General features: G+C 43.4%; 2 protein-coding genes and 2 long non-coding RNA genes across 5 annotated transcripts in view; 2 read left to right on the forward strand and 2 right to left on the reverse strand.

Annotated features, from left to right (window-relative positions):
* Positions 1-16,442: 16,442 nt before the first annotated feature.
* Positions 16,443-41,855, forward strand: C8G (complement C8 gamma chain). 2 transcript variants are annotated; one of them, XM_029613044.1, is made up of 7 exons: positions 16,447-16,688; positions 20,815-20,960; positions 26,254-26,324; positions 28,005-28,112; positions 36,493-36,594; positions 40,476-40,514; positions 41,328-41,855. In XM_029613044.1, exons 1-7 carry the CDS (start codon positions 16,548-16,550, stop codon positions 41,339-41,341), a joined length of 621 nt encoding a protein of 206 aa, XP_029468904.1. In that variant the 5' UTR covers positions 16,447-16,547; the 3' UTR covers positions 41,342-41,855. The 2 variants fall into 2 exon arrangements, with proteins under 2 accessions (XP_029468905.1, XP_029468904.1); XM_029613045.1 differs by lacking the exon at positions 36,493-36,594 and having other exon boundaries at positions 16,443-16,688.
* Positions 26,419-35,454, reverse strand: LOC115097324. Its single transcript, XR_003858259.1, has 3 exons — positions 35,340-35,454; positions 29,604-29,713; positions 26,419-26,513 (listed from the first exon to the last, which is right to left on the reverse strand). It is a non-coding gene; the product is annotated as an uncharacterized LOC115097324 (long non-coding RNA).
* Positions 41,856-43,400: 1,545 nt separating the features above from the next.
* Positions 43,401-45,802, reverse strand: LOC115097323. Its single transcript, XR_003858258.1, has 2 exons — positions 45,638-45,802; positions 43,401-43,813 (listed from the first exon to the last, which is right to left on the reverse strand). It is a non-coding gene; the product is annotated as an uncharacterized LOC115097323 (long non-coding RNA).
* Positions 45,803-64,542: 18,740 nt separating this feature from the next.
* The window catches only part of LOC115097325 (lipocalin-like), a 17,472-nt gene continuing 9,925 nt past the window's right edge, over positions 64,543-72,089 (forward strand). Inside the window, exons 1-3 of the mRNA XM_029613046.1 lie at positions 64,543-64,768; positions 67,988-68,127; positions 71,975-72,051. Of these exons, the coding sequence (XP_029468906.1) occupies positions 64,673-64,768; positions 67,988-68,127; positions 71,975-72,051 (313 nt within the window). The 5' untranslated portion in view covers positions 64,543-64,672. The remainder of the gene's footprint in view (positions 64,769-67,987; positions 68,128-71,974; positions 72,052-72,089) is intronic.

The following is a 72,089-nucleotide window of genomic DNA, read 5'->3' on the forward strand; positions in this document are numbered from 1 at the left end:
AGGACTGAAAATCCCTGCAAGCCCCAGATCTGTTCCCTCCGAGAAGAGGGGAAACCTCCCACCTGAATCTATTCCTGCAGCTGTTGAATTCAGAGGGAAAATGGAGGGAAATGTCAGCCCTGGTTTCTGATCAGGTAAAGAGATTCTTCTCTGTCCTCTTACACACAGGGCACCAACACTTAAAGGAAAATTTATCCCAGCACAGTGCAAAGATCTTTACATACCTGGGAGGGTTTTGAGTTCTGGTCAAAAGAATATAGCCCATTACTTTAAAGAAAAAGGTATCCTATAGGCCTAATGTCCCAAATGACATCCCCCAACCCCACCTAAAACACCCAAGCTGTAACCATTGGCCCTGTTGGCTCAAGTATCCTCAGCTCCCAAATCCCTCCTAAAAGCATTTAAAAAGTAAAAGTGGAAGGAGTCAGGGTCAGCCTCCCCCTATCTGCCTGTTCCCCATTTAAACATAATTGTGCCACAAATAGTCCTCCTCCCAATAGCTTTGCCAATCTCATTGTGGTGAGCTCCTACCACGATCCCAGATGGCACTCTGCATTGCCTCCACAGCAACATGAAAAGCATGAGCCAGGATTGTGGTAACAGCGAGTCTGGATCCTGGCTGAAGACTGAAATCTGCAAAGATACCGGGAAAGTTGGGGGAGGGAGAGAGGGGAAGGCTATTTGTGCCACAATTACATTGAATTGGGGAGTGACTTGAGAGGGGGGTGGCTGGTCTGTTCTCCAAGTATCAGAATTATCCAGAGAAATTAATCAGCTAACTTGTCCCCTCCCTGGAATGCCCATCACTAATTTGACTCATTTTTAGTGATAATTACCAGCAATTTTGAAAACTCAGCATTTAACCAGATAACTTGTGAGTTATCCAGCCTCATGGCTTTGAATATTGTCACCTAGTGGTTTATGGTTTCTCAGTCTCCTGAGACGAGAGTGCAGATGGAATGGTGGAAATAGCTCAGCTTCGGCAGGCAAGCCTGGTCATAAGGATGGAGGACACCAGAAGTCCCAAATTTGCGCTCTCTGGCCAAGTAAAAAGGGGACCTAGATCATAAGGAAAACCATAAGGCAATAAGCACAGCCTCGAAATCAGTAAGGAAGGGAGGACGCAACCTCGACAGGGCCAGACGGAGGCAGCTCTTTCACTTGGCTCTCCAAAGCTTGGAAACCAAGTAAACATAAGCAGAAAAGGGAAAGAATGAGAAGAGAGAGCTTTATCTGCACCTTTCACTGCAGCTTTCACTTACACCATCTGTGCTCTCACTGTTTGCATTAGGGATTGCTCTTCTATCATCAACAGACATGAAATGACCTTGGGCAAACGGAGTTCCTGATTTCATCACAGTTCATTAACATCTGCGCTCCTTTTAGTCCACTTGAAGTCTGCATTAAAATGAATGAGGCCTAACCCAGACTGACCCGATGACTTGCATTACTGGTAGCTTGCATTAACACGTGCTTCATGCACATTCTTGTTTCCAATGCTGTTAACACACCTTAGCACACTGGTCCCCCTCACCCAGTGCAGGGCTTGACAAAGCCTGGGTGCCAGGTTACCAAGGCACTTGGAAATGTCATACCCTGACGCTATCACAGCTGCTGCCTCGCCGCCACCACCACAACTGTTCCCTGCCTTTCTGCACCATCCAGCTCTACGAGTTTGAGCTGTGTGGTGCATGGACTCCTGCAGTGGTCTCTCAGTCTCCTGAGGCAAGACTGCGAGAGCAGTGCAGGAATGGGAGCACCGTCTGGCTTTATCCCGCAGAGTGATGCGCTGCTGACCAGACAGGAACAACTGCTGCAGAGGAGGCAGGAAGAGGTGAGGGAGAAGGGTAACTACTGGGCTCTGAGCTTGCTGCTTGCTCAAGCATTTGAAAAGGTACCAGGAAGATGGGAGGGTTAGGGATGGGGGGGGGGGAGCAGAGGAGGGCTCATTGGAGATAAATTTATGTGGACCTGGGGAGGGGAGGCTGGCGCCGACGCTTCAAATTTTGATGTGTATTAAATACTTTGTGGGTTTTGGGGAGGGGGTTTGGGAATAGAGTCACAAGGCCTGTAATTCACTTTTTTTTTATTTATAATTTTTAGAGATAACCAATGTACAACATTGAGACCAGAGCCTGCAGACATATGTAGATCAAAAGCATACAAAGATGAACAAGTATAGTCATAAACATTGAATATATCTAGATCCAAAAATCTACCTTCATTATCCCAGCATTTTTAATACAAGGAGATATACCCCCCCCCCCCCTCCCTCCCACCCCACGTTGTCATAAGGTAAACATCATTTTCTCTTTAATCCATCCAGTTAAATCTAAAATTATCCAAAAATATGTTCCTGGATAATTTTAGACCTGCTTCAGGGCACTTTTAGTGTTAGCTGATTAACTGGAATCGGAGTTTGCAGGATAAGTTAACTTGTTCCTGCCCAGAATGGTTCTGTTACGCCCATTACTTATTTTGCTAATTTTAAGATGGGCAATGATTTAAAAACTGGATAAGTATGGGGGATTTTGGAAATTCTGCATGTAGCTAGGTATCTTGTGAGTTATCTGACTAAATGCCTTTGAATATTGTGTTAGCGTTACACTTTGAGTTAGGGGTATGGTTAGTGTTGCGAATTGGAGAGTGGACCCCTGTTCCGAGGTAGAGTCAGCACTGCCGAGAAGGAAGTTAACCCTTGTCGGTCTCTACCGTCAGATGGCAAGGCCTGTTGGAGAGGTAGAACTGAAGACTTCATCCTGGAAGCTCGTGAACCCCCCAGGAGAAGCCCGTAGGGACACGGCCGCTGGGACTTACTTATTTATTTATTTATTTATTTATTTATTTATTTTAAAGTTTTTATATACCGATGTTCCTGTATAGAATACATATCGCACCAATTTACAGAGAACTGAACCGTCGCCTCTGGGGCGACTTAGGAGACTCCCTGAAGAATGAAGATGGTCTGGATGCAGGTGCCTCCTGCAGGTCGTGGTTTCCAGACGGCTGGCGCCTCCAGCAGGTCGTGAGAAGTCCGGGAGTATACTTGAAGAATAGTCCCAGTCCAGTCCAAGGGTCGAAGTCCAGAGAGAGGTCGAGAGCCGGTCCAGGAGCAGACGGGAGAATGGTCCGAAGCCAATCCAGGAACAAGAAGGAGAAGGGTCCAGAGCCAGTCCAAGTCAAAGCCAGAAAATCACCACTTCCAGTCCAAGGGTCAGGAGCCAAAGAATCAGTCCAACGAGGAGAAGAGCAGAAGCGGGGCAAGAAGCGGATCCGGAACACCAAACAGGAAACTACGTACTGAGCCTCAATACCAAGGCAAGGTCTGAGGAGCAGACCTTGCCTTAAATACCTGGAGGAAGGGAGAAGTCTCCAGGAGGGAGCCACGGCATTTCCTGTCGCGGCCCCTTTAAATCTATTCTTCAGCCACGCGCACGGCCCTATGCAGCCAGGAAGAGGGAGGAGTCATCTCAGTCCCGCTGGGCGCCGCGGCCGGCCCGGGCAGCGGCCAAGGCCGCGAGAAGAACGCCGGAGGAGGCTCCCTGTGCCTGCAGGAGCCTCTGGGCCCACCCGGCATCGCGGGTGAGTACTTGGTTCTGGCTGCGGACCGCCGCGGCTGGCGGCCATGACGGTCAGCCCCGGTTGTGGCCATAACAGTTAGGTTTAGGGTTATGATTAATTTTTGGTTTATACTTAGGGTTGGGGTACACTTAGGATTAGGGTTGGTGTTAGGGTTATGGTTAATATTAGGTTTATACTTAGGATTAGAGTTAGGGTTACACATAGTTTTAGGGTTAGTGTTAGTGTTAGAGTAACACTTAGGATTAGTGTTAGTGTTAGGGTTAGAGTTAGAGTTACACTTAGGGTTAGGGTTACACTTAGGTTTAGGGTTAGGGTTACACTTAAGGTTAGGTTTAGGGTTACACTTAGGGTTAGAGTTAGGGTTAGGTTTACTATAGGATTAGGGTTAGGGTTACTGTGTGGTTAGGATTAGCGTTAGGGTTACAGTAGGGTTATGGTTAGGTTTAGGTTAGCGTTAGGTTTGGGGTTATAGTAGGGTTAGGTTTGGTTTAGGGTTAGGGTTACAGTCCAGATATTGTTGCCTATCTTCCTCTTTCTGCATTCGTTTGTAGTTTATGAACACTAACTTGTTCTCCCTTACATTTTCAGCTATTTCTTTAGAAAATCATAATGGCTTCTTTTTCCTCTTTCCTTTATTTACTTTCCTATAAAAAAAAAAAATTAGTTGCCCTTATGATATCTTCTTTTAGTTTTGCCCATTCTCTTCTTCTTCCTCTAGATTTTTCCATTCAGCTAACAACCTCTTAATGTACTCCCCCATTTATGAAAGTTAGTTTTCCTGAAGTCTAGGACCCCCACCTTTGCATGAACCTTCATCTTTTGCCCCCTAGTACTGAACAACACTATCTGTTGATAACTGAATCCCAGATGATCATCCACTACACCCTCAGAAATACTGTCCCCATTGATATACACCAGTTCCAGTAGTGCCCCCTACCATGTGGGTTCCATTACCAGTAGATACAACAATTCTGTTTGGAGAGAATCCAGGATCTCCCTGCTTCTAGAAGATACTGCAGCTAGGATGTCCTAATCAACAACTGGCAGATTGAAATCCCTTAGCAATAGGTCCTTCCTTTTCACAGCAATCCTGTGAATCTATCCATTTCTTTTGTCTGTGATAGAGGTCTGTACATTACAACAATAAAAAAAATGTTCCATTCCTTCTTTACAGATTAATCCACAGTGCTTCCTCCCTACCTCATAAGCTAAGCTGGGCATCAACAAATCTCATAAGAACATAAGAACATATGAAATTGCCATGCTGGGACAGACCAAGGGTCCATCAAGCCCAGCATCCTGTTTCCAACAGAGGCCAAACCAGGCCACAAGAACCTGGCAATTACCCAAACACCAAGAAGATCCCATGCTACTGATGCAATTAATAGCAGTGGCTATTCCCTAAGTAAACTTGATAGCGGTTAATGGACTTCTCCTCCAAGAACTTATCCAAACCTTTTTTGAACCCAGCTACACTAACTGCACTAACCACATCCTCTGGCAACAAATTCCAGAGCTTTATTGTGCATTGAGTGAAAAAGAATTTTCTCCGATTAGTCTTAAATGTGCTACTTGCTACTTCATGGAATGCCCCCTAGTCCTTCTATTATTCGAAAGTGTAAATAACCGAGTCACATCTACTCGTTCAAGACCTCTCATGATCTTAAAGACCTCTATTATATCCCCCCTCAGCCGTCTCTTCTCCAAGCTGAAAAGCCCTAACCTCTTCAGCCTTTCCTCATAGGGGCGCTGTTCCATCCCCTTTATCATTTTGGTTGCCCTTCTCTGTACCTTCTCCATTGCAACTATATCTCCTGCTGAGATACTGTTTGGTGGGATGCTCTTTCATTATCTTAGGTTGAGAAGCCTTTTATCCCGGGACCCACCAGGGACTTGAGCTGGAGAATCTCACATGGTGCTGTCAGTTCACAGACTCCTCACCCTCTTGTCCATTCTAACTGTAAGACAGAAGAAAAGTAGAGCCAAAAAAAGCAGTGATTTGTAGAAGGAATAGGAGGGGAGAAAGACAAGAAAATAGGAAAAAAGGGCATAGATAAGGTGGGATTGTTTATTTTATGACAATCAGATTTTACCTGCACAAAATAATTCTCTTCAACCAGTCCTGCTTAAAACTATGAGTTTCTTTGTTTCAAATTGCATTTTTCACCGGGCAATTTTCTCCTGCACCTCTGGGCTTCCAGCTCAATCAAACTGCTTGTGTTGGGCAACAGCTTCATGAGCCTTTATTCAGAAATAACTATTTTCATAGCCCTCCCTAAGTGCTTAGTATTAATACCCCAGCAGCTGCAGCGATAGTCCTTAGCTGGGAGACACAGATTGCAAATCCCTCAGGAGCCCAACACATACTATACACACCTTAGTTCTAGCCAATAGATGTCATTATTGAAAAATGGCTGAGATTCTCCCCCACCCACACACACTACCAATGGGCTATAAATACTACATTCCCAGCCCCAGCTGACCTAGGGAACAAACCTGGCTTTCAGCATGGCAGTACACAGCATTTATTTATTTATTCAGATTCATAAATCATCTATTCTTAAGGGCAAGGTTCTAGGCATCATACAACAAAGTACCAATAATACAATCTTACAGCATGCATTATAATCAATACAATAAATTATCATCCATATTGCCATTGAACCTCTGGGTCAGCCGAAAAACTATAAAATTCAGCTCCTTTTTAGCCTAAAAAAACAAACCAAATACAATCCTTGTTAATGTAAAATCTGATGTAGATCTCTTTCCAGACTCCAGCACTCTCTCTACCTGTTGGCATGCAAAGCCATTTGTCACGTGCTTGCTCAGCTTCTCATTATAATTTCTTCCCCAAAAGCTGCCTTCAATCCAGAGAGGAGCCAGGGTTAGAATTTAGGACTAATGAGATAGGATTAGATCCATCTTGAATAGATCGGTTTAATCCTGTTATTAGACAAATCGCCTTGTCTTGTTTTACTAATGCTTTAGATAAGTTTTGGTTCTGGCCCTAAAGGAGCATCTATGTCTCAAACAGTCCTGAATAGGAACCTTGTACCCTGGTGCTGGCCGCAGCACATTGTTCCTTTCTTTTACCACATGACAGCCTCTTTTTTTTCTTTCAGAGTTAAGGAAATGATAATCTGTCCTGTCATTAAATACACCCTTCCTCCCTGGGCTATCTTCTTCAGTTCCAGTTTTACTTAGCTTTTAAATGGCTTGCATTTAATAATCCTCTGTTCTTCTTCTACTGTCTGTATCTCGCTGTTGAGCTGCCGCTTTTCAAGAATATTCTACATAGAGGTTTGGGGTGGGAGGATGCTCCCCATGTCACATGTCCAAAAGTAGAATGAGAGCAGCATCTAATGGACTAAAAAAATAAAAATTTGAAAGAGACTTGGAGGGATATAAATCTTGTTTGTGCCAGGGGAAGGGGCATGGAGCAGCCCCTAGATTCTCTATGAAGGGAGATTTTTCAGTCTTCCATAATGGAGAAATCTTGATAATGCCGAAGATGATGCCATTAAAGCCTGTAAGAACCTAAGCAGATAAGATATGCCATGCTAGGTCAGACCATGAGCCTGTCTTTGACAATGGCCAGTTTGGGTCACAAGATCCCCAAAAGTAGATCTTTTTCTTGTTACTTACTCTCAGGGATAGTGATGGATTTCCCTAGTCTGCCTGGTTAATAATGTTTTATGGACTGTTCTTCCAGGAACTTGCCCGAGTCTCTTTTAAACCCGCTATGCTAGTTGCCTTCGCCATTCCACAGTTTGATTACATCCTGAATAAACAAATACCTTGTACTCCATTCTGCCAACATTCAGTCACAAGCATCTGTAAATAATTCCTTACTGATTTATTCTTATATTGAATTTGTTATGTTGTTGCTACTGTTTCCCCTCTTCTTACATTTTCTTCCTCCACTATCTTTTTTTAAACTCTAATATTATAACCATCTACTTGATGCCATATTATATAACTAGTTATTTTGTTTAATGTAACTTCTACTCCACCTTTTCCTCCTTCTTCCTCTCTATCCGTTCTTTGTAAACCGATGTGATGTACATACGAGCTTCGATATATAAAAGCTTTAAATAAAATAAATAAATAAATACTTCATGATTAGTTTTAAATCTGCTGTTTATTAGTTTCATGGAGTGTCCCCTTGCTTTATTATTATTTGAAAGGGTAAATAACTATCCCTTATTTACTCACCCCATTCATGTTTTTATAAACCTTCTATCATATCCCCCTCTCTGTCATCTCTTCTCCAAGTTGAAGAGTCCTAACTTGTTTATAAGGGAGCTAGCCCATCCCCTTTATCATTTTTGTTGCTCTTCTCGGTATCTTTTCTAGCTCCACTATATTTTTTTGAGATGTGTGCAGTTCTGGTCATGAATTACTCAAGGTGCTGTCCATATAGAGACTATATGATATTCTCCATTTTATTCTCCAATCATTTCTAAACAATTCCCAATCTTCTATTTCCTTTTTTGACTGACGCCACACACTGAGCTGAGCATTTCAAAATATTGTGCACAATAGATGTATTTATTTTATTGTTTTTTAAAAAATGTACTTCTACACTGCACCCTCCACAGTGCAGGGTGGTTTACCATAAAACATACATAAAATTAATAATTTGAACATACAGATAAAATAAATAAAATAATGCAATTAAAGTTAAAATACGTGATGAAAAGAGAAGAAAAACAAATTGTAGATGGAAAGGAGTATAACAAGCCGAAAGAGAGATAGTAAAGTGAGAGTGAGGGAATTAGGTTTCACATAAATCAGTGAATGCAGGCTTAAAAAGGTGGAATTTTAATGCTTTTTTAAAAGTTTTTTGGATCAGTAATGAGTCTTATTTGAGGGGGAAGTGTGTTCCAAGTGATGGAGCCTGCAATACAGAAAGCTCGTTCACGGGTGATGACTAGTCTAGTTGTTTTTGGGGAAGGTACTTGGAGTAACAGTTGATTTTGAGATCCGAGTGTTCCGGAGGGGGTGTAGAGGTGCAAAGTAGAAGAAAGCCAGCAAGTTTTATCGTGAATCAGATTATGTATAATGGTCCTTTTCCTGGATGGCAATTCTAATATGGAGCCCAGCATTGTGTAACTGTAGTTGGGATAATTTTCCCTATGTGCATCAGCTTGCACTTGTCCACATTAAATTTAATCTGCCATTTAGATGCTCATTCTCCTGGTCTCACAACCCTTCTGCAATTCCTCAAAATCCGCTGCTGTTTTTACAGCTTTGAATAATTTTGTGTCATCTGCAAATTTTATTACTTCAATTGTTATGCCTTTGTCCACATCATTAATGAATATGTTAAACAGCACATGCTACAGTACAGATGCCAGTTAGTTATTCCCTCTTCCTAGGGAACCACCCCTGGTCCAGGGCTTATAGTGGACCGGGCCAGATCTCTGGAGCCAGTTATTTAAGGTGTTCTGGGGTTTTCTCCTGTATACTTCCCACAGAGAAAACAGACAGTCACTCAGGCGTACATGGATAGGAGCGTAGTATTCACAAAGGTGATCTTTAAACAACAGAAAATAAATTTTTATGACTAGGAGGAAGTGGATAAAACTGATTCGAAACCATGCGAATCATCTACTTGTAGGAGGGGTGTGGAAAAGAACACTTTTATATGTTTGTATGCAAATGCCAGAAATCTGAAAAATAAGATGGTAGAGTCAGAGTGTATGGCACCAGAGGAAGATATTAATATAATAGGCATTTCAGAAACATGGTGCATAAAGGACAACTAGTAGGACACAGTGATACAAGGGTACAAAATATATCAAAAATAACAGAGCAGATAGACGTGGTGGTGGTGTGGCATAATATGTCAAGGATATCACAGAATCAAGGAAAAACAAACTGCAACCTGAAACCTTTATGAATAGAAATTCCATGCATGACAAGGAGGAATATAGTGCTAGTGTAAGTGTGTAAGAATAGTAGACCCTTGTGCTGTGGCGTGGTTGATGCAGCCTAGTAGGCAAACCCACTAGGCCCATGCCGACAGCTGGCGAACACACCCTGAACAGGGACTAGACTGCAGCATCACCTACACCAGCCCCATTCCCCGCGGGTCGAGCCTTTGGATTCCAGAGGCCAGCAGGACTTAGGAGAGAGTCCCACAGGCACACAGAGTAAGAGAGTCTGGGGCTGGGCCAAGGTCAGGATAGGCAGCAGTCAGGCAAATAGCAGGAGAAGACCAGAAGTCAGGGCAGGCAGCAAGCAAGGGGTAGACAAAGTCTGTAGCAAAGGTCAGTGGCAGGTGGCAGGCAAGAAAGTATTCCAGGCCCATAACAGGGGTCAATACCAGGCAAACAGGAGAGAGAAAATTAGATACAGGATGAGGCAAGATGGACTGGGCAAAGCAGGGCAGGCTGGGCGAGTCAAGGCAGGATCAGGAACACAGGAGCAATACGCACTGTAATCAAGCAGGAGGACCTGTGGCTGAGGCAAAGCTAGGAAGCGAGGCTTGGCCCTTTATGGCCAGCCCTGTGACATTATTGTTGTACGCCAGCAGTCTGGTTTCCGCCACAGGGTCTTCATAAAGCGCTGTGCTGCTTGCACTTAGGGAAACCCAGGATTGGTGACGCTGGCAGCATTCCTGCTGCTCCGGAGACTGTTGGGTGAATGCTGCCGGTTGCAGGATGACCCTGCAAATGGCAACTGTTACTGCTAGGAGTTTACAACCACCCACCTGATGAGGATGGTAAAACAAAAGTAACCCCCTTTTTGCAGGTCTCACCTTCGGTGGTTGCAGTGATAGCACTACTGCGGCCCTGGAAAGGGCTACAGTCTACCAGGGTTCAGTAACTGGGGACCAGAAGTCTTCGGGAGGCCCAAAAGGAGACTTACTCAAAACAGGGCTCCACGCCTTAATATGTAGTTCCATCAATAAACAGAATGTTAAAAGAAAATGTAGTTCCAAGTCAAGAATTTATTGAAGAGTCAAAAAAATTACCAAATATCAAACAACCACAATAAAAAGATCTAGATACAGTTCAAGTAGACAAAGGAAAAATCTTGAGAGGCAGTTAGTAACAATACAGTCACTCACAATTGTACAACATAAGAATATAAGACTTACCATACTGGATCAGACTGAGGATCCATCAAGCCCAGTTTCCAACAGTGGTCAATCCAGGTCACAAGTACCTGGCAGGATCTCAAGGGATAGATAGATTCCAATCTGGTTATGCTAAGAATAAGCAGTGAATATCTGCAATTCCACCTAAATAATGGTTTATGGACTTTTCCTCCAGGATCTTGTCCAAACTGTTTTTAAACTCACATTAATAGCTTTCACCACATCCTCTGGCAACAAATTCCGGAGCTTAATTATGCATCGAATAAAAAAATATTTTCTCTTATTAGTTATACTGTATTACCTAGTAACTTCATTGTGTGTCCCCTAGCCTTTGTGCTTTTTGAAAGAGTAAACAACTGATTAATGTTAACTCATTCTAGTCCATTCATTATTTTATAAACCTCTATCATATTTCTCCTCAGCCATCTCTTCTCCAAGCTGAAGAGTCCTAACCTCTTGAGCCTTTCCTCATAGGGGAATCGTTCCATCCCCTTTATCATTTTGGTTGCCCTTCTCTGTACCTTTTCTAATTCTGCTATATCTTTTTTGAGATGTGGTGTCCAGAACTGCACACAGTACTCAAGAAGAGGTCGCACCATGGAGCAATACAGAGGCATTATGATGTTCTCTGTTTTATTCTCCATTCCTTTCCTAATAATTCCTAGCATTCCATTTGCTTTCTTGGCTGCCGCTGCTGCATACTGAGCAGAAGATTTCAACAAATAATCAACGGTGATGCCTAGATCCTTTTCCTGAGGGGTGACTCCTAATGTGGAATCTTCCATTGTGAGCTATAATTTGGGTTACTCTTCCCTAAGTGCATCACTTTGCACTTGTCCAATTTAAATTTCATGTGCCCCTTGCATGCCCAGTCTCCCAGTTTTGCAAGGTCCTCTTGCAATTTCTCACAATCCTTTTGTGATTTAACAACTTTGAATAATTTTGTGTCATCAGCAAGTTTGATCACCTCACTTGTTCGCATTTTCAGATCATTTATGAATATATTATAAAGCAGTGATCCCAGAACAGATCCCTGGGGCACCCTACTATTTACCTTTCTCCACGAGGAAAATTTACCATTTAGCCCCCTACTCTTTGTTTTCTTTTAACCAGTTGGCAATCCACAATAGGACACTGCCCCTGTTCCATGACATTTTAATTTCCTAATAAGTCTCTCATGAGGGGCATTGTGAAATGCTTTCTGGAAATCCAGATATACTATATCAACAGGCTCACCTTTATCCACGTGTTTATTTACACCCTCAAAAAAGTAGCAGATTTGTGAGGCAAGACTTCCCTTGGCTAAATCCATGTTGACTTTGTCCCTTTATTTATTTATTTATTTATTTATTTATTTATTTAAAATCTTTTCTATATCGTCGTTTAGTGGTACACCATCACAACGGTTTACAGGGAGGCACGTAAATTTACATTTGGTTAAATTCTTACTAGCAGAGTGCCAAAACATTTATCAGTAACATTAAACTATACTTATCTATATATTCAGCAATTTTGTTCTTTATGATAGTTTCTACCATTTTGCATGGCATGGATGTCAGACTCACTGGTCTATAGTTTCCTGGATCATCCCTTGATTCCTTTTTAAAATTTGGTTTTACATTGGCAACCCTCCCATAGACAATTTTAATGATAGCTTGCAAATTTCCAATAGCAAGTCCACTATTTCAATTCTCTCAGCACTCTGGGATGTATACCATCTGGTCTACGTTGCCTCTCTTTAGTTTGACAATTTGCCCTAGTACATCTTCCAAGTTCATTGAGATTTGTTTCTTTTCTTCTGAATCATCACCTGTGAATATAATTTCTGGAAAAGGAATCTTTCTTACGTCTTCCTTAGTGAATACTGAAGTAATGATTTCATTTAGTCTCTCTGCTATGGCTTTGTCATCCCTAAGTGCCCCTTTTACCACTTGATCATCTAATGGTCCAAATGACTCCCTCGCAGGCTTTTTTCCTCGAATGTATCTGAAATAACTTTTTGAGTTTTTGCTTCCATGGCAAGCTTGCCTTCCTTATCAGTGCTTTGGATCTAACTTGCCAGTGCTTATGCTGTTTCCTGTTTTCTTCATTTGGATCCCTTTTCCATTTCTTGAAAAATGTTCTTTTAGCAATTATAGCTTCTCTCTCCAGTTATTAAGTCAAATTTGATCATGTTATGATCACTATTGCCATGTGCCTCCAACACTGTTACCTCTCGCACCGAATCCCGTGATTCACTAAGGACTAGGTCTAAAATAGTTTCCCCTCTTGTTGGTTCTTGTACCAGCTGCTCCATGAAGCAGTCATTTATTTCACCCAGGAACTTTACCTCTCTAGAATGCCCTGATGTGACATTTACCCAGTTAATACTGGGGTAATTGAAATCACCTATTATTACTGTGCTGCTGATTTTGTTAGCTTTCCTAATTTCTTTTAGTGTTTCAGCATCTGTTCATTCTTGCCAAGTGGATGGTAATACATTCTCACTGCTATTTTATCCCCCTTTTCACCTGGAATTTCTATCCATAAAGATTCAACATTACATTTTGTTTCCTGCAGAATTTATATCCTGTTTGACTCAATGCCCTTTTTCACATATAGTGCCACCCCTCCACCAATTTGATCCATCCTATCATTGCGATATAATTTGTACCCTGGTTTCACAGTGTCCCATTGGTTATTCTCCTTCCACCAGATGCCAATTATATCTACTTTTTCATTCAGTTATATATATTCTCTAATTCTCCCATGTTATTTTTAGATTTCTAGCATTTGTATACAGACATTTCAAAGTATGGTTTTTGTTTGTATTAACACCCTGCTCATCAGTTGACAAGGGTAATTCAAAATCTTTCTCTTCTTTACTTAGACACCTGGTCCATTTTGGCATTTATTGCATCCACTTTCCTGGGATGCCCTAATTTCCCTGTTCTCTTAGTATCCTTCAAAGATACCTGATTCCGAACCATGTGTTTCTGAGCAACTGTTGGCTTTCCCCATCATCTAGTTCAGTATTCAAGAAACAGAATCCTCTTGAATGATAAACAGTCTCCAGTCTTTAACCCCCAAGGTCTGGAAGGTAGCATTTCTATAAATGTAAAACCCTCTATATGTATCTTCTCCTCGGGTTTCCCCGAGCTTGGGAGGCCGCAAGTAGTTAAAATTCTCACTCCAACTTTTCCTCCTGATAGGATTTCTGCGCTAGAAATCCTCTTACAATCTTTGCCCAACTCTGTCCACTGCTTGTCTCTCACACCCTATTGGTGCTTGTAGAAGCACCTTTTATATCCTCATCTCAAGCCCATCCCCTTTGGGGGAAGGCACCCTCCATCACTCAACCTTGATGCACACTTCTGTGAACCTCCCATATGCCCATCCTTCCAGGAAGGAACTTGCATCTTGCAGAACACTGTGTGCAGGAGGAGAACATTCTAACTCTCCAGATCGTTCTGGTGACCTTAGCCAGGGTTACACAAACAATGAAATGCTAGGAGAGATTAGACAGGTTGTTAAGTGTGGAAGCACAATAATAATGGGAGACTTCAAATATCCTAACATTGATTGGGTAAATGTCTCATCTAGGCATGACAAGGAGATTAAGTTTTGGGACACCATGAATGATTGCATCATGGAGTAACTGGTCTTAGAATCAACAAAAGATGTGGGCTACCTTTTAAGGCCTGGTGGCTGCCTGCACCCAAGGGCTCAATCTATGGGGAATGGCAGCTGCTATAGGTCTAAAATTGCCTACTTCAGAATTACAGTATGTGGCCTCTCTGAGGTCTTTGTACACTGTTGTGATGTAAACATGAACGACGGTATATAACATCTTTTAAATAAATAAATAAATGCCTCTTGCCAAGACCCAATATCTTCTCTAGTGTAATCCCTGGGTGGAATAGAACCCTGATGCTGTCCACAAAGGCACATAGAATTAAAATAGACCTTACTGGAAACCAGTTTACAATGGATAGCTTTTACGTCTGAGGTCCAGGGCTCCCTGTGGGGGGAAGCATAACTTCAAGGCCCTTTTACGTTTACCAATATACCCAGCCCATTTTCAGTACCTGTAAACAGCACTGATGATCTTCACAGTCTGCAGCAGCAATAATCATACTAGGAAACAATAAAAATTCTACTTCTTTACTGATAGTTGATAAATTGGATGAAGATTTTTTACAGCACTTAGATGTTAAATAAAATTGATGAACAATAATGAAGAATAAAGATTAATAAATTTGTGACCTCAGTCTGCTAGTAAAGTCCTTGAATTTATAGAAGCCATTCCTTAACAATTGATCTCCTTCTCCTCTCCAGTTACGCAGACTAAAGAAAGCATAATTCTTCTTCCTGCTCCCAAATTTATCTTGCTCTTCTCCTCACTACAGAATGGTTATAATTTAGTCCCAAGTTACTAATCAAAATACAGCAAGAACCCATTTTCATACCTTTTCCTGTAGTTTACTTAAATGCGTGACGCCCCCTTGGATCAGAAGACTCAAGCTTATTAACATATCCCATGTTCACCAAGCCACTGACTTGCAGCTTTGCTGTAGCAATCTTCAGGTTTGTTCATGACTGTCAGCAAAAAAAACTGTCAAAGGTTCATCTTAAGAAGAAATTGCATGTTGCAGGCCTACAACCTCTCTTTAGCTTGCAAGAATTGTATGCATCATTCAAATATTTAATCAATGTAGTTGAGAATAGGAGTAGCTTTCACAAGCTGTTTTTTTTAAATTTTGATTTATAGTCTACTTTTTCAGGCACTTCAAAGCAGGTTACATTCGAGTGCTGTAGGCATTTCCCTAGTTCTAGAGAGATTATAATCTAAATTTGTACCTGAGGCAAGGAAGCATAAAGTGACTTGTCCAAGGTCACCAGGCACAACAGTGGGATTCAAATCCTAGTTTTCTTGGTTTATTAGGCTACTTGGTAGAGCAGTGGTCTGGGAACCAGGGAAACCAGGGTTCACAATCCTATTGAAGAGTAGGTAGGTGTCTTTCAAGCACTTCTGGATTATCGGGTAACTAACTTTTACCCAACTCCACCTCCTCACGCTGCACAAATGGAAATAGTTCCTGATAAAGAAATAGACTTTTCTTTCACTATAATACAGTATTTTTAAGAGCTGATTCTAATGTTCTGTCACACCCTAAGTAGACATTTTGTAATTTTGAATGCTTTTAAAGGAACATTAGTCTTAGAAGAGCATATGGCTAAAATTGTCAATATTCTTTCAAAGTTTTTGACACTTGCAGTGCTGCTGACCCATCTGCTAGCTCCATGCTAGTAGAAGATGCAAGGTCAGTCCTGGTTTTCTAAGTCTCATTACCAATGAAATCTGCAAGATACCAAGAGCCAGACTGCACTAGGATGAGCATCAGAAGAGCAGGACTAGGATACTATGGCGCTATGGAGTTTGATTGCAATCCTGCCATTGAGTGTGTCACTGGGATTTATACTCTCCCAAAGATTTTGTAGCTCCCTTGGAGAATCTGAGGGTCTTGCTGGTAATCTGCACATTTTCCCGAGGATCCAGGTGCCATTGGCATCTGCAGAAAATGCTGTAGATTTGGGGTATATGGGGTTTTGGTGGCTTATGTCAAAACGCTGCTACAAGTTTTTAGGTATTTTTTTCTCTGTTTGCAAACCGTAAGTACACAGATCAATATCTCTTACCTTAGACCCTTTGCAGATTTCCTGTAAAAGCAGCAACACAGCTGAATAACCAATCATCTGCTGGCATGGCCTGCAAACATGTAAGAAGTAAACATCCATCAGAGTCACACAGTAACCCAGGAGGGCCAGTGCTGGGAAACAGCTGGACAGAGGAGCAGAGCATCGCCCTTTAGAAAGCATGAGGCCGTCCGCAGCACTTCTCTTCCTAACTCTTTTCCAATTCCCATACTCCCAGGGCCAGAAACCAAGAAGACCCCCCAAGCCTCCAGAAGATCCCATTGGGAAGATCAAGGAACAGGAAAACTTTAACCTGAATCAGGTATAAAAATAAGCAGTGTGCTGGGCTGTCTTGCTTTGGGGAAAGATACGTGGAAATTTGATTAAAACGTGCCTTTTTGTGATAATCTCTTGCTGAGTTCAATTTCAAGACATCCAAGGAAGAAGTTTTGAATGTTTCCTCAAAAAACCAATCACAGAGTCAGAATTTTTAAACCATTTTCCCCAAAATGTCATTATAGTAGTTGTACCAGATTGAGTGTTTGAAATATTCACTTGCCTGTTTCTTGGCTCTATTACTTGTTTCTAGTTTTATTCCTAAGTCTCCTTTCATTTTGATCCTGATATACTTTTATTTCTTATAGTTTTACATTTTAATGAAAGGTGTTCACCTTTAATTATATGTATGCCCTCTATTTTTAAATTCTTTTTCCCAGAGTCCATTCAGCTGTCTGTGTTGTACATGTGTTTGTTATGCCTCAGAGTGATACCTGCAGGGGCTTCTGATAACAATGAGTACAGCAGCACCCCCTCCCTCACTTTACAGATTCATATTCATAAGTGATTAAGTAGAAGGCCCCCCCCCCCCCCCCATCCCAGGACCATCAGTACAATGACTGGACTAAAGTAAGTTGGGAGTGAACTAAAATAGGGGGAAATCCCCAGGTAGTTGTGAATAAAAATTCACAGTGTCAGATCTTAGCCATGTTCTGACTGAGCTGGAGGCCCAAAGGAGCATGAGAAAACTTCTGGGTCAAAAAAAGAAAAGAAAATGGAATGTATTGATTTTAATTGGCTGTGACCTGCAGCCCCCTCTCCCCCCCCCCCCGCCCCATGCTTCTTCTCTCCAGTTACCACAACCAGAGAATCTTTGACTTCAGAGGCTCCTCTGTAGCCTGCAAACACGTCAGCCTCTTCGGATGGGATGGCTTTATGTTTTGAAGCTATCCGGATATTCACACAGTCCTTTTTTAGATACAGTATAATACATGTATCTGGAGTGGAGTCCATAGACAGCCCACCCAACTTTTTGTTTCTTTAGAAAGAAGTAGGTTGAGCATTGCCATTACCAAACAGATACTATTGAATTGGCCAGCAGATTACGTCTCCTTCTGTTATGTCAAAGCGGGACTGCATCTTGGGGGCCATAACAAGGCTCATTCTGTCTGAGCCATGGCAGCGTCAGTGGCCCACTTGTGAGCAGTTCCCATGGAGGAGATCTGCAAAGCTGCAAAATGGAGATCTCTCCACACGTTCGCATCTCACTATTGCTTGGATAGGGATGGCCGATGCAATAGTAGATTTGGCCAATCTGTCCTTCGGAATTTGTTTGAGGTGATCTTTGTTGCAGCCCTGATCCACCACCGAGTCCTGCGGGAGGCGGCACCATCCGGCTCTTCTCTGTGGCATGGAGCCGTGATGCCATTGTTGGGGTCCTCGTCGGACGGCAGGAGGCCGTCCGGAAGCCTGCCTGCTCCTCCCTGCTCTGTTTCTTCCTGTGCAGCTGGTTGCTGCTGTCCGCGGTGCTGCTTCTTCAGGCCTTCCTCTAGGCACCAGCGCGCGCCTCTTCTAATGTATTTAAAGGGTCAGTAGCAGGAAGTGCTCCTGGTCCCACCGGAATCCAGTTGGTCTTCATTTCCTGTGTCTGCCCTATAAAAGGGCTCCTCTTCAGTCACTCCTGGCCTTCGGATCGGGTTCCACAGTTGTCTGTGCTTCATGACTGGTCCAGGTCCTCCATGGTCTTTTCCTGCTTTGACGGCTTCGTCTTCACGTTCCTGATGTCCTTCATCTGTGCTTCCAGATGTCTTCATGTTCCTGATGTCCTTCGTTCGTGCCTCCAGTTGTTTTCATGTTCCTGATGCCCTTCGTCCATGACTCCAGATGTATTCAGGTTCCTGATGTCCTTTGTCTGTATGTCCAGATGTCTCCATGTTCCTGAAGTCCGCTGTTCCTTCCTGATGCCTTGTCTTCACCTCTGCCTCCATGCCTTGGTTCCTTGATGTCCACTTTCCTGGTGTGTCGATGTCGTGTTCTGCGACCAGCCCATGGGCGGGCTGTATAGGGCGCCTCACTGTACAAGACCATCTTCTCCTGCGCAGTTCAAGCCTCCGGAAGACTTCTGCTTGAGTCCTAAGTCTTGAATCCTGAGTTGTCTTTGAATCCTTGAGAATCCTGAATCCTGAGCTTGTATCTTGTCCTGGTCTTCGGAGCTCCTTGCATTTGCGTCCGCCCATGCCAAAGACTGTTCGAACCTGCTCCGCTCCAGCATGGTCCGTGACCAGTCCTGCGGGTGGACTGTGTAGGGCGCACCCCGGTGCAGGCCTCTTCAGTATCTTTGCCATGTTCCAGCTTCAGAAGCAGACTCCTAGAGTCTGCTTCGAGTCCAGCGTGGTCCGCGACCAGTCCCGCGGGTGGACTGTCTTGGGCGCGCTGCATCGCAGTCTTGACTCAGCACTTTGATCCTATGCCTTGAGCCTATGTTTACAGTGTCCTCGCCTGAATCTTCATCCAAAGTCTTCCATGTTCCAAGGACTCCATCTGCCCTCATCCTCTGTCCGGCCTGCCGCCTTTTGCCGTTACCCAGCGGCAGGTCCGAAAGGGCTTGGAACGGTCGGAGGACTGTTCATTGATCATCATTGTGTTGATGGTCATCCTGGGGCATACAGGTTCGGTAGAGGATCAGACCTTTCGTCTCCTTGTTTTCACTCCAGTCTTGTCTTGCTCCTTGTTACCCGTGCTCACATCAGTTCACCTCCCGCGGTGTGTCTTGGGGCTCCTCCCCGAGTCTTGCCATGGTCCAAGGGCTCACATCTCCTGTTTCAGAAACGACCGCGCCTCTGCGCTCGTAACAGTATCCGAAGGCCTCCAAGCCCTCGGTTCATAACAGTAGCCGAAGGCCATGCTTGTAACATTGTGTGCATATAGCCTATTTTTTTCCGTGAATAACCCCTTTGAAAATGTGCTCATTAGTGCATGGGGGCAATGCCCTACCTCACATATATGTAATGATGTGGCATACACGGATAGGCGCCGTATGATGGCTCACTTTCTATGCAAAGAGGAATCAATTGCTCTAGAGAGCTTTCCCAGTTTGTGCAGACTCTGTAAACCTTCTTCTTTCACTAATACTCCAACAATGACAGACCCCCCATGGCTATCTTAGATTTTAACATGCCGCATTTTCAACCTAAGGTAATTAATGCACAGACTACCTAGAATTCAATTTTGTATCCAAAAGTCCCACATTCTGGTGCCAATTTTACAATCTGCACTGCACTATCTCCCAGAATTGGCAGGATATCTTAAGAGGGTAGGCCTTGCATGTACCTCTCTCACCTGTCCCTCTGCACTCCATACTCTTGTGTGATTCCAAAATAAAACACAGGATTTACTTAAATTGAGTCCAACCATCTTGTTTATATTCCTGCATATATTTAAAATGACTCACAGAGATTTCAGCTAGGAGGTAGTTGTTCACAGTTCAGTTAAATCCCAAACTGTTGATGCACCAAAATTCTATCTGATGCTATTTTATCATCTAACATCAAACATTATGCTCATATAAACTGAGATTTCACTAAACAGTGGACTAATGCAACCTCATGGTACTCACAAAAAGATGATTTACTCCATGCCGCAGCCAGAGGAGTCCAATTAAATTAGTTGTTATAATCCTTCCTGGAGCTTAAAAATGTTCTACAGAGAGGTGGGATCTTCTAAAGCTGCATGCTGGAGAGTGACATCTTGCCTGTTTACAAGCTCTCCAAAGAGTGATTCTACTAAAGTTGGAGCATGCACAGATAAAACAAAACAGAACATTAACAACCCCATAAGGGTGCTAGAGTACCATTTCAATTAGTAACCATAGGTTACACAGTCACAGAAATGAATCAGATTCATCTGACAAGACCTGCCTCTGGCAAAATTCATTGGGTTCCAAAAACTGCACTGCCCTCTGTTGTGGCAGTGATTCCATTAATTTGCTCACCACAGAGGTCAGACTAATGTTCTCAGATCAGCAGGGGCAGACTGAGTCAGTCCTGATTTTACCCCTGTTATATCTAATGGGGCTAAAACCAGGACTGGCTCAGTTTGTCCCTGATGATCTGCTAATTCTGGTTGAAACATAGGAAACCAAATATTGTTCCTGTTATCGTTGTCTTCATTAGTTTGCAGGAAAGTGGTTCCTCATTGGCGTTGCCTCAGAATGTGACTACCTGAAAGAAAACAGCTACAAGCTGGAAGGAACAACCATTGTAGTGTCTCAAGTCATGACCCCCCAAAAGAAACTGCCAGTCAGCACTTTCAGGAAGCTGTAAGTGCCCTGAGAATGACTTTATATTTCTGGGGACTTTCTAGACAGGGTCTAGGAGTAGACAATGTGCCACCAGCTGTGGCCAGGTTGTAATGTGTTGGGTTGACTAGTAATTGTGACAAGAATGAATGTAAAAGCTCTGGTTATTTCTTCCTCTGGAGAGACTTGCCATTTTTGGGGACTGGGGTGTTATTTGTTTTAGCAGGATTTTAATTCTCCTGCTTTGGTGATGGTCATAATGTAATTGACTCGTCAGTGGTCAGTGTATGATATGTTACCTGTACAAGGAAATTTATTTAAACATTTCTTAAAATAAAAATGTTTAATTATACTCCATAAGAATGCCAGGCAGCATATACCTCAAACCACAATGGTGAAATATTCAATATGGACCAATGTTCAGCCCACATCTGAGCGGCTAAGGCACCTGGCTAATTTTTACAAACATAGAAATATGACACAAAAAGACTATATGGACCATCCAGTCTGCTCATCCATCCAATTAATTTAGCATTATAATTCTCAATACTTCCTTAGGGATCCTCTAGGCCTGATATTCAGCCATATCTGCACATAAATTACTATGCTGCTATGCCGCTGAATAAGTTAACCAGATAAGTTAACCAGATAAGTAGTGCCGCCCTGATCCACCCACTTTTTATGCAGCTAGAAGATAACCAGATAAATCCTACTTGGCTAATTGGGGAGGGGAATGGTCAGCAGGAAAAGGGAGGTGATATTGCCCCTATATAGCTCCCTGGTGAGACCTCACTTGGAATACGGTGTCCAATTCTGGAGACTGCACCTTCAAAAGGATATAAACAGGAGGGAGTCAATTCAGAGGGTGGCCACTAAAATGGTCACTAAAAGTGACTACTTAGATTTTAGCCAGCTCAGAAATAACTGCTTAAGGGAGCTGGCTAACACCAAAAATGGTGTTAGCCAGCTAACTGCCATCCCTCAGCCAAACCCTACACACTGGAATACCTACAATTTGAGTGGCTATATTTAGCTGCTCAGATGGGGAAACTTTCACCCTGAAAGATTTAGCTGCAAGCTATTTAAGTAGCTGGTTGGATCCCTTTGAATATTGATGCTTTAGATCCTAAAGTAATTGCATACATATAGATGAGCACACTTTGCTTGATGCAGTCCTGAAGAATTAATAGGCACAGAAATTAGATGCTGAATGTTAAACATTACCAGTTGAGGTTGGCTCTGTGGCTCAGCGGCATTGTCATGGTGCCATAGCCCAACAGGGGCCGGCTCTGATTGAACTGGAAGCCCGAAAGGTACAAAACAATTCCGGGAATGTCTCTAAGTCTCTTTTCAGAAACTTACCTTAGCACTCAAGAGGACATGGCTTCTGGCTGGAACTAAGCACCAAACCAACCACTGGTTTCCAAAACCTTCTAACATTTGAGCTAAAGAAGCATCCTGTGAATATTGGCACTTGGTTGTGTCTCCTTCTATGTAAGGGATACCATTCTAATATAGTAAGAGGCACTGCTAACTGCACATCTTTTTATCAATCACTTCTAATAGTTTAGTTTAGTTTATTTAATTTATTTATTTAATCATTTTTCTAATTTGTAAAATCCAATGTTAAATAAAGCTTAAATACAAATCTCAAAAATTACAACAGGGTCACTAGCAAACAAATACAAACAATAACATATAAATAAACTGATTAAAACTAAAAATACTAAAAACAACTATAAATAACTGTGCTAAAAAGAACTATAAATCAAATGCTTGAGTAAATAACCAAGCCTTAGTGGGTTCAATATCCAAAGATATTCACTTATCTAAGTTATCTGGCTATAACTTATCCGGATAACTTGGAAGGGATAATCAGCAGCACAGCTATTCTGCTGAATATAACTGGATAAGTTCTAGATAGAAAAGTGGATCTATATACAGACAACAACCAACAAGGACTGAATTACATAGCCTGGGTAAACAAATAAGCATGGGTGTAGCTTGCTTTTGCGGCGGTTACTACCCCTAACTAGATATTTCACTTAGATGCAGTTCCAAGTTACTGGTTACTAAGAGCCAAGAGTAAAAGATAAGTATGAGGGAAAAAAAAAAGTGCAAAACTTGCTGGGCAGACTGGATGGGCCGTTTGGTCTTCTTCTGCTGTCATTTCTATGTTTCTATGTTTCTATAGATAAGTTATAGCTGAATAACTTTAGATTTGCTATTAAGCAGTTAGCTTAACCGGATAAGGCAGCTGAATATAATAACCGGATAAGTTGCCCTACCTTGATCCATCTAATGCTCACCCCCAAGGTATCCAGTTATCTGCTTAGCTGGATAAATAATTATCTGGCTAAGTGGTGGCTGCTGAACATAGTTACCTAGCCCTACTTACCTGGCTAAGTGGTGCTAAATATCCCATTTCAAGGCAAATCCCTAAAGGCAAGGATTTCCAAAGAAAGGGAAGCTGATAAGAAAAACTCGCCTCCCAAGTACCTTCTTGCCTAATCTCCTTGGGGGAAGGGAATCTTAATAACTCCTGTTGCGCGGAGTGCAGCACATGACAAGGTTGTTTATGAATAAGAAGGTTCACATGATAGGAGGGGAATCCCCAATGTAAGGCCTTAAACGTAAGGCAAAAAATCCCAAATCTTATTCTACAGATAACTGACAGCAAGTGAAGATGCTGCAATAATAATGAGGTTACATGGTCAAACCTGTTCTTTCCAAAAATCAATTCCACAGCAGTATTTTGAAGGATCTGACCCAGTAGATATAGCAAGTTGCAGTAATCTTGCTGGCTTATAACTAATGCATATATTGGTGTTTTCAAATCTTGCAGTTCAAGAAATGACCATAGTCATCAAATAAAATACAGAAAATAAAAAGAACATTGAATGACTCTTGAGATTTGATAAGAAAAAGTGAGACTTGAATCAATTTAACTCCCAAGAATCGTAACCACTTGCCAGCCATCAGAGGGAGAGAAAACTTAGAATTATTTTTCTTCCTAGAAAGACTTTTCAGAATTGACTTTACATTTTAAAAGAAAAGGCCACTTTACAAATCTGAGCAAGTAAAATCTAAGGAGGTAATTTTCAAAAGGTTTTTGTGTGTTACACCCAGTTTTATGTGCATAAATTGGCTTTTGAAAATTACTACTTTTACACACATAACTCCTTTGAAAATTCACTCCATAAGGCTGAATTTTCAAAAGGTTTTATATGCATAAACTGACTTTACATACATATATGAGCTTTTGAAAATTGCTACGATGTTACTTTTACGCATGTTAACTCCTTTGAAAATTCACTCCTAAATAAGCAATGATCTTTATCTCATCCCTGTAAAAAAAACAAAAACAACCCTGGCTTTGAATCAAAGGAGCCAGGGGTGCCAGATATAAATTAAATAGCGTGGGAGAAAGTATTGATCCCTGAGATACTCCACAGGTTAAAATACATTGTTGAGAAATATTAGAATCCCAATTAACCTAGTATCTTCTATCATTAAAAAAAAAAAAGGAAAACTAGTTCAAAGCTACACCTTGGATTCCAATCTCTCTAACTCGGTAAAGAAGTAGTTGATGGTCAATGTGTCAAAAGCTGAACTTATATTGAGGCGAACCATAAGGGCATCTTTACCATTATCTAAATTTAGTCTGACCTTATTCAGAAGGGTGGTCAGCACAGACTCTGCTGTGTCCTTTCCTAAAATCTGACTGCCTGGGGTGAAGTACCAAAGTCTTATCAAGGAAATCTGAAAGTTGATCTAAAATTACTTTCTCTGCACCTTAGATAAAGTTGGAGGATTAGAAATAGCCCTAAAGGTAGTTGGAACAGTTGAATCAAAATTGTCTTTTTTTCAAGACTGTATGAACCATCCTACCTTTTAAGATTTATGGAATATAACCTTGCTCTGGACTTGAATTAATAATCTCAGTTAGATATAGGAAAAGTCCCAGGTTTGGATTTTTAAAACATTTATTGAGTGGAAGACAAATAGTTTTGTCCAGAGATTCTGATTACAACTTTCAGTACCTATGCTGCTCTTTTTGCAATGCTTGTGGTCAGAAAAAGGAACATAAGAACAAAAGAAATTGCCATGCTGGGTCAGACCAAGGGTCCATCAAGCCCAGCATCCTGTTTCCAACAGAGGCCAAACCAGGCCACAAGAACCTGGCAATTACCCAAACACTAAGAAGATCCCATGCTACTGATGCAATTAATAGCAGTGGCTATTCCCTAAGTAAACTTGATTAATAGCCGTTAATGGACTTCTCCAAGAACTTATCCAAACCTTTTTTGAACCCAGCTACATTAACTGCACTAACCACATCCTTGGTAACAAATTCCAGAGCTTTATTGTGCGTTGAGTGAAAATTTTTTTTCTCCGATTAGTCTTAAATGTGCTACTTGCTAACTTCATGGAATGCCCCCTAGTCCTTCTATTATTCGAAAGTGTAAATAACTGAGTCACATCTACTCGTTCAAGACCTCTCATGATCTTAAAGACTCTATCATATCCCCCCTCAACCGTCTCTTCTCCAAGCTGAACAGCCCTAACCTCTTCAGCCTTTCCTCATAGGGGAGCTGTTCCATCCCCTTTATCATTTTGGTTGCCCTTCAGAATATGCTGTCTGTCTGGCTGGTGAGGTCCATCATGTCTATTTTCCCTACTCACTCTAATGCTAAACACCCTAAATCTTCACCTGTTCTCACCTCACTTCTCTGCTGCCCAGGATCCTCTGGGCCTGTCCCAGGCTTTCTTGAGATTTGTTATTCTTCCCCCATAACCTCCATTGGGAGGTTAAGGGCAAAATTGGTCATAATGCATTAGACTGGATACATATCTTTGGTCTTTTTTTTTAACAAGCTGAGGGTATCTTTTTAGATATAGAACAGTTGGCCACCTTTGCCCCAAGACAAGAGCAGTAGAACACTTTTTTGTTTAGTGTGGACTGCCCCTGCCCCCCAAGCTCCCTAATTGTTGATGTTGTGTGAGGCAAAATGTTGGTTGGGCCATGGCCCCAGTTGCCCACCCCATTCTGTTGCCTATGCTCCAAAAAGGCAGGTACTAACCAGATATTGTTTTAAGACTGGGATCAGATGCAAGATCTTGAAATTAGGTACATATACCTGAAACAAAAAGGCCAGTTGTAGGGTATGAAGGCCTTATTTAGTTCAAATCTGTTTATTACAGACCTTATTTAATGCAAAGGATGGCCTTGATATCAAGGTGACTTGTGGTATAGACCTTAGTGTAACTTCCAAACTTCTGAATTGCTTTCTTTTCTTTATACACGGCACAGGGATGGTATATGCTGGGAAATTAAGCAAGAATACCAACAGGACAAAGTCATGGGGAGATTCCTCTTAACAGGTTTGTAAACAGGAAGATTCCTAGGTTTCAGCTCCATGAATGCTTGAGCACCCCTCAACGTCGACACCTGTCTGATTTACCTCCTTCGTCGCTCCTTCAGTCTCTCCTCTCAGCTGCCAGAGAGATTCAGTAGGGAGATCAGATAGCCATCCAATGCCGGGGGTGCTACAGCACCTGAGGAGCCAGCATCTGTGGGCACACAATCTCAGAGGTTATTTCCCAGACTGTATTAGTGTTTCATCTTTGATTTAGCATGTCGTATGTAATGTCTCAGCATAATTCTAAGAACACCAGAACCTTTATAAAAGCCCCTGGGGGCCACGGCCAAAGAACTCCGGCAGGCGGCATGGAGGTGCAGACAGGTGCTGAGATGTGATGCCCTCGGAGGATGCTTTATTTGTTTTTATAAAAAAGTTGGGGAGGAGGCCATGGCTCCCTCATTCGCCACTTCTGGCACCATTGCTTTTTAAACATCTCTATCTGCTCCAAAGTGGCCCATGAGTGAAAAAGAAAAGGCTGAGGTACATAGTAAGAGTTGGGTATGTGTCTTGTATGGTGGAGGGTGGGTTTCAGCAGCAGGGGGTGGTACAGGTCAGGAGTAAGGTACATGGGCAAATCAGTGCCTGTGTATTGGAACAGCACTGCAAGTCAGGAATGAGGTGCACTGGCAGAACTGTAGGGATGTGAAACCTAAACATTTTTTGTTTCTGTTCATTTTTTTGTTTGGGGGGGGGGTTGTTTTTTTCAGTTTAATGTTTTTCAGTCTAGTCCATTTACTGAACCAAAAATAAACATTGAAAAACAAAAAACCCTGGCTGCACCTCAGACAGCTGCCAAGTGATGTCACTTTGGTACTAACTACTGAGCCACAGTCATTTTTTAAATCTATGGAAGGCAAAGCAGGAGCTAGTGGGCATCTCTCCATTCCTTTTGGATTTTGCGCCCCTGAACATTTTGGGGTATTTTTGTGAGAGACCATTTTTGGTTCGTTCATTTCAGAACGAACCAAAAATATCCTCATTCGTCCTGTTGTGTGCATTTATTTTAAACAAATGCACATCCCTACAGAGCTGCACCGTGATGATGATAGGAGGGAGGTGATAGGAAAGATGAGCAGTAGATTTTTGTCTGCCACATCTGTGTAGCATGTGTGCGAGAGAGATAGTGTATCTAGTTAACCCAAACAATCCTACTTTTAGGAATGTATCTGTGCCCATAAACTCTTAAACTCCTGCTAACATATAGGGCTAACATATAGGGCTGGTTGCAGCATGAAGGCTTCGGGGGCCATCCATTTATTATGGGGGCACACAATGTTCTCTATCTGTACCTTGCAATCCTCTTTCTCTCCCTCTCCTCGACCAACAGGAGGAGAGCAGCACTTCCAGCCACTTCTGCTGGCTGGATTTAGTCCAGCAGCTTGGGCACACGGTGTCAGAAGGTCCTTTGTAACCATGGGACCCTGCCCATTCAAATTCCCGGACTGAGTCCAGCCAATAGAGGAAGCAGGCGTGGCCTGAAACATTGCTCATTTCTTGCCAGCCATAAGGAAGGAAGGAGAGAGGGAGCAGGACTGTTTACCCCAATGGGTCCACTCCATGCTATCGGGCGACCTAATATTGTTGGCAATAGTACTGAGATGTTTTTCTCTGTTATGGTATCCCTGCTCTTGTATTGTAGCCCGAGAATATGGTAATAAGCTGAATATGGTGGTGGCTGATACTGACTACAGCAGCTACTCCATTCTGTTCTACCAGAAGCAGAGTAAGATTTCCGTCAAACTCTATGGTGAGTGGACAAATATTTCATCTCAGAAACAAAGTCCCAGTTAAGTTATGCAGTTCTGTGCGACATCTCCATGGGCAGAGACATTGCTAGATACTATCTGGGGCATAGGGGCGGTTCTATAATGAGGCAGGGTGAGGCGACCACCTCAGGTGGCAAAGTTTTGGAGCAGCAAAAAGTGCCCTCCAAAACAATTGGCATCCATTTCACCGCACTGCCAAGGGCAGGCCAACCACGAGGGTGCTAAAATTGATTCAGCAGAGGAAGATCCAAAGAGGCCGCGGGTCTGCCTGTAGATCCCAACCCTCTGGCGGCTGAAGATGGGAAGAGGCCATGGGCCATCTGGTGGATCCCAAGATACTGGCGCCCAAATATTGGGGAACAACCCGCCAGCAGCCAGGCCATGGGTTGCAGTGAAGAGGAGGGCTCGAGCTGCTGGCAGATGACCAAAGAAGAGCTGGAGACGCGAGGATGTGTGTGTGTGTGAGTATTTGTGTGCGCAAGGGAGCATGAATGTGAGAGAGGGAGTGCATGTGGGTGTATAAGCATGTATAACCCTTTCTTGGTGGATGGCACATATCCTGAAGGGCCATAAAAGAATTTAAAACTGGGGCTGTTTTCACACTCCTCATTCCTCTTTCCTGTATCCCCAAAGTGTAGGTCCTTTCTGTGGGGGTGAAGGCTAGCTTTCTTGGCCCAGGCAAACGTGTTCTCCCATGTGTGTGAGTGTGTGTTACTGTAGCTCTTTGGGGCAGGCACACTTACAAACCAGGCAGGACTCACTGGAGGGGTGTTCAAATTAAAGTTTACTGTAATTCCTTGTAAAAGATATGTGGTATCCGACTAACTTTAGACCTGCCCTATGGCACGTCTAGCGTTAGCCGGTTAAGTTAATCAACTAACTCTAAATATCGGCGATAGCCGGTTAACTTAACTGGCTTACTCAGCTCCTCCCTGGAATGCCTAACTAAACCCCAGGAATGCCCTGACTTACCCAGCTAAATTCTAGCTGGGTAAGCATTTTAAAAATGCGCTAAGCCATTTAGACAGATAACTTTCCCGTTTTCCGTATAAATGTCTTTTGAATATGTACCCCACTTTGTCTAGATACTTCCAGATTTACATGAGACAAGATCCGAATGCTCTCTGATTCTGTGGAAATGTCCCTTCAGGCAGGGGCTTGGAATAGGGGTAAGGAAAATCATTACCCCAAGGTGGCTAGGGAATCCTAAAAGTGACTGAATCCCTTCTCACAGTACCTGAGGTCCATGTTGAATCCAGAACTTCATCTGGTAGTGTCCTATGTCCCAGACTGGAAACTCCAGTTGGGAATCTTCTGATGTTTCTCCCTTGGTGATTCCTTTTCAAAAGACAGAAGCTGGCCTCCCAGGGGGAAAGACCTATGCTGGAAACAGCTATCAAAAGTCTCCAGTTCAAGGGAAAAGGAGGGGATAGAAAAATTCTCCCTTTCCCCAAAGATGGAAAAACACAAACCTGCAAAACTTGAATCAGGATCTCTGCTCATACTGGATGCTGCAACCTCCTCTTATGCTGGTTGAAAAGGTATACAGTCCCTCCTGACCATCCTGTGCAGGGAATTCAGCCTGCCAGGAATGGAAAAGGTCAAAATGGAGAAAACCAGAAAAACTGTACAAAGCTTCTTAAATACCCCTCTTCCTTCCAGCCCTATTACAGGAACTAGCAAGGCCTGTGCCTCTCTTCTTCTTTGTCAGACTGGGGGCCTAACTCAGAGAGCACACATGATACACAAGCTTCCCTACACCTGACCTACTCTCTCCTAAACTAGCCCCCTCCTTGCCTAAGGGACGTCCAGTTCCAGACAAACTCTGGGGGAGATGCTGTAATGAATGGTTTGTCCCTCTGCAGCTGACTACCCAAGGGCTGGGACTAGAGATATCTAGTGGAGACACCAAGGGGTCTCTACTCATGTTTTTGTGTAAGCATGTATGTCAGAGAGGGATCATACGAGCATTGTGTGAGGGAAGGAGCTTGTGAGAGGAGGCATGTGTGTGTGTGTGTGTGTGCACACATGTGTGAGTAAGGGAGTGTATATGTGTGTGAGCATGAGTGTGTGTGTATGAGAGGGCAGAGCATGTGTGTGAGTGAGCATATGTATCAGAAGGAGAGCATGAGTGTGTGCGTGACAATTAATGAGAGATGGAGCATGTGCTTATGAGAGGAAGCGTGTGTGTGTGCATATCTATATCTATCTATCTATCTATATATGAGAAAGGGGAGAAAGTTTGTGCACCCCACTCCCACTAATCTGCGACAATATCAGGGTGACTGGAAATCAAAAGTTCCCTGATATGGTTTTATTTTGTGGGAGTTCTTTGATGTGTCTGCTTTTTTGAAATATTTTATTGGTGTTTGGGAAACAAAAAATTTTTTTTATAAGTTCTTCTATTTGGCATCTGTTTTTGAAATATTCTTTTTATTGGTATGTTTTACTATTATGATTATGTATTTTTTTATTTTTTTATTTCTTGATTTTATTGTTTGATGTTTGAGGAATGGTAAAGGTTTTATTTTTCACTAATGCACTGTATAGAGAGAGAGATCTTGCATGTGTGTGTGTGAAATCCTGCATGTTTATGAGAGAAAGAAATCCTGCGTGTGTGAGTATGCATCTGTATGAGTGAGAGAAAGAGCCTTCATGTGTGTGAAAGGAGAGAGAGAAAGTGTGTGTGTGAAAGCATGCAGGAGAGTGTATGAAAGAATGAACATGTGTAAATTTGTGTGAGAGAGAGGATAAAGTTTGTGCAGCCTTCCTCTCCCCAATCCACAATAATCTCAGGGTGACTGGAAATTAAAAGATTGCAGGTATGGAGAGTGGGAGATTTTTTAAAATCCTTATTAGTTTTAATTTTTGGGTGTTATTTCATGTGTCTGCTGTTTTGCAATATTTATGTGAGTTTTTAATGATTGGGTATTATATTCATTGGCTTTTTTTGTTGTGAATAAGCTATTTTAGTGGACCCTTGGGCCGGCCTGTGGGAGACTGGAGAGAGATGGACTATAGTCTCTGCTTGAGGGCAGGCCGGGAGGCAGATACCAGGCAGGCAATGGACGGTGAGCTTCACCCAGGAAGCTGGTACTCCCCCGGGAGGAGCCCATAGTGAAAAACCAAATAAGCCTGATACTTCACTTTCAATGCATATCCAGCATAGCTCTCTGCTTCAACGGCAGGGGAGAAGAAAAACTGATACTTCATGCTTATCCAGCATAGCTCTCTGCTTCAACGGCAGGGGAGAAGAAAAACTGATACTTCACGCATATCCAGCATTGCTCTCTGCTTCAATGGCAGGGGAGAAGAAAAACTGATACTTCACGCATATCCAGCATAGCTCCCTGCTTCAACGGCAGGGGAGAAGAAAAACAACCAATAAGGGCTGAATAACAATCTGGGTAAAACAAATAAGCATGGGTGTAGCTTGCTTATTGCGGCGGTTACTACCCCTAACTAATCAAGTTTGATATTTCACTTGGATGCAGCTCCATCACTGCTCTCTGCATTAATGGTGGGGGTGGAAGGGAAATAGAACCAAAGAGCTAAGAGAAACAGTTAAGTATGAGAAAAAAAAATGTGTGAAGCTTGCTGGGCAGACTGGATGGGCCGTTTGGTCTTCTTCTGCCGTCATTTCTATGTTTCTATGTTTCATAGGAGTCCAGCCGCTTGGGACTTAGGGGATTCACCCTGGAAGCCGGAGCTCCCCCGGGAGGAGCCCGTAGGAGCCCGGCCGCTGGAACTTAGGAGATCACGGAGGCTGGAGCTGAAGCAGATGGGCAGGGGTCCAGAATCAGGCAGGAACTGAAGCAGGACAGGTTACTGGGACCAAGCAGGAACTGAAGCAGGACAGGTACTGGAACCAGGCTGGAACTGAAGCAGGACAGGTACTGGAACCAGGCTGGAACTGAAGCAGGACAGGTTACTGGAACCAGGCAAGAGCAAAGACAAGACTTGGACACAGAAGCGTAGCAAGTCTTTAGGCAGGAACGGAGCTGCTAACGCAATAGCACGCTCCGGGGCTCAGAGCAACTGGGAACCGCAAGGAACCCCGTTGCAAGGCAAAGTTCTGGGGTCCGCGGCAGCCTTACATAGGCCGCAGCGTCTGACGTCAGGGGTAAGGCGGAGCCTTCAGTGGTGGGAAAAGGCCTTCATAAGCGTGGCTCCTGCGCGCGCGCCTAAGGAGACGGCATCCAGGAAGGGTTTCTCGGCGGAGTCCCCCCCGTGGGGATGCTGCGAAACAGGCCGCAGGCTCTCGGAGACGGAACGGGACCAAGGAGGTGAGGGCCGGGTCGTGACCGTTGCGACCGGGACCGTAACAGTTTTGACATATTTATTCTTTTCATTAGTATGCTTTTAATATTATGAATGATGTTTTATCTTTTTTTATTTTATTGCTTGATGTTTGTAAGGAGTGATGTTTCTATTTTTCCATTGTTTGATTGTATAATACAGTTGGGCTTGTTGCGGTTTCTGGTTTGTTTTTTTCGGAAAGTTTCTATTTATACTTTATGGTCTCTTTATTCTGTATTTGGTGTGGGTCTGTCTGTGATATGCATTTGTGAGGTATTCTGCTGGCATTTTGTGAGCTGCAAGCATTGGCTGTGGTGTCAGTGAGTCTCCTGGAGGGTGGTTTCCAAGAAAGTCTGGGAATGGGAAAGGGAGGGAGTGCTGCAGTCTGTGGAAGGGTTGATAGCAAGAGTTTTACTTAAAGTGGCAGTACTGGGGCGGGGGGGGAGGGGGCTGAGCATTCACTAATTGAGCTCATGAACAGCAACACATCAGCAGAATGTGTATGTATATGTGTGTGTGTCTGTCTTTGTATCTTGAGAGAGAGTGACTTTGTGTATGCATGTCTGCATTTCTAAGTGAGAGTGACAGTATGTGTCTCTAAGAGAACGTGGGTATGTGTGTCTCTGTCTCTGAGAGAGACTGTATGTGTGTCTGTATCTCTGAGTCTGAGAAAGTGATTGTGTGAATGTCTTTCCAGTGGGAGCACTGAGAGGAGAGGATCACCTTGCTGGTGACTGAAAGGAATCAGTAAGTTTTTGCTTGAGACATTGTCTTTTTAAAAGTATTGGGGCAAAGTTAACTATTTGGGAATATTATTTAGTGTGTTTGTGCTTTTAATAGTCAGTAAGGCAGTGAATAAACAAGTTAGACTGTATTTTTAAATAGTCAATAAGGCAGCTAGTAAGCAGTAGGTAGTGTGTTTATTTTTAAAAGTCTGCAGAACTGAGGGTTCTGCAGACTTTTAAGAACTGAGTGTATAAAAAAAAATAAAAAATAAAAACACAAAACCCCCCCCCCCCCAAAAAAAAAAAGTAGCCAGAAGCTAGAAATAAGCTAGGAGCAGTGTATACCTAAGTAAGAACATAAGAACATAAGAAATTGCCATGCTGGGTCAGACCAAGGGTCCATCAAGCCCAGCATCCTGTTTCCAACAGAGGCCAAAACCAGGCCACAAGAACCTGGCAATTACCCAAACACTAAGAAGAACCCATGCTACTGATGCAATTAAAGTAAAAAGGTTGAAAAGTTCAGCTCAGTTACTCAACTTGGAAAGGTGATGAGGTAGTGTGATTTGGTTTGAGTAGGTACCAACATTTGTTAATCAAGAGAGCAGTGAGTCACTCTAGCTGACTAACTGTTAGCCTGACTTCAGTGCCAGGAAAAATAGTGGAAATAGTGGAAAGTGTTCTAAACATCAAAATCACAGAACATATAGAAAGACATGGTTTAATGGAACAAAGTCAGCATGGCTTTACCCAAGGCAAGTCTTGCCTCACAAATCTGCTTCACTTTTTTGAAGGAGTTAATAAACATGTGGATAAAGGTGAACCGGTAGATGTAGTATACTTGAATTTTCAGAAGGCGTTTGACAAAGTTCCTCATGAGAGGCTTCTAGGAAAAGTAAAAAGTCATGGGATAGGTGGCAATGTCCTTCGTGGATTGCAAACTGGCTAAAAGACAGGAAACAGAGAGTAGGATAACTTACTTTTTCAATATATTTATAAATGATCTGGAAAGAAATATGACAAGTGAGATAATCAAATTTGCAGATGACACAAAATTCTTCAGAGTAGTTAAATCACAAGCAGATTGTGATAAATTGCAGGAAGACCTTGTGAGACTGGAAAATTGGGCATCAAAATGGCAGATGAAATTTAATGTGGATAAGTGCAAGGTGATGCATATAGGGAAAAATAACCCATGCTATAATTACACAATGTTGGGTTCCATATTAGGTGCTACAACCCAAGAAAGAGATCTATGCGTCATAGTGGAAAACACATTGAAATCGTCGGTTCAATGTGCTGCGGCAGTCAACAAAGCAAACAGAATGTTGGGAATTATTAGAAAAGGAATGATGAATAAAACGGAAAATGTCATAATGCCTCTGTATCGCTCCATGGTGAGACCGCACCTTGAATACTGTGTACAATTCTGGTCGCCGCATCTCAAAAAAGATATAATTGCGATGGAGAAGGTACAGAGAAGGGCGACCAAAATGATAAGGGGAATGGAACAGCTCCCCTATGAGGAAAGACTAAAGAGGTTAGGACTTTTCAGCTTGGAGAAGAGACGGCTGAGGGGGGATATGATAGATGTGTTTAAAATCATGAGAAGTCTAGAATGGGTAGATGTGAATCGGTTATTTACTCTTTCGGATAATAGAAAGACTAAGGGGCACTCCATGAAGTTAGCATGTGGCACATTTAAAACTAATCGTAGAAAGTTCTTTTTACTCAACGCACAATTAAACTCTGGAATTTGTTGCCAGAGGATGTGGTTAGTGCAGTTAGTGTAGATGTGTTTAAAAAAGGATTGGATAAGTTCTTGGAGGAGAGGTCCATTATCTGCTATTAATTAAGTTGACTTAGAAAATAGCCACTGCTATTACTAGCAACGATAACTTGGAAGAGACTTGGTTTTTGGGTACTTGCCAGGTTCTTGTGGCCTGGATTGGCCACTGTTGGAGGCAGGATGCTGGGCTTGATGGACCCTTGGTCTGACCCAGTACGGCATGTTCTTATGTTCTTAATGATTGCTTTAATCATCAATTCATCAATATTATTCAAATCACTATTATTCAAGCAATATAATCAGTATCAATATTTAATATTAATCATCAGTTCATCAGGCAGACCATTGAAACCCTGCCCAACCTACCCACCCTGAGTATGAAAGTGTGCTCTTACTGTGGTGTGTATGTAGTCATCGTGTTTTATCTTTATTAGTTCTCTCTCTCTCTCAGCCCCTGAGAGTGGTTAGTAGGGTTATACATTCATTTTCAAAGGACATTTAAAAACTGCAGTAAAACACTCTGGTTGTTACATGTCTAATGAAAAGAAAAAACAATTAGATTTGTTGGGTTGCTCATTTCATACTGCATCTCCTGGTACTTGGTTCTGTTTCCTGTTTCCGCCAACTCCACCCCCCCCCCCCACCCAATTGCCATCAAAATAAAACAATTCCTCCTCCACAGCTTTACCCATCCATGGGGTTCCAATAGTTCATATGGGGCAGGAGCGATCCCTAGTTGCTCCTACCCTGTCAGGTCCTGATTTCAGAATGATGCTGGTTGTCCTCAGAGCCTGTGGGTACCAATTTCAAATTGGAACCTAGCAGGGTAGGAATGACTGGGGTTCGCTCTTACCCCATTTGGACTGCTGGAACCCCACTGATAGGGGAAGCTGAATTGGTGCGGGGGTGAGGGGAAGGCTCTGGAGGGAATGTTAATTGTTTTATTTTGGCAGCCCTGGAGTGTTTTTGATGGAGGAGGGTGGAACCTTGTCCCCTCCATTTCTTTTTTTTTTGCTTTGATATTTATTTTGGTTCAGAAAACCAAAATGAACCAAAATAAACATCTAATGAAAATAAAAGGTAAAAAAAAAAAAAGAAAAATATTTACACCCCCCCCCCCCAGTGGGTGTTGATGAATGTTGAAAAGGACACAGGGAGAGGGAAGAGTCCCTGGTCATTTGCCCAGTATCGTGTAGGAGGGATTAAGTTTTAATGATTGTTTACGTTATATTTTGGATAAATTGTTCTGTACAATGACCCTTTGTTGTTGGATTAGATTCTCTGTCAGGTTTGCCAGAATGTTTGAGATTTGGGTTATTTTATCTTTGTTGTACCACGCCCCAAGCATTAAAAAACAATATGGCATATATGGAATGCCAAATAAATAAAGCACTGTTTTACATGCAGAAATGGCTTTGGAAATTACCCTCTCTAGAGATATTAAAATGAGAGCAGTAAAAGGTATGGGAAGGTTATATATTTTGTTACAATCCCCTCCTTTGACCAAGTGCTATTCTAATTATGATTATTTCAACTTATGTTTACCAGCACGCAGTGTCAATGTTAATAATGACATCATCAGAAAATATGAACAACGTGTCGCTGAGCTGAACATAAGTGAGGACTTTATCTATTATTTCCCTAAGTATGGTGAGTTACCAGCTGTTAAAGGCATGGCTGGGATGGGGGAGCCAGGGTTGTTCTTCTTTCAGTTCATGAAATCCATGGATCTACTTTATAAGGGCTATTTTTCCACCTTGGCTATACATAATAAACATTTCAAAAATTGGGCCCTGTGTGTAGTACATAGCGCCTTCCATCATAACTGCTGAATATATACGTTGAGCAATTACCATCATGCAGAGCACGAGAAAGACATCATGAACAACAAGTCTTATAGCAATCATCTGAAGGACTGATGTGTCAAGACTGGCAGACATTCAACCTCATTTTAAAATCATAGAAAGAATCCTGAATGTGATTTTTTTGCCTACTTTCTGAATGGAAAGAGGCTTAAGTTAAGTTGACTTAGATAATAACCACCGCTATTACTAGCAACGGTAAAATAGTTTTTGGATACTTGCCAGGTTCTTATGGCCTGGATTGGCCACTGTTGGAAACAGGATGCTGAGCTTGATGGACCCTTGGTCTGACCCAGTATGGCATGTTCTTATGTTCTTATGTTCTTAATAGATCATCAATAATGTCTCTCTCTGTGGTGTCCTAGAAACACAATATTTGGAGGATATGTCAGGGACATGATTCTGATCTGGGTGAGGGGTTTTATTTTGGATTCACGCACATATGTGCAGACCATAACACGTGTGTCCCAGAAGGTATGCAGGAATGGTTCTGTGTGTTATTGTTATTAGTAATGTTGTAGGTTCTGATACCTTTCAAAGGTAAAATATTTTAGTACCCAAGCTTGAGACCACATCGGTTTTGTCTTTAGAAGAGGTCTTGTGAGGTTTGTGAGGCCTTGAAAGCTTATGATAATATTTTGTAACCCTCTGACAGGATGCATACAATGATGGGGGGAATTCCTTATTGTATAAGGCTCCTCCCTTCCATCTTTTTGCATGGGTTCTTCAAAGCTGATCATGCAGATGGTGAAGTTGACCTGATGGGGGACAGCATGCTCCACACTCCACTCTCTTTTCCTCTTAGCTGTATGGACAGGGGGGGGATGTCCCCTCACTCCCTTCCATGTTTTCTCACTACTTCCATAAACCAGTTTGGCTCAGTGATGGACAATAATGGACAACCTGAATCAAATTCCAAACAAAACTTAATTTTCTGGCATATCCAGCTAGCCAAGAACTTTTTGCATGGATAGTAAGGTGGTTCCCAAGACAAGAACAAGTCAAAAAAAAATCATGGGCTTTCGTACTCTGTAATTATTACAATTACGGCTAACCATAAGGAGTCCTCTCCACTGCCTTGTCCCTCCTTCAGCCATTTGGGAGGGCTGGTTTCTTCAACATACCCATATACCAAAATTCTCATCCAATGGGCATGCAAATAAATAAGCTAAGCATTCTATGAACAGCACAAAACACCATCACTTTTCCCAAGGCGCTATTCACATCCCACAGCGGTCCTAGACCTCTTTCTACAAATCTCCACATTACCATCCTTCCATGCTGGTTTCCTTGGATATAGCACGAACAAGGATGTTTGGGGGCAAATCCTCAGTTTCTTCCCCCTCACTCCTCTCTTTACCTCAGTTTCTTCCCCGCTTGGAGCCTCCTGCTCTGCATCTTTTGGGTAGTTCCTGGGGAAGAGACCAGCACCACTCTACACTCTGGCCACTGGCTTCTCTGCTTCACCACTATGGGGAGGAGGAAACCTCTCCTTTCCATCTGTGATAGGTTCCCCGGAACCCCACACATCAAGAATGCCCACAAAACAGCTCCCCACAGAGTTAACTCACCCTACTCTTGCACGTCTGCTTCTGAGCCATACAGTAATTCCCCAGGGAGGGAAAGAACCCACTCCTTGCTTCTTTGGTCAGAGGCATAGTGAGGATCACTGGCCCCCGGAGCCAATGCATTTGTGTTGCTTCCCATGTGCCTCCCCCAAATCCTCCTTGTAGAAATGATTAATGGCAAGAAAGTTACACTAATAGAAATCCCTGAAAAGAAATGAACATAAGATCACAAGTTGCTTTACTGGGTCAGACTGAGGGTCTATCAAGCCTAGCATCCTGTTTCCAAAAGTGGCCAATGCAGGATACAAGTACCTGGCAAGTACCCAAACATTAACAGGTCCATATTCAAAGGATTTAGCTGGCTAACTCAGAAGTTAACCATCACTTATCAAATGGACTTTCTACCTGGGTAATATCAAACTAGGATGAGAGAACATTGACAAATCTCATCTTTGAGTGAGTTTCCCACTTCGAAGGTCATCAAATCTTCACAAGAGTGCACTGTTCTGTTCGTACGTTGCACTCTGAATGTCAAAATGCCCCTAACCCCTACACTAATACCTAAACTTCACCTCGAGTAGCTAGGTGGGCCTCATATAGAGGTATAATACCTACCTAGTATGAGGGTCTTATAGCTAGTCGTCTCTCTCTCTCTCTCCTCTCTCTCTCTCTCTGCTCTCTCTCTTCTCTCATTGTAGGTAGGAAGTACAACAATTCTGGCACTTATTGCAAAGTGCACAAACGTTATCACAGTTTGCACTAATACCTGTGCAAAGTGCACTTTACAATAGATAGCCTATTACCATAAAACATGCCCCTTTTCCTATCACATGTGATATTTAGTGCATTTTGATAAATCCAGGCCTTAGTTGGATGTTTATCTGGTTAACTTTGCTATTCAGACTGGGGCAGATTTTTAATCTTACGTGCGCAGGGTACATTTGTGCGCGCTACCCGGCGTGCACAAATGTACACCCGATTTTATAACATGCACGCACTGCTGCGCGCATGTTATAAAATCCAGGGTTGGCGCGCGCAAGGGGGCACACACTTGTGCACCTTGTGCGCGCCGAGCCCTAGGGGAGGCCCGATGGCTTTCCTCGTTCCCTCCGAGGCCGCTCCGAAATCGGAGCGGCCCTCGGAGGGAACTTTCCTTTCGCTCCCCCCCACTTTCCCCTCCCTTCCCCTATCTAACCCACCCCCTGCCCTATCTAAATCCCCCCCCCTACCTTTATTGCAGGAGTTATACAAATTTTATGAAAATTTAGGCTACTCACGAAAAATATCCTCATAGGGGCCAATTTTCAAATACATGAGGACTTTTACTGTGGGTTCTTGCAGCTCATCTTCAAAGAAAAACTACCCTCCTGCTTTCCCTTTGATAATGAGCTAGTGTTAGTAAACATGCTGAAAGCATCCGTGCTCCTTGCACATGCTATTTATGTGGATGGCAGGTGGAAGGTAAAATAGCATATATACTTTTGAAAATGCCACATATAACTGCTGTTTTACTCCCCCCACCTAAGCACAACTGAGGGCACACGTGGTCTTTGTAACCTGGCTAGGTGTGCCCATCCTTTTAGTTGGGCCGAGGAGGCAATTTTCAGCCAGGCCAATTCAGCCAGGTAAATTAGTTTGGAAATTGCCCTCATCATTGGTAAGTAATGCAGAGTTCTACTAGTCGCATCAGTCCTCCAGAAAGCTGGATCTGTTGTAGGCTGACACCTTTCATTGCCCCTGCTAAGAATTATGCAAAGATATTCAAGATCACATAGGTCCCATCTTCAGATGAGGATGAGCTCTACAGAAAGGGAGGCCCGTGTCATCTTAGAATCTCTTGTACAACATGTTTGGATGATTTTTAGGTTATCATTTACAAATCACTATTATGATTTTTTTAATACAGAAAGCAGGAATTATTTCTGAAATCTAATTTTTGTGGGGAATTTAGAGCTTCCACTATGATTGCTTTGGAGGGTTCTGGGGGGTGGGAAGCATGGAGGTTGCAGCAGATCTTGTCCAAGTGAACACTACTTAAAATGAGATTCTATCCCATTGGCCTGGGGCATCTTCTAAATCTCTGTGCCTTGTTTGTCCACAGGGTTCTGCGACTCTGCGGACCAGTTTCATATTCTCAATGGTAAGTCAGAGTATACCATCTGTGACAGATCGGTGTCTGGAAGCCACGGATGAACCTGAATGGTCAGAACCTACCTGTCTTTAGAATCCTCGAGTGGCTGATAGGCACAAGAGGTTGACATTTATATTGTGCCTCCATGATTTTCTCAATAAATAGTAAGGAAGACTGGATGTTGCTAAGGCAGGGACGGTAACTTTTAAATAGGCATGCAGGCGCACACGTGTGGATGTTTGTCGGCCCTTGCCCAGGGATGCGGCCATTTTATAACACACACGCGTATATACGCGCATGTTATAAGATAGCCTGGCCGTGCGCAATTTTAAAAAGTGGGGGGATTTTAAAAGACGTGCGCTGATGCCATTACCAGTTTTCCCAGTTCATTCCCAGGTAAGGGATAGGACTTCCTAACTCCCCTAGTTTAATAGCCTCTCTTCTCTCCTGTTAGCCCCAACCCTTAAAATCCCACCCATCTATCTCTGTATCATTATTTTATTACCTACACGTCCTCCGTAGCAGAAGTAAAGTTACGCAGCAGGTTTTAACCAGCTTGGTAGATTTTATGTTTTTATGAGTGTCACTTTAAATTCTGCTGCAAAATGTTCAGGCTTCTTACCTCATTTCATGGAGGCAGTTAGTTAATATATATATTTTCAACACACTGTATACAAGTATGTTTATAAAGAGATATAGTAAGTGCTTAGAGCATGGGACTGATGCCATATGTCTGTGTAAGGCTATGAACACACTTTGTGTTGAAAGATGTACAGCCTTCTCCTTTCCCCTGGGCTCTTAACCTCTGATTTTATTTTTCAGAATCATCTAACTAATTAGAATGAAAATTGTGAAAAGGATTTCTAAGGTGCAGTAATATGTGTGGATAAGAACAGGACTTTAGAGTGACCTCAGTGCCTCCACTGTTATGTGAAGACCTGAGTCCTCACTGCTCCTATGACCAATCAAAGATCTCCTCGCTGCCTCCAATGTGACTTATACACTTCTTCTCTACTGCAGTACACATTGCCATCAGGAATATAGAGAGCAGAATTTGTCTATTAAAGATCCTGCGAACTAGAAGAATCTAATATATTCAAGATTTTATTGCGGGTTCCAGCAGTCTGACCTTTCCTCTGCAAGTCTGTATCACAGAAACCTGCAGGACACACTGATATATTTTATTGCAAATTTACCTACCTATTAAGGAGTACAGGAGAGTGTCAGAGTGAAATGTATCTGCACTAATGGTGGCTGAGACAAGTTGAGAAAAAGGCACTATAAAGAAATGGCATTTAGTGACTTTTCTTTCATTTGTTTCCATAATAATAAATTGAATTTTGAACTGTATACATTTTCTGAAGATGAAGATCAATGTGCAAGAAGTGAGAAGGTTTAGATGATGTCTATCTGCCCACTCCTGAGATTCTCCCCAGATCCCAGAGGGTGAGGTCAGTATGTGGAGTTTGTGAACTCCTCAGAATATAGACGCCACCTTAACCAAACCTTTAACCTCCATGGCTGAAGGCTCTCTCCCCTTATTTCCTTATCCACTGTCTCTCCTTCATCTCGTTGTCCCACCTTCACACGCTTTCTTCCTCCTTCAGTCTATCTCACTCACTTTTTCACTCTATCTCTCCTGCCTTCTCTATTTAATTCTTCTTTAGGCTTTCCTCTTTTATTCTCTTATCTCTTTTCTGTGTCTCTTCTTTGTCCTCTCCTTTTCTTTTTTCTGTTTGTCTCTTCTCTCTTGTTCCTCTTTCTCCTCTTTTTCTCCTCTTTCTCTCTCCTCCTTTCTGTCTTTCCTTGTCTGTCCTTTTTATTAGATTTTCTTTGTGCAAGCAAATGCTTTATGTGATATAATGTTTTGGTCATGTCTATCGGTTTGTCTGTCTGTGATACCACTCACCACGCAAAAACTACACGAGGAATGTCACTGAAACTTGGTGGATTGCCTATTGGTCATTGGTCTCAGTGGTTGGCATATTATTGGGGGAGGGGGGGTTATGTATTACTGCAACTTCCTAGCACTGCCATACATGAAGGGAATGATGCTTCTCTAACAACTACGCTAGCTGCAGAATGTAATGCTGACATAGGTATGAGGCTGGGCAAGAGCAGCGGGTGAAGGCAAGGGAGAGAGTTTGAGAAAGCTTTATACTATTTAGGCTATGTGACATTGAAAGAAATGTGAGGCCGTAAAAGAGCAAACGGTGTATGCAAAGGCAGAGGACCGAACGAGCTGCAACAGAACCAATAAGGGGCAATAGCTACCATCTAGACAATGCTTCTTTGTGTATAACATATATCCTAGTAAAAAAAAAAAAATGCTGTACGCACTTCTGAGTACACTCTCCGAGCGTATTTCCTTTCAACTTGTTTATCTGCTGCAGTGAATTTGTGAATGTTGCTATCACTGGATGTTCTCATGTTTTTGAGCTGAGGCTTCAAAGCTCCGTGCACAATGCCTCAGGCCCAGGTGCAGCTTGCCGACCTGACCCAAATGCTGGCCCACAGCAGGCAGAGAGAATGCAGCTCACTGGGGCGCAGAGATTGTGCTCCACCTGCTGCTCTGCTTTCCCAAAGGCACAGCTGTTTTGCAATCCCTGCCTATGTTTGTCTCTGAAGAGTTTATGCAACTCCACCTCCCCCTGAACTTTAACTACCCTGCCCTTTCCAAATTCCCAGCTAGTTGTTTCTGTGTAAATATGGTGTTATGCAAAGTTTTAAAAAATGCTTAATCAGCAGAAAAGTTACTTCTGTTGAGGTATGAATATTTACAGGTCACTTTCTTGGGCCTATTTCTTCCTCATTTGCTCTGGTTTTTCACTATCCAAAATGTTATCTTGCTTTAATTATTAGAATGGCTTTTAAATACATAAAAATGCATTCAAATTATATCACATGGAATGTATTTGAATTTTCAAAAATGCATCTTCAACGGATTCTTTTGCCCATAATAGATTTTACCCGTGGGCTGCTCCTCAGCAGTGGTTTTTAACAGGTATGTCAGGATACACTGGTGTGATACGGGAATCCCAGGAGGTGTGTTACTGGGTCAGCAGGAGGTTGCTCTCTCCTCATCAGTCTGAGCGGGAGTTGGCTGATTTCTCCTTTATTGGGCATGTCAGGAGGCTGCTCTTGCTTCCGTCTCTTCCTGGCCCAGTGGGATACTGTTCCATCCTTCACCCAGATCCGAGCGAGACATCACCAATTCCTGCTCTTCTGGGCCAGGCAGAACACCAATTTTATCTCTACCGGCCGGGGCCAACAGTGACGCTGCTGATGGTCTCTTCAACCTGCAGGGCCTGAAAGTAGAAGACAGCAGTAGCATGAGGGAGAGAGGTGCAGGCTGTACGTGCATAGATCCACTGCCAGCTTCTGCTGCTAGTGCTTTCTCCTCCTTTCCCTGATGCTTCTTGCCCTCATCTGCTGCCAGTAAAGAGGAAGGGGGATTTTGGACTGGACTGGACTGGACTGGAGATGTCTGGGAGCAAGAAGAAAAGAAAATGTGGGTGTTGATAGACAGGGAGGTGTGGAGGAGAGAAGAGGGTATGGGTGCTACTAGGGCAGGGAGGGATGGGGACGAGTTCAGGAGTTTGCTGACTGGGGTGGGGGAAAATAAAGGGTCTGGGCAGGCTGCTGGGCATGGTGGGGTGGGGGAGAAAAGGGTTGTCGGTACTATAGGCAGAGGAAGGGATAGGGAAAAAGAGATGGGGTTAGGCAAGGGGAAGGGTGCTACTAGGCAGGGAGATGTGAAGAGATAGGGGTTCAGGAATCTGCTGAGGAGAGGGGGTGAGGGGGCTGCTGAGCAGGGGAGGTCAGAGGGATGCTCACCAGGAAGGGGTGGTCGGGGGTATACTGGGAGGGGGAGAGAGGCACAGAAGGTTGAGAAGGAGAGAGAGGGAGCATGGGGAAGATGATGCAGCGAGGAGGATCAGGAATGTTTTGCGGGGATGTGAACATGTCAGAGGATGACTGAAAGGGAGTAGTAAGAGTAGTTAGGAAATGAGAGGATAATGGGGGCATGGTGGGGGAGTGACAGGGTTCAAGAGCCATAATGTCCGTTTTGGGAATGTGCATTTCTTTTGTTTTTGTATAGGAGGAATGTTTCTAGTTCTCCAGTTTCTAGTTTGCATTCAGAGTGGCTTCTTGGGATTTCCATTCCAGTTTTTGTCTCCACATTTGTAATTTGTGGTCTTTTATTCTGTATTTGGTGAAGGTTGGTCTGTCTGTGCTCTGTGTGTGTATGGCTGAGGTGAGGTATTTTACTCTCATGTAGGCATTTGTATCAGTCTTAGTGGTAGTAGAGGGAGTTTGTGTTGCTGTAACTGAGATGACACTAGCATCAGAATATCTTTTTTTGTATGGTGAGTTGTACAGTAAAATATCCTAGTTCAGCTCTGCACCCATTGTTAAAAACACAAGAATTGCCATGCTGGGTCAGACTAAGGTCCATTGAGCTCGGTATCCTGTCTCCCAGCAGTGGCCAATCCAGGTTGCAAGGGCCTGGCCCATCCCATAAAACAGATCTAATTCCCATTACTCACTCCCAGGGATAGCAATAGCTTTCTTTAGTCTAGCTGGCTAAAAATGTGGACTTTTCCTCCAGTTTGGGAAGCGGGGAATTTCTGTGGATGCAGAGTATATGTTTACACTTAGCACCATGATGGTTGTGTGTTCAGTGCGCCACTCATGTATCATCTGTTGGATATGTCCCAACAGAAAAAAAGATTGCGAACCACAGCCTTATAGGGTGTACAGATGAGTTAGTATGGGCTTTCTTTAGGGTTAGAAGCTGATTAATATACGGTACAGGACAGTGGGTAAGCAGAGGTCACTCCAAGGATAGGAGGATGACTAACAGTGCCACAAATGTCAAACCTGGCTCCCGTTCTATTCAATATTTTCATGTGATATCATAGCAGAACTAGTAGGAAAGATTTGTCTTTCCACATAAGACACTAAAATCTGCAATGAGGGAGGGAGAGGATACTCCAGAGGGGAGCTAAAAAATGAGGTATAATTTAAAAAAGGAGTGTCCATTGTGTAAGAATTTTTTTTTCAAACAAACAAAATAAAGGATAGCAACCCTAACAGTAATATAGGGAGCCCCATAAAACAAACACTACCTTGCAGCAAAAGAGAAGAGAGCAGGGTGCCTGGTATCTGAGTTGCAGGAATTACTCTGGGAAAGGCAAATTAATTCAGACATGTTCAAGGCTGTCTTTCAAACTCAACTTTTTGTCAGCCAGATTTACAATTATTCTTAGGCAATATTTACAGCTGGTCCTATAAATAAGACCAATGAGCAATGAGGCAAACCAACAGATAACTCAGTCTGGTCCTTGACCTTTCTGCTGGGACCAGAAAGATGCCCATTCTAAATAGTGGGTTTTGTATAGGACACGTTACCCTCTTGCTGGGAACTGTACTGGCGCCACCAACTCACCTGCCGTACCCAAGCATAACTTTGCCTCTTAATTATTCACCAACTAAATATGGCAAACAGCGCACATAATGGCATTATGACATTATTGTTGGTTTCTGTAAGGCAAAGGCTTAGCCACAAAGATAGTCATTACGATGATGTCATAAATGCTTTGTGATTTGGGCTTGGTTGCTGAGCAACAAAAGAAGGAGGTGGGCATTTAATTCTATTGTGTGGTGACTCTGTTCTTGAGCTACCACTGGGCGCACTGGAGACTCAATGGAGGATCGAGGTGTGAGCCAACAGAAGAGTCGCTTATGGAGATGGTTCTCCATAGTCATCCCATGCATTGGCAAAAAGAAGCAGTGAGTTCTGACAACCGGTATTTGGGAAGCATGGGTTTGCATGATGGTCTGTTTTTATCATAAACAAGAGATTGTTTTCCTTTGCAAAGAAGATTTCAGTTCCCCCAGTCACTAGAATTGGTAGATGTACCCAGTTCTTAACCTGCATGCCCATAACTCTGCACAGTTGCATCCCATCTCAAAAGATTGTACGTTTATGGCCCAATGGTAAATTCATGCCAAAATCTGACAACTCCCAGGAGACATAATAGTGAAAAAAATGTCTTGATAGCCTTTAGGCATTGGGGAACTTTTCAGAGGAAGAAAGTAGAAAAATAATCACATTTTTTGTCTGGTGGTGTTATGAATAAAATCTACCAGTGAAGCAATCTGGGGGGGTTGGATGACTCAAAGGAACTGGCACAGTCTTTTACCTGTAAGTCACTGGTTCAAATCCTGGTCAAGCCTATAGTGACTAGAAGTCATTACTGTCTGAAAACTGTTCGGTGACCCATTTGCAATCCAGTTGCCAATGAACCACAAATCACAATTGAGCACTATTTAGCACCATAGCTGGCCATCTCAGCAGAGAGACCAAAGATGGCGCAGACTTGAAGAATTAACTTCTTACACTTAAAGGTCCTCCAGAGCAAGGCTGAGCGAGGCATTTTGGCAGTGCACTGAATGTGTGGGAAATTGCACTGTTGCCACTTATGCCATTCATGTACTTTAATGGGGAAATTGTGTATGAGGGAAGCTTCTACAACTGTTACTACCCATGCTGTATCTGTTCTTTAGGCAGTTGGAGGGCTGTGGTTTCCAATCCTGTCAATCTGGTACCTTTCGGAAAAGCTATCCTCACTAAAATACAATAGAGACAGTGAAATCTACATTGATCCACAGAGTTGCCAACTTTGAAGAATTTAAAAAAGTCTGCCTGCCTCCTCACATCCATAACCTTGCCCTCCCCATGTTCCTTTTCTTATCCATCAAGAACTCTCCCTCTCTTCCACAACAAACCAGCTTACATCTAGCTACGGACCTTTTCTTCTCCACATCTCGTCTCTCAGGGACCTTTTCTTCTGAAGTAGGGACTGGTCCTAGGCCCTTCTATGGAGGTAGTGGCATGAGCAACAGGTTGTAAAGGTGCGAGGGCCTGGGATTGAGAGCATGGCCCCCTCCTCTTCCTGGCTTCCATGCGGAAGGTAGGACTTTAGAGTATAATAATCGCTGGCTCAGTCCTAGGTCCACGCACCTTCACAACTTGTTGCTGCTTAGCTATTGTCATCACTACCACCATCTCCATAAGCAGGCCAAAGACTGGCCCGTTTCAGAAGAAAAGGTCTGTAGGGAAGGGGTGATTATTCAGACAAAAAACTCTGCAGGGAGGGGGGGAGCAGTGGCAACGGTATTAGTGTGGAGGAAAGGATGAGAAAAATGTTCTTGGGGATGGAAGGAGGAGGCTGCTATAGAGGCTGATGGCAGGCAGAATAATGGCAATTACACTGCCTGTTTAAAGGCCTGCCAGCTGATAGCCTTCCTTAAAACCAGCAGGCCATCCAAATACCGGCCAATTGGAAAACCTAATTATGCCAGGATTTTTAACGTTTTTCAAAAGATGTCCCTTGGAAAATGACCTCACCCTGATCAGTTTCTATAGCAGAGGTTCCAGGCCCAAGCTCCATCTTCTTCCCAAGCTTGGATCTGATCAGTGAATTTTCATGGAAATTATTGTGCCCCCAGATGGATGGCAGACAGATGGATTGAATCACTGTTATAGAGCTTTCTGCCCTGGTTATAAAGGGCTAAAAAAAAAAAAAAATCAATAAAGAGATAAAACTTCTAGGGACAAAGAGTTTGAACAGTAGGTGCTGCCAAATAATGGTCAACTGCCACTGTTGTTTGCACAATCTGTAACACAAAGAATTGAGGCTGTCCTGTATTATTAATCCTGCCGGCTGAATGCCAAGGAGAGCAAACAATCACCCTGAATAACACCTCTGCTCACATTTATTTGGATCAACAAGACAGATTTATTTATCCATTTTTTTTCTTGTGTGGCCTCAGCTGCATGTTTGCAAGCTAGCACAAATGCATGCTGGGATAACCATTACACCATCCTCTCCCACCCCCATCAGAGTTTCACTTCTGGATTCCCGACATGTACTGAGAGGTCCATATTTAGCCAGCCGTGTCAAGTTGAAGTTACCTAGACAAGTCTATCGGTTAACTTTACACTGATATTCAGACCAAATTTGCACCAGCTGAATATCTGGTCTAAAGTTACCCTATCTGAAATTGTCTGGGTAATTTTAGGACAGCTTTTTGTCTGGACACTGATAACCAGGTAATTTGTCCAACTAGAATGGATAGTAGCACTGTCTGTAAAAAGTAAAAACTACATCCTGGAACATCCCCAGCACTTCCTGTTTTTGGTCTGGATGAATTTTCAGACTAAATGTAGCCAGTGAGAAGGGATGAAATGTAAAACATCAGGGTTTGTCTGGCTATTTCCAAAGGTTTGCTGGGCAAACCCCTCTGCATGTGGACCTTTCACTGCTTTTGGAGTAACCCAGTCTAATGTTCCCTCTAAGTTACATGGAAGTTTCATTGTGTTGCGTCCGTCAGTCCTAGACGGCTTTGCCCCGTTTGCCTCACCTTGTTCACGGCTCCTCCCGCTTACCTTGGGAAAATGGCTACCACTGCGTCTGCAAGCCCGGAAGGGCTATGGTGCTGCCTCCCGCCATGCTCCTCCCAAGGACCTACTTGGGTGCTCGCGCCCGTGCCATGTCTTTATTCCAGCATTGGCGCGAACCTCGGGGGCGTCCCCCTCAAGTGACGTCACGCCATCCGGGTATATAGCCTGCATTCAATTGCTAGCTCACTGAGTTAGCAAAGACTCGGATTAATCCTGACTAAGCTACTGTGCCGCTTCCGTGCTGCCGCTGGAAGCTCTCCCTCTGCCCTTCGGGGTATTGACTAACTTGGGTACCCGCTCCTCGGGGGCCCTCTGCTTTATTTCAGCTGCCTTACAGGGATCAGGTTCTCGCTTCTCGAGGGCCTGCTCTCCCTGCCTCAGTGCAAGTACCATCTTCTTCAGCCTGGTGGAATCGCATACCTACAGCTACATCTAGTGAGTAATATAACTCTCAGTTTGTCTCCTCCACAGCATTGCCTTGCTGGGAAACCTACACCGGAATTCCCCTATACCAACGGGGTGAGAAGGGTCCCCTCTGCCGAGGGTCCCGAGACTGCCTACATCCAGACTACCTCACAACTGCCACCTCTGGTAGTATACTCAAGCTGTACAATAAAAGATCTAATTCTGTGTTTGTGCGTCCTGAGTCTAGCCCAGTACTGTGGCTCCCCTCGGGGCCCCTCCCCGTCGGCATGGTCATCTGCCACAGTACCCAAGAATCCACCCAACCACCGCTTAACCATAACAGATTGCTAACTCCATGGATTCGGCTCAGCTCACCGCATTGCAGGCCATTCCAGGCTGGTCCAGCGAATCTCCAAACAGCAGAATGCACTGGAGAATTTGACTGCTGCATTCAACCAGCTGCACGCACAGATGAACTTACCCACCACCTCAGGTAAAGAAGTTACACCGCCAGAAGTGACGGTCAAGTCTATTGTACCTCTAACTCCTCCAACACGCTTCTCGGGGAAGTTTGGAGATGCAGAGGTTTTCTTAACCAGTGTTGCATGCACTTTTCCCTGCAACCTAGCCATTTCCCCACAGCTTATGCCAAGATCACCTATATCTTGTCTTATCTAGACGGAAGAGCTTTGGCTTGGGCCTCTTCGCTGTGGGAGCGTGAGGATCCTATTCTACATGACCTTGATGGATTCCTTGAGCTATTCAAATCAGTTTTGGATGACCTTGCTCGGTTTACTACTGCAGGATCTTCATTGGTTCACCTGAAGCAAGGTACGAGACTTTTAACTGACTTCGCTATTGAATTCAAGACACTGGCGTCTGAATTACATTGGGACCCTAAATGCCTGAGGACCCTCTTCTTTGAAGGACTGAACTCTCGTTTGAAAGATGAGCTCTCTGCTCGTGAAATGCCTGAGACCTTGGCTGAACTGGTGAAGTTGGCAACAAGGATTAATCGCCAACTTCCTGACAAGGTTCAAGAGACCAAGACTCCTAGAAGACCCCTTCAGGGTGAAGCTCGAGTCAAGTCCACCCCCAGGCCTGGTCCCTCGGGTCCAGTTGCTGGCGAAGAAGAACCAATGCAATTAGGCCACAGCCATCTGACATCAAAAGAGAAAAGAACTCGGAAGAAATTAGGGCTGTGCATGTATTGTGGACAGGCTGGCCACGCCGTTCAAACATGCCCTATATGTCCGGGAAACTGGCAGACCTAAAACCTGTGGGAGGACTCTTCTTAGGTCGTACTGCACCCTCTCCTCTGCTCTCTCTTCCTGTATCCTTGATCTGAGGACCTTTAGATTATCAGACTCTTGCCCTAGTGGATTCAGGGGCAGGAGGTAATTTTATCTTACAACGATTAGTGGAGCACTTGCGGATTCCCACTACCACCATGACGTCTTCGCTACTCCTATCTTCAATTCATGGACAGCCCTTACCGGATGAAGTAACCCAGTTTACCGAACCAGTATGTTTATGGACCAGTGCTCACCATTCTGAAACAATCTCCTTCTTTGTTTTAGAGAAGGCCATGCACCCCCTAGTACTGGGGCTACCGTGGCTGCACCAGTATATGCCTCAATTCAATTGGACCACTCTGGAGCTTTTACGTTGGGGTCCAGATTGCCATGGCAAATGCCTGATGGAGGTTGCTCCTATACCCTATATGCTGCGTCCATGTATAGATTACAGGGGTCTCAATGAGATAACTGTGAAAGATCATTACCCCTTGCCGCTTATCTCAGAGCTATTTGACAGAATACAGGGAGCCAAGATATTCTCCAAGCTTGATCTTAAGGGAGCCTACAACTTAGTTCGCATCCGCTCTGGCGATGAATGGAAGACAGCCTTCAACACCCGGGACAGTCATTTTGAATATTTAGTGATGCCCTTTGGCCTGTGCAATGCCCTGGCTGGCTTCCAAAATTTAATGAACGACATTTTACGGGACTTCCTCTACAAATGTGTCGTTGTATACTTAGATGACATCTTGATATTCTCCCAAGACATGTCCACTCATCTGGAGGATGTTAAAAGAGTGCTGCAAAGACTCCGCAAGAATCATCTATACGCCAAGTTGTCTAAGTGCGAGTTTCACAAGGAATCAGTGCCTTTCTTGGGGTACATTGTTTCCAACCAAGGTTTCCAGATGGACCCACAGAAGCTGGAGAGCATGAAGAAATGGTCTCAACCCACTGGTCTAAAGGCTCTCAGACATTTCCTAGGTTTCACCAACTATTACAGAACATTCATCAAGAACTACTCTTCACTCACTGTTCCGCTTACAGCCATAACGAAGAAAGGTGCCAATGTTACCAATTGGTCTACGGAGACAATAACCGCATTCCAGAAATTAAAAGACGCCTTCTTGAGCAAGCCATGCCTCCGACACCTGGATCCAAACAAGCCCTTCATGATTGAGATCGATGCCTCAGAAGTCAGCATAGGGGCCAGTGATTCCAAGGCATTACACCCATGCTCATTCTTCTCCCGCTGCTTCTCACCAGCAGAGAAGAACTACGGAATAGGAGATAAAGAGCACCTGGCAATAAAGATGGCATTCAAGGAGTGGCGCCCTTGGCTCGAAGGAACACAGCATCAGATCACAGTCTTTACAGACCATAAAAATCTGGAGTACCTCCGCCATGCACAGCGCTTAAACCATTGGCAAGTGAGATGGTCTCTGTTTTTCAACAGATTCGACTTTGTACTGAAATATCACCCTGGAGATAAAAACATCAGAGCAGATGCCCTATCTCGCTCTTTCTTCTCTGAGGACATCCCAGATGAACCACAGCATATCATTGACCCAAAAAGAGTTATCTTGGTAGCTACTCATTCAGTACTTGCGGGTAAAACCATCATACCCAAGAACCTAAGAAAAAAGCTGCTAGCATGGGCTCATGACTCCAAACTGGCTGGACACCCTGGTCAACGCAGAACTCTGTCTAAACTGCAAACTTTTTACTGGTGGCCTACTATGAAGGAATACACATTCTCCTACATTGCTTCCTGCGCTAAATGTGCCAGACAGAAGACGCCACCCCGTCGTCCTTGGGACCTACTCCAACCCTTGCCAGTACCAGACGAACCATGGACACACATTGCTACAGACTTTGTGGTAGACTTACCACTCTCAGGAGGAAACAACATGATTTGGGTAAAAAATAACATGATTTTTGGTAAAGTAATATTAAATTATGCGCCTTTTAATATTAATATGCGTTTGTTCTCCCCCCCTTTTAATTATGTTCCATGTTTTTCCCCATGTATCCTGATCCAAGTTTTATGCCTTGTTCTTTGTAATTGCATTTCACATGCCTGTTTTTCAGTTACAATGTAAACCGAGACGATATGTAAAATGTACATGAATCCCGGTATAAAAAAAGTTAAATAAATAAATAAATAAATAAATAAATAACTGTAGATCGGTTCTCAAAGATGGCTCACTTTGTGGCTCTCTCTGGCTTACCCACAGCCATGGAGCTTGCTAAGCTCTTTATCATGCACATCTTCTGCCTACACGGCATACCTAAGCACATAGTCTCTGATCGAGGAGTCCAATTCACAGCTAAGTTCTGAAAGGCATTGTTTGATATTTCTCTTGATTTCACCTCAGCATACCATCCACAGTCTAACGGGCAAACAGAGAGAATGAATAGGACTCTCAAGCAGTTCATTCGTGCCTACGTGGGCACTCGCCAGAATGATTGGGCTGAACTGTTGCCCTGGGCTGAATTTGCCATCAACTCTCATCCAGCAACATCAACTGGATCAACACCATTTGAAGTGGTCTACGGACGACTACCATTACCACCACTACCACTTCCACTGTCAGTGTCATCCCCGGCAGCTAAATCTATTGCCAAAGATATTCAACAACTATGGACTCAGACCAAAGAGATGCTTCTCAAAGCAGGACAATGAGCAAAGAAAGGATATGATGCTCATCATTGCAAGGCTCCAGATTTTCAGCCTAGTGACAAAATCTGGTTATCTACAAAGCACTTGAGACTTAAACTATCTTCAGCTTGCTTTGCTCCTCGCTTCGTTGGACCCTTTCCCATTCTCCGTCGATTAGTCAATCTCACTATAGTCTGAAGCTACCACCAGCATTGAAGATTCATAATGTGTTCTACGTCTCACTATTGAAGCCATTGATCCTTAGTGAGTTCTCAACCTGAATCTACACCAAGAGATGCAGAAGAAGACATCGAATACAAGGTAGATGCTATCCTTGACGTAAGAAAAAGAGGCAGAGTATGGGAATACCTCCTGTCATGAGAGTTATGGCTCTTGGGAACCTTTGGCTAATATCATGGATAAAGAGTTGCTTCAACTATTTCACAGAATGCATCCTCAGAAACCAAGACTAGGTAGGAAGCCTGGAGGGCGCCCTTTGAAGAGGGGTACTGTTGCGTCCGTCAGTCCTAGATGGCTTCGCCACGTTTTCCTCACCTTGTTCACGGCTCCTCCCGCTTACCTTGGGAAAATGGCTACCGCCGCATCTGCAAGCCGCCCTCTCCGGCATCCCTGGACCGGCTATGGTGCTGCCTCCCACCATGCTCCTCCCAAGGACCTACTAAGGTGCTTGCGCACCACCCACATCTTTATTCCAGCATTGGCGTGAACCTCGGGTGTGTCCCCCTCAAGTGAAGTCACGCCATCTGGGTATATAGCCTGTATTCGATTGCTAGCTCACTGAGTTAGCAAAGACTCGGATTCATCCTGTTTAAGCTACTGTGCTGCTTCCGTGCTGCTGCTGGAAGCTCTCCCTCTGCCCTTCGGGGTATTGACTAACTTGGGTACCCGCTCCTCAGGGGCCCTCTGCTTTATTTCAGGTGCCTTACAGGGATCAGGTACTCGCTCCTCGAGGGCCTGCTCTCCCTGCCTCGGTGCCAGTACCATCTACTTCAGCCTTGTGGAATCGCATACCTACAGCTACCATCTAGTGAGTAATCTAACTCTCAGTCTGTCTCCTCCACAGCATTGCCTTGCTGGGAAACCTACACCGGAATTCCCCTATACCAACGGGGTAAGAAGGGTCCCCTCTGCCGAGGGTCTTGAGACTGCTACATCCAGACTACCTCACTACTGCCACCTCTGGTAGTATACCTCAAGCTGTACAATAAAAGATCTAATTCTGTGTTTGTGCGTCCTGAGTCTAGCCCAGTACTGTGGCTCCCCACGGGGCCCCTCCCTGTGGGCATGGTCATCTGCCACAGTACCCAAGAATCCACCCAAACACCGCTTAACCATAACACATTGCCCACATTTTAACTCTGGTCTGAACCATGCAGGGCAGACAGATCCCGCAGACTCCCTTGGTTCCTGCCTGCCTCACACAGTTCAAACTGTGGGAAGGCTGCAACGTACGCCGTGGTTAAAGTGCAGACATTGGACTTCCATACAGCTTACAGAGAATGTTGATCATGCCTTTTAGTTGGTATGCTGCTTGTGAGCTTTGAAGGGTACCAGAAGAATGAGGAAAGATCTTGTTACAGAAATTTCAAGGAGGTCGTGTGTGTTAGTTATTATGAAGGGTGCAGAACTGTCAATCTTTTTTTTTTCCGCATGACCCATCTTGAATAGACTTTTTGCTGCAATGCTTCTCTTCCCAGACCTTGGGGACCACCCAGCCAGTCTGGTTTTCAGGATAGCCACAATGAATATGCATGAGCCAAATTTGCAGGCAGTGGAGGGAGTGCATGAAAATCTTTCTCATGCATAGTCTTTCTGGCTATCCTGAAAACCTGATTGAGAACCACTGTTCTAATGCATCCACGGGGTTTGAAATAGCATGGAGGCCCAGACTCATGGGATTCGTTGGGCAATGATAACACATCTCCCAAGGCCATTCTAAAAATTTAAAACAAAACAATGATTTCAGTAGTATATCTACATGTAGGGTTGCCAACACGCCCTTCATGTCATAAGGAACAGGTTAGTCTAGTCTGCTTTAACTCTGTATAGATTTGTAATTTTAATGTCTTTAATTCCCTGTAACATGCAAGACTACAAAAGTTCCATGCATGCAATGAGAGCAAAACCAGGACTGGATTGGCCTGCTCCTTATGATAGGGAGCCAGCTGATAAACTTATCTGCACATTGTACTAGCAATGAGAAGATGAAGTTCCATACATCCTATGACAATGTGGCATGTAGTTTCACCTCCTGCCTTCACTGCCAAGGAGAAGCCTTATTTCTTAAGAATGAATGCTCATGTCTAACTACTTTAACTCTGGATAAGCGCATCATGGGAACAATAGTTTGCTAAAGTATGAAAGCCGTGTTCTCCTCTAATAGTCTTTAAAACTGTATAAGATTTATCTAGGCAATAGTATCTGAAAAGTGTTCATTATACATACACAGACACATGAACATATCTTAAGACCAACAAAAATCTTCTGTCTTCTCCTGCAGCTCTAAGAAATACATCCATGAGACTCCTCCTGTGATCACCCTGGTGTGCCCCCTGCACAGGCAGTCGGTTGTCATGCATTGCCCTCATCACGTATGTGATGCCTGCACCAAAAGGCAGCGGAAAACATACCTAGAGCATGGTGGAGCTGGGGAGAGGATAGACAGGGTCTGTGTGAGAACAAGGAAGTGCTGCCTGCGAAGTAGTGCAGCACCGACGTCGCAAAAGGGAGGCAAGCATGACAGAGTGGAGACTGAGGAGAGAAATGAGTGGAAGGCTAAAGTTGTCCTTGACTCCTCACCTACCCCAAAGAAAAGCTTGAATGAATCACCATTAACTTCATCAGAATTAGTATAGAACTAATGTAAGTTAATAAAACATATATTACAATCCAGTAATTGGTTTCCTTCTCTCTGTGACTTTTAAACTTTGCAGGGGCAATAATCAAAAGATTTTTTTTCAAAATAATTAGTATTATTCTATAGTAGTACACTGCATACATGTATACAAAAAGAAAGCCCCCCATAATAAGTGTAAAATTATATAACACAATATTGTAACACTGGCATACTAACATACCTCAAACAGGTGTGACATCATTAGATGGAGCCCTGACACGGAAAACTTATGTCAAAGTTTCTAGAAGTTTGACTTGGCCACATTGAGCATGCCCTATATCACATGTCCACATGGGGTTCCTCTCCAGATTGGTGAGCCTCTTTCTTTTTGCCCCATTTTTGTCCTGTTTTTTTGAAAACTTTTCCACACAATATTTTCAGTTTTCTCTTTGCCGTGCCAGTGATCAATGCAGGGTCCCTCTCAGTTCTCCCTTTAGCATGTTAGGATTTTCAATGTTTCTCGGTAAGTTTCCTTTTGTGTCATTCCCCCAGGTGTGGTTGGTGCCCGCTGGCCATTGACAGCCATCGCCATTGAGTTTGATATTGCGTTCCTTTTCTTTGTCCCGTCATGGCCACCTCCAGGTTTAAGCAATGCCCTTGGTGTCCCAGGACTACGTCCATCACGGACCCCCATGATGAATGTGTCCTCTGCATGAAGTCCAGAGTTGCCACAAATGTGCCTAGATGACCCAGCATACACATTGTCTCCAACTCGATAAGATGGGGCACCTCTTCGGGTTGGGGAAGACCGAAGCATCGGCATTGGAGGCATCATCATCGAGGGACCACGGAGTTGCACCGATCGACACTGAGCCATTGACATCGGCAGGGCATTGGTTCCATCAAGGTCATTGGCTGATAGGGGTACTGGAGACCAGCCATCATTGTGGTCCTCCAGGCCAAGGACATTGGGTTCTTTGGTCTCGGCACCAGGGAAGGACCAAGTCGAGCATCAAAGAAAACTGAAGCATCGGCATCAGTCCCCATCGATGCATGCTGCTGGGCATGGGGATGCACCAGCTCATGCTGTGATGCCCCTGAAGCAACTCCGTGGTGAGGAGAGTCAGTTCTTCATCGACGCTGGGGGTGCGCAATGGTCTCCACCAGTCCTGATGCCAGCTATCGATCCTCCTCTCTGTTCTGAAGAGGATCTGGTCATGCTTCTTCCCACCCAGTCAGTTTTGGTATTGGCAGTGTTTAAGGAAGAGCTTGAGAGGTGCATGCAGTTGGCTGTTGAGCGGGTGATGTGGAGCATTGGTGCTGTAGAACCATTAGTGCTAGCACCATCATCTTGGACCCACTGCTGGAATCTCTATACGCACTCATCGGCGTGTTACTGACCCAGCCGGCGTTGGTTCAAGGAATGGAGTCAGTGCCATTGGGGCATTGTAACCTCCCCCTGCCAATCCGGGGATCATGGCCTGTTCCTCGGAGGATGAAGCTCCTCCCAGGTCAGCTGAAACACCGAGGTCTTAGGCCCCCCTTCCAGTATTACCGGTGCCAGCACTGTTATGTGAAGACCGAGCATACAGGTCTGCATCCCCAGTCGATGACAATGGGGATGAGGAGGCCTATGACCCCTGGGGGGATGACTCAACAGATATCTCCAACTATGCCTCTGATGGTTTCCCCTCAGACCCATCTCCTCCCGAGATGGGTCTGAGGGGAAAGGGGAATACAAAGGGGCTATGATTCTTATAGCCCCTTATTGGCCAAGCAGATCTGGTTTCCACTCCTGAGAGAGTTGTGCATCTGGAAAACAATCAGTCTGGGGACTTCCCTGGATCTCATAACTCAGAATCGAGGCATGTTGAGCCATCCTAACCTCCAGGCCCTGTCATTCATAGCCTGGATGCTGAGAGGTTGATCCAACTACTGCTCAATCTTTCAGAGGATGTGTCTCGGGTCCTGGTGGCTTCTAGAAATCCTTCCACAAGAAAGTCCTATGGACTGAAGTGGAGGAGATTTTTCATGTGGTGTGAGCATAAGGCCCTAGATCCTTTCTTTTGCTACATACAAAATCTGTTTGATTATCTTCTATACCTATCCAAAGCTGGCTTGAAGACCAACTTCATTAGGGTTCATCTGAGTGCAACTGGCACATGCCACCATAGTGAAGATAGTATGCCTTTCTCTGTTTAGCCCACAGTATATGTTTCATGGGGGGCCTGCTTCACTTGAAGCCTCCCCTAAGGGCCCCTGCTTTGGCTTGGGACCTCAATGTGGTATTAGCTCATTGGATGAAAGCTCCTTTTGAGCTGCTGTGCTCCTGTGGCCTGAAGTACCTGACCTGGAAAGTGATATTTTTGGTGGCAGTCCCTTCAGCATGCAGGGTCAACAAGCTCTAGGCCTTAGTGACTTATTCACCTTACACTAAGTTTTTTCATGACAGGGTAGTCTTGCATATGACTCTAAGTTCCTGCCTAAGGTGATAACAGACTTCCATAACTAGTATTTTTTTTTTATTTATTATTTTTATATACCGACATTTGATCTCAATCGGGAAATCACACCGGTTTACATTCAGGTACTGTAGGTATTTCTCTATCCCCAGAGGGCTTACAATCTAAATTTTTGTAACTGAGGCAATTGAGGGTAAAATGAGGGTAAAATGAGGGTAAAAATGAGGGTAAAATGAGGGTAAAATGACTTGCCCAAGGTCACAAGGAGTGACAGCAGGACTCAAATGCTGGTCTCCTGGTTCATAGTCCACTGCTCTAACCACTGCTCCTTTCCTTCCACTCCCCCGCACCTTCCCCACACCTTCCCCTACCTAACCCCCCCCCCACCCCCGGCGCTATCTAGACCCCCCCTACCTTTATCCGAAATGTTACTACTGCCTCCGCCAGCGCCAGCGCGGCAGGCCCCGACACAGGCCGCTGTGTCAGGGCACTCAGCCATGCCCCTGGACCGCCCACATGCCCCCGAACACGTCCCCGATCCGACACCACGCCCCCTGGCCACGCCCCCAACCGCCCCTTTTTGCAAGCCCCGGGACTTACGTGCGTCCCAGGGCTTGCGCGCGCCGCTGAGCCTATGCAAAATAGGCTCGGCGCTCGCAGGGTTACGCACGTACCTTATGCACGTAACCCTTTTAAAATCCGGCCCCATATATATCTACCACTGTACGCGGGGCACTTTCTACTCAGGTTTGGTTGAAAAGTGTTACATTGGTCTGCCTAGGGCGCTACAGACCCTTGCACTGGCCCCTGTGGAAAGCATTGGCAAGATCCAAACCTCCAGATGCTAGAAGGTAGGCTCCTCATGGGGCTTGGCTCTCCCTATCTGTCCTTCTCTCTGATGGTAAACAAAAGTTTACATTCCTGGTGGTAAAAAAATCCCAAGAAGTGTCTAAAATCCAACAATCTCTCTTCTTTCTGAGTAGGCAAGGACTGGTGGCAAAAGAATTCCAAAATAACCAGAACAAATCTCACTCCAAAAAATACTGCTCTATTCTTCTCTGGCAGGTCACTGTTGTCCCTGTTTAGCTGAGCAGTGGGGAATACCAGCACCTCTTCTTGACCTCCTAAGGCAGAGGTGAAAATCCTCCTTAGGCAGGTGCAGATGGCAGGTCAGATTCTTGTTGCAGATTGTTGAAAGATTTAAATTCCAAGCCTCCACCCCCCCCCCCCCCCCCCCCATCCCCAGTTAAGCATATTGCCTGAAAGAAACTGGTGTTCCCATTTCTATTGAAACTTTGAAAATCATTCAGAGTCACAAAGAAGATTGGTTCTCAAATGAAGAAGGTAAACATTCTCTGTACAGTTTGATACTTTCTTCCAGAAGGAAATCACTAAAAGAGTCATTCATCAAAACACGATGGGCATTTATCGCGTGCATTATCACACGCGATAACGCCCTAATGCACGCGATAACTACCGGATCGCGATGGTAAGATTTAAATTAGGGAAAGGGGTGGGGTTAAAGTGGTGTAAGAAATATTTTTCTGCTGGTACTGCTGCGGGCAATAATGTTTTACACATTATCACCAGCAGTAGCGCCAGAAATAACATCACCTTTTCCAGTGAAATGGGGGCGGCTGCACACTATTGCCCCCCCCCCGCCCCTTTTCTGGCCGCGGAATGATGAATATAGGCTCAAGTGAGAAAACTTGAAGGCTCTTTGTTTTCTGTACTATTATTTAAATGAAAATTCTGGATTGCACTGAAATGTAGAATAATAATTTGCAAAAAATATTGTGTTATTTTGACAAATAAATGTGCAGAATTTTGCAGAATTTAGAAAGTGTGTGCAGAATTTTCAATTTGTTTTGCACAGAATTCCCCCAGGATTAATCTGATGATGTCACCCATGTGTGAGGACTAACATGCTGCTGTCCTCGGAGAACATTTATTACAAGTAAGCAACTCTGCTGTATCAGTCCTGGTATTATGGAGAGATAGCCAGTAATGGACCATATGAACTGTCTAGGGGAAAAGATTCCCTGAAGATGATGACCTGCTCTAGTCAAGAGGGCAAGAAGGCAAGAAGCTCCAAGCGTCAGCAGAAATGGAGGTCCTTGCCAGTCCCCCACGTAGCTGGAGGAAGATTGCATTTTGGTCCTTTATCTGGGTACAGGAATAGTTGAAAAGTTGGTATGATCATGGATGTTGTGTGGTATTTTTACAACTTTGTGGATGGGGTCATTGCTCACATTGTTCCTGTGAGTGGTGAATTTCAGGCCACAAGATTGTGAAAGGTAAATGTTACTGAGATGCTGTTTTGGGCTCTTCCTCTGAGGCCTATAAAGGTGAAGTGCCTTATGTTTTTTTTTTAAGTGAATTGGGTTCATGATATTTTTCTTGGCCAAAGGAAAATATTGTGTGCATATGTATTATGTGATGTGTTTTTTTCTTATCACTTTTCATCAACAGGTGGAGGCAGTTATCTATTTTGAATTCTGGGTGCATTTCTATGCAGGTTGCAGAAACCATGGGGGAATGGTACTGCTCCATGGGTGGCATCTTGGATGCAGAAGATTGGGTGACCGTTTTACAGTATGTGTGGTTAATTTCTGTGTTATATTGGCAAAGTGTGTAGAAAATGGTTCCTCTATGAATCCTTGTCTTGTAGGGGGAGGGGGTAACGCTGCCTAAGGTTGCTAGAAAGGAATTTGAGTTCTGGAGTGCTTTTCCTCCCAAGGGAGTTCAATTAAGAGTGTATTGAGCTGTCGGTAAATAATTGCTATGCAGGAAGAAAGTTTTTTTTCTTCTTTCCCCTCGAAAGATGAGTGGATGTAGGTATAAATAGTGCTTCTGCACGTGGCACAGGTGACAAGTTGAGAAGAGCTGAGTTGAGCCAGTTTGAAGAGTGGAGTGTACAGGTAAAGGAGAGTTGGGGGATTCCATACTCAGGAATCTAAGTAGGTAGTAAAGTGAACAAGTGAGTTGTTGTAAGTGAGCAAGTTTAACTTCTTGCACCCTCCTAGGTTTAAAAAAGTTGTTGGGAGAGAAGTTTGGAAAATGATCATTGTGACCCTTTCCAGAAGGACTCAAGCCTTGAGAGCAGTAGGAGTGAGTCTACTGGGGAAGTCCAGAGTAGAGGACATGAGGAGATTACCCTGAAGACCTGGGAGGCAAGGTCTGAGATCCTGAAGTGGAAACAGATGAAAGGTTTGCATGGTGGATAGAAATTGTGATTCTTTCCTTTATTTCTATTTGTTTCGTCATGATTGTTTTTTAAATTGGACTGAATCCTGATATTTTTGCTTGTGGTTTTATGAACTTGGACATTATTTTGGATCCCTTAATAAACTGTGTTTTCTTTGGGTCTACAACTAAGGTGTGGAACTTCAGTTTGTGTAAGTCTCCCCTTGGGCCTCTCAGAAATTATCTGGTCCCCATATGTTGAACCCTGTTAGACTGAGACCCATCCTGGGGCTGCAGAGTGTCACTCATCTCCTCTGCGGCTACCAAAGTTGACCTATATGGAAACGGGTTATACTTGGAAGTTGCTGAGGTCTGAAGAAGGTACCATATGACAAAAACAGAAAGAAAGAAGTTTGTTCTTGCTTTATAAAAAACAATATTCTTCCATAAATATTTGCTTGGCACCAATGTTCTCCAGGGGAGATGCTTTTGATGCAGGCCCAAGGCACCTCACATCTTATTATGCAGAATTACAAAGGGCAATTTACGTGCAACATCTTTATTGCAGGAACACCACCACCTGAGCATGTGGGCCGATGGTTTCGTGCAATGTTTATACCTTGCTCCCATGAAGCCACCAGCCCCATCTTCCTTTTGCTTTGAACACAATTGTACTGTTGCCCGAGTACAGATTGTTCTGGCTTTCTCCCACAGCTGAGTAAACACATGTGTTTGTGATAGCGATTATCAGTTTCTGCATCAAAAGAGTTTGTGACTTTTCATGTTTATTCACCCAAACTGGAATTTTCAGAGAATTAATACCTGCCAGCTTCTGCTCGTAACCAAACAGCCTGCATTTTTGGAGGTAGGACACTGCAGTTACCACTGGCTCAAGGTCATCAGGGTGAGACTAAGTTATGGCCAGTTTTCAAGCTGTACTTTTTAAGTTATCAGATTTCTGCCTTGTCCTTATTTCTCCCCTAAAATCTGTCTCTCCTTGTCACGCACATGTACCTCTCACCTACTTCTTCCATACCTCCATTACTGTCCACTTTTTAACCCATCCTGGCTCCTGCTTCTCTTCTCTTCTATATATATATATATAAAAGGCTTGTGTCATGTCGGTCAATCTGTCACACTGTCATGTTTGTGTTTGGCCACTAGGTGGTGCCCGGAAGGTGCATGGTGCAAAGACAATCTGCTCCATCTTGAAAGCCCTGTCTGTCAGGCTCTCCCCCCCCCTCCCCCCCAGACAGACACATATGTGCACACACAAACACTTTCACACAGGCAGGCCTGGATTTGCCAATTAGCCTGTGCCTTGGGCAGCAAAAATATGGAGGGGGGGGGGGGGGGGGTGGCGGCAACAGACTGGCTGAAGATTTTACTACAGAGAACCACTCTCTTCTTCCTGATCCAGCTCTTCTCCTCACAAGCAGCCTGTAGGGAACATGAGAAGAGGGGGTGAGCCTGGAGAAGACTTAGGAAACCTTGTCCAAACCATTTTTAAACCCAGCTAAGCTAACTACTTTAACCACATCTTCTACCAACAAATTGACAAGCTTAATTGTGAACTGAGTGAAAAAAGAATTCTCTCTAATTTGTTTTAAATATGCTACTTGTTAACTTCATTGAGTACCCTCTAATCCTTCTCTTATCTGAAAGAGTAAACAATCGATTCACATTTACCTATTCTAATCCTCTCTTGATTTTGTAGACCTCTATCATATCCCCCCTCAGCCGTCTCTTCTCCAAGCTGAACAGCCCTAACCTCTTTAGCCTTTCCTCTTGGGCAGCCCGTTATCATTTTGGTTGCTCTTCTCTGCACTTTCTCCAGTGCAACTATATCTTTTTTTGAGATGCGGTGACCAGAATTGAACACAGTACTTAAGGTGCGGTCTCACCATGGAGCAATAAGGAGGCATTATGACATCCATCATTTTATTCTCTACTCCCGTCTTAATAATTCCTAACATCCATTTTGCTTTTTTGACCACCGCAGCACACTGAGCAGACGATTTCAAAGTATTGTCCACTATGATGCCTAGATCTTTTTTCTTGGTGGTTAACTCCTAACATGAAACCTAACATTGTGTAACTACAACATGGGTTATTTTTCCCCATATGCATTACTTTGCGCTGATGTATACTGTTCTGTATACTGATATACAGTTGCTGCAGTAGTACAGTATATCAGTACATTTAACTGCTGCTGTGCATTTTGCTCATAGATTTAAACTGATTCATTTAGTTACTATTCTTGAGGGCATTGATGTACACAGACTATTAATATAGTTTAGCTTCTAATGTTTTGCTATTTTCCTTCCCTTTTTTTGTCTCTGACCCCTGCCCTTCACTCTGTTCCTAGCCCTCATAGCATCCAGACCAGGAAAACCACAGGACCATTGTCAAGATGGAGGAATCCCCTTCCTCATCCATCCTTCATGCTCCATTGGGAATCTGCTGTAGGGCCCCTGGGACCCACTGTAGAGCATTGCCCTGTTTACCATGTTCATGAAACTGCCCATGGGTCATGGGTGCTTTAACAGATCCCATCTTCCTCCTCTGTATCCTGGAACATGCTCTCTCCATTCTGGCACCAGCCAACAGCTGCAACAGGGAATGAGGATGCTGGGACCATCCCACTGAGTGATGTGATATGCTGCGATGCTCTTTGCTCTTTTTTTTTCCTGGCAGCTGGTCTTAAATAGACATCTCATTCTCTGGAATTTTCACTCGCTGATTGTTAGCTTGTGCTGTAGGGTCCTGCTCTGATCTAAGAAATCACAGGTCAGGAGTGAAAGGAAAGGTAGCAACTGGGACAATGAGGGCAGGCCTGCTCAGCCTAGGGTTCTTTCTGCTCTGCACTATCCGGGCATATGCCGAGGTCCCCATCCAACCCAACTTTGAGGAAGGCAAGGTAAGAACTCGCTTTATGTAACTCTCAGTGCCATGTACAGTGAGTGGGCTTCCTGGTCTGCCAGCAACCTCACTCTACGACACCTTGAGGTTTCAGCCCATCCAGGCACATTCTGCTCCTTGTTGTGTAGCTTTAGTTTGGTAAAACTGCTCTTACTGCACTTAGTAAATAACTTGTGAAACTCAGTGTGCGTTAAATTCTATAGCTATCCTTCAATTTTATAGGAGCTATTGCTGACAATGTTGTCTCCATATCCAAGTATAATTCCGCTTCCATTGGTCTGTAGGATATTAGTCTAGTACTTCGTACATGATATCTGCTACATGTTCCCTGCTTGGCAATTGGCAAAGGTGCACATTCCCTGTAAAATAAAATAAATATACAACCTGAGTCAACTATCAGCTCTATTCAGGTCTAAGTAACCTCATTCTGCAAGCTATTCGATTAGCTTCCAGAATGAGGTTACCTAGACTAGCTTCCCCCATTCCACAGGTATATCCCATACCCACACAAACATCTTCATACTGATTTCAGACTGAACAAAGATATTTGTTCATCCTGTCCAACTTTCTTCTGAGTGTCCCTAAATACTCAGTCTGCTCTGTACATATCTCTGCACCATCTCTATTTTAGCAGCAAAGAATGTCTAATTTATGTTTTAAAACCTTGATTATTATCACTTTGATCCTGAAAGTATTTGTTTTTCTCCCTACTATCTTGGGCTTCCAACTCAGCCCAAACCTGCCCTGGCTGGGCTATAAACCATGATATGTAGCTTCCTGGGGTATTCTCCTATTTCTGTTCCCTCTCTGACTCCCAACTAACCCAGCCATTAGAGTAACAGCCCTTTTCTTCCAGAACCCAAAACGTTTGTTCATTAGCCGGTGATTTGGTGTCTCTGCTGTGTAATAATGGTGATTCCTTCTCAGAAGTTGTTAATGCCTTCTGTAGCGTCCCCATGCCCTGTCAGCTTCAGGGGCAGGAGCTTGGTGGCTGGTTTTAGGAATCAAACCCACGTCTACTTTGTGGTACTACACAGCCACGGGGTAATTAGGCAATACTTCGTCTTGATTTTAAAGTGCATTTAAAATTGCAAGAAACTTGCACACACTTCTGTGAATTTTGGGTTCTCACACAATACATTTTTACTCATGCTCGGAGGGATGTACATACAAAGGAAGTGCAAGCGCACAGCACTGAGAGTGTGCTGGCTATGTCCTTTTCCATTTGAGGCTGAAGGGGAAGGAGTTAGTGAGGAAGATTTTTGTGACCTTCAGTAGTTATAATAGGGTGATTACAATATTTAGGAAGGTGAAAATATTGAAGTAAATGGAAATGAAAGAGATGATTAAGAGAAGGAATGACTTTGTATAGAGGCTGAGGGGAGGTCACTCTTTCACTATTTATTTAAAACATTTCTAGACCAATCACCATTTCTAGGCAGTTTACAATAATTTATTCATATTAATAAATTATAAAAAACATAACTTAAAACATAAAACTAAAAAAACTTAAAAACACATATAAAAAAATTAAAATACACATACATTATTTAAAAATAGATATGATAGATTTCCCATTCTCTTATAGCACTATCCAACTGCTGCTTTACTGAATGGATAGGCTCCCCATTCCTGTATTAGTATATCCATTGAATTGCTGTTTAACAGTACATTTCAGCTACTAATTTAAAGTATACGCATACATGCATCAACCCATATTAAATTACAAGTCTGTATCTTTTCACTAGGGATAACTTGAGAGGTATAGTTGTTCTCCAACTTTGCTGTAAAGTATTGGATAACCCAGTGGAAAAATTAGGTTTAAAAAACTGTAAACTGACATCAAAGCAGATAAGAACTGGCTCATATCTTGAAGGCAGTTGCTGTTTTATAGCCTTTCTTTAGCTAAGATCCAAAGTTAGGGTCTGAGCCATGAGCTATGGATGATCCCTACTTGACCTCTTGGCTGAGATTGAGAATCTGTATGATATGGGGGATTAATGCCCTGCCACCTCACCCCATTGAAAACATGATTATGTTATGACCATTGACAAAATAGCAGAATTAAACTTCCTATTAACAAAACAAAATATGGTTATACAAAAAGACTTTATCCTGATTCAGGCTTTGCTTTCTATAGTGCTGAAGCCAGGTCTGTCTGGCAGTCTATGTAGAGAACCTCAGAGGCCAGATGTTTGGTCAGCTGCAATACTATTTTTGATAGCTATACTACTACTACTACTTAACATTTCTATAGCACTAGACGACATTCACAGCACTATACAAACATACAAAAAGACAGTCCCTGCTCAATGGAGCTTACAATCTAGTAAGACAAACATATAGAAGAAAAAAACTTGGGGTATTTAATATAGCAAGACAATGGTTAAAAAGAAAAGAAAGTTAGTTAACAAGACTAATAAGCTATTCAGATTATTATAAAGCTTTGTGTTTAAAGGATGCCAGTGAGAAGTAAATAGGGGATCTTGTATGCTCATCTGTCTGTGATGGTAGGATACATATGAAAATAACAGCAAAATCTATCGTGGATAAGGAGAGATATCTCCTTATCCACGATAAGGATAAGCCATTGAGATAAGGATAAGCCATTGAGATTACTCTCAATGGCTGCTAGCTGGCATATATCCTTGCAGTTGGGACAGGAATAATTGTGCATACTGGATGGACCAGTTGATATTTTTCTGCTGTCATCTACTATATTACTATACAAAATGAGGCCCATAGTGACTTGAATAACATTAGAAAATGAATCCAGCATAATATTTCAAATACCGGTATTTACCAACTGGCTGAATTTTTTCAGGACAGGTTGATCCATTTCTGGTTTTACTTCCTTGCATACATGGACTTGTAATTCATTCAGTGGGGGTGATACCTTGTCCTGAAAAAACCTGGAGCTAGCTGGTAACCCTAATTTTGTACTTTGGGCTGGCTAAGCATTCCAGATTAGTGGCTTTCAACCCAGTTTTGGGACACACCCAACCAGCTGGGTTCAGGATATCCACAATGAATATACATAAGATCGATTTGCATAAAACAGAGGCAGACTGATTGGAGGATCCCAGTAGACTGGGTTGAGAATCATTGCTTTTTGAGGTAGGGACATTGAAACTATAATAATTATCTTCTACAATGCTGTAGACACTATATTGATAAAAGTTGTATTTATATTAGCATGATTATTGATTATCTCCAGTTTACAGGGACATGGTACAGCATTGGTTTAGCCTCCAATTCCAAATGGTTTGACCACAAGAAAGAGCACCTGAAGATGTGCACCACCATCATTACCCCCACCATCGATGGGAATTTGAATGTCACCTCCACCTTCTCCAGGTGAGTAAAAAGGCCCCACTCACAACACCCCTCCCCACATACACACACATCTTAGCCCTGTATCTTTAATACATGTCCACCTAGAGTAACTTCAAAATCCAGATCTGCATAATTGTACTGCAGCCAGCTCATTTTCAACTTGCAAACACACGACACTAACATACAAAGGTTGATTACTATATTTTATGAACAAACACAGTTAGCATAAATTTACATAATATTTGCTCATCATGGTTTGTTCTGAAACTGTCTTGGTTAGAAGATTTCTGAGAACTGATTTATGAGCTATAATCCTCTCTCATGTCAGAGATCACTGCTTTCAAGTGCAAGATAAACTTCAGAGACTGCCTCCTAAATCAAGTGGCACTTCTACATTAAACAATTAGCACTGAACAAACACTCAGTATATATTATCAAACACCTTTTCAATATATTTATTTAAACTATACAGTCCATATCTTGAGTTCTCACTCCAAAGGAGGCTGCTGACATAAATCTGCTGACTTGAGTGTCCCCTTTAAATGGGGAAGCCTTCAAGTTCTTACACTGCCCCAACTAGGCAGAAAACCTTGGCTGAAGAATACCTTTCTAGGTATTCTATGAAGAATATTACCACAAGCAGCACGTTTGCATTCCCATTCACCTACTGGAATGAATAATCCTTCTGCATAGCTCCAGCTTGCTGTAGCCACATTCTCATAACAGATGCCATGGATTCACTGACTGTGCCCCATTATTGCTGCACGGAAACAGCCTACTATCTTCACATTCTCACACTAGAAGCCATAGATTGACACCATGCAGCAATCACAGTTCCAGCCTGCTAAATCTACATTCTCACACCAGATGCTACTGATTGACACCATGCACCAATCACAGCTCCAGCCTGCTATATCCACATTCTCACACTAGATATTTAATTCACTTACAATCACAGCTGCATAGTCCCAACTTGGTGTATCCATTTTCTCATACCAGATGCCATGGATTCTAGCAATAGAAAAAGTGTAGAGGAGGGTAACAAAAATGATAAAGGGCATGGAATGGCTCATGATGAGAAACTACAGAGAATAGGGCTCTTAGCTTGGAAAAATGACAGCTGAGAGGAAATATGATAGAGGTTTATAAAATCATGAGTTGGGTGGAATAGATAAATAAAGAATAGTTATTTACTCTTTAAAATGCCATGAAACTAACTAATAGATTTAAAATAAATTGTAGAAATTAATTTTTCACTCAGCACAAAATTAAGCTGTAGAATCTGTTGGCAGAGGATGTGGTCAAGGCAACTAGCATAACAGGGTTTAAAAGAGGTTTGGACAAGTTCCTGGAGAAAAAGTCCATAAAACATTATTAGCCAGGTAGACTAGGGAAAGCTATTGCTATCCTTGGAAGTAAGAGGAAATTGATTTACTTTATGGGATCTGTCAGGTGCTTATAATCTGAACTGGCCATTGTCATAGACAGGATGCTGGGCTCATTGGACCTTGGTCTGATCCAGCATGACATTTCTTATATAATGTTCACTAGAAGTCATTGTTGTACAGATCCAGAGTTCTCTATCTATATTCCTATGCCAAGGGGCCATGGATTCCCTTTACTGCTCTCCAGTCACAGCTGGCAATCTACCACAGGGAATCCATTGAAACTGTCACATAATAGTGACTCAGCAAAAGAGATCAGGTAGGCCAACCCCATCTTAGATAAAGTACACCAGCATGAAATGTGGAGGCAAGGTTTGCCTGAGCTCATGTTTTTAGATTATTTTTGGAATTAATGTCTAATAAAGATTTTTTAGAGCTGAGTGAGTGCTTCAGAGTCTTCATTTGAGGCTTCCAAGGCTAAGTGCTACTCTTCTATACTTTTTGAAGCACATCTGAGTAATAAGAAGCAGCATCTTGTGTTGGGTTGATCAAGGATTCTGATAATTAAATGAAAACTTTATCAGTAGAGGTCTGAGGGGTTGAGAATAATAGAGTATTGGATTGCTAAGTACTTTCACTTGGTGATGTCATTATACAACACCCAGACCAAATCTCAGCAAAGTGACCACCGCTATTTAAGAATGAAAAGAAGTAAAAAGACAAATCCATCCATACTAGTCGCGTATCACCCAGGATAAAATGATACCTACCCTTAGCCCCACTATTAGGGTTAATGATGGTGATAATGTTAGTGCAAAATGAATCTTCAAGTGAAGAAAAAATTAAGCTGGCTGAATACAGTACATGGACCACTGAAGATAAAAAGATACAAATAATGTATAAGAGGCAAATCTTTTGTAGTGGAAAGGAAGTTCTAAAAGAGGAAGTTATGATATAAGGCTCCACAGAACTTGAATCAGGAATAACATCAGAAGCTATCCTTCATGGAAAGATTAGTGGATGCATGGAATGGCCTTCCAGAGGAGGTACTGAGACCAAAAATATTAGCAGAAATCAAGAAAGCTTGGGATAAGCACAGAGGATCCTTAGTTGTAAAGAACTGGAGATCAAATGGGGTATGACATGCACCAGGAAATACATTTATAGGGCTGATTAGGCCCACTATACTTTAAAAGAAAGGACATTTCCAGGAAGGGGACGTTCAGGGGGTATTAGTAATTTTAGTGATCAATAGAAGGGTACATCCTCTAAAGGGCAGGTCAGTATTCTGAGATTATATACAGTAGATGACTCCAGAGCCAGATTCAAGACTTTGACACCCAATAGGCAGGACCAGAGAGCGGCGGAGTCCTTCATGGAGATCAGAGACTGGGGAGAGGGACCAGTGGGCCACTATAGCTCCCATTTCAAGTGGCTCCAGCACATGACCCTAAAGCACGCTTCGCTTTGACTTTGGTATTTGGGGCTTTCAAAGTTTGGTGACCTAAGTAGTTGCCTATGCCGAAATCTGGGCCTGGGTGTCTCAATGGGAAGAGTTAGAGATGGCTTCCAGGGAGTAGAGAGAAGCAGCTTTTCAGGGCTCCAGGGAGGGAGAAGACAGCTGCCTTTTTCATCCAACCAGAGAAGCGTCCTCTCTCTTCTTTTCTGGTAAGGATTGCAATTCAGAAAGGTTCTAACCTCAGGTCTTGGGGAGAGGGAATTATTCTGATTGCACCCAATGCCAAGATATTAAGGATTTGTTTCAGAGTAGGAAAAGTGGATTTTTTTTTAGCTTCAGAGGGTTCTGAGGAAGAGAGCACATTTTGGAGAACCAGAAGAGATCCCAAAGTCCTGCTTTAGTGGGTTGAGAACATAACAGGGCTGTGGGTTCCGGTTTGTGTGACCAAAAGCTACAGTTTCTTGTTTTTTCTGGATGTTAACATTTATTATCCTGCTTTATTTATTTTGTAACATAAACATAGTAATGATGGCAGATAAAGACCAAATGGTCCATCCACTCTGGAAATCAAGTTGCTTATGGTAATAACTGCCATTCCATACAGGGTACTCCATGTGTTCTGTTAAGGGCAGTAACTGCAACTCCCTGCAGGTTACCCCCAAGTACTATTGGACTAATTTTGGCTTCAGTAAAACTACTTTTTGTTTTGGAACACAACTCATAGTGTGTTGATTGCTCTTTGAGTGATTTTGCATTTGATTCCTGGGTCATACAGATTATCCTGCCTCCTTTTTGATTGAGTCCATATTTTTTCCAGATGTTGCAATGAGTTCATGGTGCTCAGCAATCTCTGAAATGTGCCCCACTGTGAAGACGGAGGAGGTTACACTTTGGCTAGACTAGACACATATTGGTCCTTATCTGTCTCGTATTCCATGTTTTTTTGTATTGCTGCTTTAATGAAGCTATGAGCACATCTACACAAGAGTGTGTTTTTCTTCCTCCCTCCCCCTCCCAATTCCAGAGATGGCCAGCAAAAGGTGAAAACTAAGACGCTCTTCAGGACGGAACAGCCAGGCCGCTTCCGGGCCACCAGCTTACGTAAGTGCTGCCACTGGTTAAGAGGCAGAACATGGCCA

Source organism: Rhinatrema bivittatum, chromosome 8, assembly GCF_901001135.1.
Source record: "Rhinatrema bivittatum chromosome 8, aRhiBiv1.1, whole genome shotgun sequence".
Classification (NCBI taxonomy): Eukaryota; Metazoa; Chordata; class Amphibia; order Gymnophiona; family Rhinatrematidae; genus Rhinatrema; species Rhinatrema bivittatum.

Coding starts and splice junctions, on each gene's coding strand:
- C8G (XM_029613044.1), top strand. CDS start 16,548: ATGAGGCCGTCCGCAGCACTTCTCTTCCTAACTCTTTTCCAATTCCCA. Junction 16,689..20,814: donor AAAACTTTAACCTGAATCAG/GTATAAAAATAA, acceptor TGTCTTCATTAG/TTTGCAGGAAAGTGGTTCCT. Junction 36,595..40,475: donor CTATTATTTCCCTAAGTATG/GTGAGTTACCAG, acceptor GTTTGTCCACAG/GGTTCTGCGACTCTGCGGAC.